Source organism: Neovison vison, chromosome 4 (genome assembly GCF_020171115.1).
Source record: "Neovison vison isolate M4711 chromosome 4, ASM_NN_V1, whole genome shotgun sequence".
Lineage (NCBI taxonomy): Eukaryota > Metazoa > Chordata > Mammalia > Carnivora > Mustelidae > Neogale > Neogale vison.
Genome location: NC_058094.1, coordinates 225,330,257 through 225,402,197, shown reverse-complemented (window position 1 = coordinate 225,402,197; position 71,941 = coordinate 225,330,257). Strand labels below are relative to the sequence as shown.

General features: G+C 46.2%; 1 protein-coding gene and 2 pseudogenes across 2 annotated transcripts in view; 2 read left to right on the top strand and 1 right to left on the bottom strand.

Annotated features, from left to right (window-relative positions):
* TMEM176B (transmembrane protein 176B) overlaps nt 1–3,873 on the top strand; it is a 7,834-nt gene extending 3,961 nt beyond the window's left edge. For both annotated transcript variants that reach the window (XM_044244649.1, XM_044244648.1), the window contains exons 3-7: nt 1,152–1,262; nt 1,591–1,647; nt 1,860–2,090; nt 3,049–3,168; nt 3,532–3,873. In XM_044244649.1, coding sequence (XP_044100584.1) covers nt 1,152–1,262; nt 1,591–1,647; nt 1,860–2,090; nt 3,049–3,168; nt 3,532–3,624 — 612 coding nt within the window. In that variant the 3' untranslated portion in view covers nt 3,625–3,873. The remainder of the gene's footprint in view (nt 1–1,151; nt 1,263–1,590; nt 1,648–1,859; nt 2,091–3,048; nt 3,169–3,531) is intronic.
* Nucleotides 3,874–23,622: 19,749 nt separating this feature from the next.
* Nucleotides 23,623–42,872, top strand: LOC122905478 (annotated as a pseudogene).
* A 9,750-nt stretch (nt 42,873–52,622) lies between these two features.
* Nucleotides 52,623–71,467, bottom strand: LOC122905477 (annotated as a pseudogene).
* Between the last annotated feature and the right edge of the window lie 474 nt (nt 71,468–71,941).

Here is a 71,941-nt window from a genome sequence, read left to right as displayed (position 1 = left end):
CATGGCAGGAGCAGGGGTGAAGGAGCCAGAAAGCACTGGGCAAGTTCTTTCAGAGTGAAGAGAATGGGACTCAGGGCAGATCGGACTGGAAAGGCAGCCCAGGGCCCTACTGCTCAGAGTCTTGACTGACAAGGTGAGAAGCGTCCTGCCTGAATCAGCGTCAGCAGTGGGAAGGCTGCCTCCCTGTTTCCGAACCTGCCTCCCAGCCAGGAGGGGTCCAGGGAAGAAGGGTGGAGCGTCTGCGCCTGCCCGGGCCCATCAGAAATGACAAGGAGGGAGGAGTGTCCGTCATCTGCAGATGACATCTCCATGACTTGGGGGTGAGTGGGCTTGGGGCGCAAGGAGGGAGAGGAATCCAAGAACATGGTGAGGTTGGCATGTCGGTGACCCGGAGCCCGAGGGCCTGGAAGGTGGGCCAGGCAGACACTGGAAGTGCGGGCGAGGAGTGGAACTTGGATGTGACAGATCTGAGGTGCCGGTGGGCTGAGCAGGTGGTGACCGCCAAGAGGGAGTGACAGCCGGGTTCTCCAGGAAGCAGACGTGAGTCAGAGTTAAATGTGCCAAAGGTTTGTTGGAGGGTCACACCTAGGAATGAGAAAGGAGGGAGCAAGATGGGGCAAGGGGAGCCACCAGATCCTGACGCAGGCCTGACGAGGGCCCGCGGGGAGCTCGGGAGCAGGGACGGCCTCTTCATGGGAAGCTGCGCTGGGTGGAAATGGCTGTTGCATTCACGGCCTGCCTCACCGAGGGCTCGGTGGCTGTCCCCGAAGAGTAACTGTGGCTTGAAAGGTGAAGGGACCTTGGAGCCGACGAGCCCTGAAGGCCGCCCGCTGACCCTCCTTCTTGAAAGGGGTCCTCTCGGCTTCTCCTGGACAAGACGGTGGGATTCTTAAGGGGGGGTCATCCCTCCAGTGGGATGACCAAGAGTGGAAGTGAGGAAGAAGTCATGATAAAAAGCCAGTCATGTCAGAGGGAGGGGAAGAGAGCCAAGACACGCTGGATGTGAAGGGGACGGAACCTTTCATAATCAGAGGTGCAGAGAGGTCAAGACAGGAAAAGGAGAGGACAGCCAGCTAGGCGGGAGCTGGGTGGCCTGTCCTGGGGCGTCTGGGCTGGGGGGAAGGGAGTTGGCTTCTCACTCTGTCTTGCAGGTGATCCAGACCCTGCTGGGGGCCGTGAGCTGCGCTCTGGGGGTGCTGCTCTCCTTCGGGCCCTGGACTAAGCTGCGTGCTTCTGGCTGTGCCTTCTGGGCGGGGTCTGTGGTGAGTGAGGAAGGGGCTGTAAGCCTGGTGTCAGGCAAGTGGTTCTGGGCAAGGGATCTGGGGCAGGGATTTGGGGAAGAAACCAAAGACCTGGATCCGAATGCCCTTTGCCATGAGGAAGCGGCCTTAAGGGGCGAGCAAATCCCTGCTGCTCCCTTCTGCAGGCCAGGCTGGGCAGGTGGGGCAGCTGGGACGGAGTCCTGTCCATGTGCTCCGTGTCTTTGCCAGTCCCTTGGATTCTGCTTTGAATCGGCTGTCCTGGGAAGGGGTGGGGTGGTCGCTTCAGGAGAGTCAACTAGAATCCTTTTCTGGCATCTTCTCTCTTCAGGCTGTTGTAGCAGGAGCTGGGGCCCTCGTCCATGAGAAGCACCGGGGCAAACTCTCCGTGAGTCTTGGGTGTCCTCTGCCCCCTCCTATTCTGTTTTTCTGCTCTATTTTTCTGTCTTCTTCCCTTTGGTTCGTAATGTCTCAGGATCTTATCTGGAGGGCTGGGGAGGGTTTCCTGGGGCAGGAAGTGAGGAAGGAGAGACAGGTTTGGGGCCAGGACCTCGTGGCTCTCACTAAGGAGGTTCTGTACCCTGCATTTTTCCTTTCTAGGGCTGTGCATCAGGTCTGCTGACGCTGGCCAGTGTCGCCACAGCCATGGCTGTCCTTGTCCTCTGTGTGAACAGCCTGGCCATGCCAAGTGATGGTTTCATTTACATCGACTCCGCCTGTGACTCCCCAGATCTTCCCAACACGACTGCCGGGTACAAAGAGAGGTGGCAAAGGACTCGCACATCATGGTGGGGTGAAGACAGTTGCAGAGCCTACATGCAAATGCTGATGGTGAGAACGGGGTCCAGTCTTCCAGCGACCCACACACGGCCTGTTCCCAAGGAGCTGGGGCACTGGCAGGCAGAGATGTAGATTCTTGGAGTGTGGGCCTCATCCTAGTCTGTGGTTCAAGAGGTTTTAACTTAAGCTGGAGATATTTCTCAGACCCTCACGGCATAAGAATTTCTGACTCAAAGGAGATGATGTGCAAAGAGCAGTTAATGAGGATGTCACAGAACATCCTTCTATCTTTTCCGGTGTGCGGCTGTCCTAGTTACGTACTGCTGCATAACACAACACCCAACATGCTGTGGCTGAGGACCATCATGTATCATTACTTCTCCCAGTCTGTGGGCTGGCTGGGCTCAAAGCAGTCTTCCCTTGGGTTTTCTCGTGCAGTTGCAGTCAGATGTCAGTTGGGGGGGTGGGGGGGTGAGGCCATGTGTGAGCTTGGTCAGGTCAGATCTTCAAGATGGCGGGATGTCCAAGATGGTGCTCACATGGCTGGGAGCTCAGCTGATTCTGTCCACCAGAGAGCCTACAATGGCTTCTCCATCTGGCTTGGGCTTCTCAGGGCATCGCAACTAGGTTCTAACAGGAAGTTTCTCACTGCGAATATTTCAGTAGGTGGGAAATGGAAGCCACCAGGCCAATGAGAGGCTACCGCTATGACTGGCTTAGTGTCACCCCCAGTGTACCTTTTTGTTGTGCAAAACAGTTACAGGCTGTTCCAGATTCTAAGGGTGAAGAAATAGACCCAGCTCTTCACAGGGTGTGGTCGGGTCACATGGCAGACAAGTCAATGGGGTAGACGCTATGGCTGCCCCATGGTTGGAAAACGCCATCTGCTTTGGTGGGAAGCGGTCAGTTGGACAGAGTCTGGTACCTGGCTGGGTTGCTAAGGTGGTAGCAAGAGCAGAATCAGAGGAGCAGACTCCTGACTGTGTCGTTTTGCTTCCCGCATCTCCAGGATTTGTTCCTAGGCATCCGTGCTCTGCTCCTGGCTGTCTGTGTTCTGCAGCTGATCATATCCTTGGCTTCCCTGAGCATGGGGCTTCGAAGCTTGTGTGGCCAGAGCTCCCGGCCCCTGGTGAGCTGTCGGGGAGGGGCCGGGGAAAGAATGGGTTTGTTTGGTGAAGCTCTGGGGACAGGGAGGGACATCAGGGCCAGGAGCATCACTCGGCTTCTTTCCAGCACTCAGCTGTGTCCTTCGCCATTTGGGGAGCGTGTGCTTTCACCGTGTTTGGGTTAGCTGCTGCCCTCCACCCCTTCAGGACCTCCTTTGGGCTTCCTGTCCCAGATCTCTGGGTAGCTCCCCCTCCTCTATACCTTTTCCTTCCCCTCCTTCTTTCTTTTACCTGATTTCAAGTTCTAGGAAGCTAACTAGGCCCCATCTTTTACCCAGCAATGATTGATTTCCCCTGTTTTTGTTTTTGTTTTTGTTTTGTTTCAGAATGAGGAAGGGTCAGAGAAAAAGCTACTGGGGGAAAACTCAGTGCCTTCCTCCCCTGCCAAGGAGAAGACTGTGGCTACCATCATCCTGTGAGCTGCTGCAGAGCCTGCCTGGGCCTCCGCATGCCCCCGGCCAGAGTAGCCCAGGGCCTCTGGAGAGGACAAAGTCCCCTCCCCATGACTCCTCACTGCCCTGCCCCTCACACCTGCCTGTCCTTTGGTCACTGTTCCAGCCTCCTCCTCTTCCCACTCCAATGGCCTCAATTCAAGGAACAGGTGTTGTCACCTTTTCTCCGATGCTGATTAAACAGAAACAACAGAAAAAATAATTTTGGCCAGAAAAGAGGTGGTCTCCCTTGCTTCTGCTCATGGTGTGCCATGAAAATGCCTTTCTCTGTGCTGATATGTTTGGCTTTAAATGTGGGCCAGTTTGGGGCATGGAAACCAGGTCCCAGTAAGACTAAATTTAATTATGTTCCACTCTATATCCCAAGGGGCAAACTTCCTTTCTACGATTTCCTTGTGTTCTAAGTAAAGTGAAAGTAGCTGTCATAGACTTAGAATCTTTTTGCCTGCTGAAATTGTCTTTAAGCATCTGTAATTTTGACTATAACTTTCTGGGCAGGGGTTATAGAACTATGTGAGGCATGAAACAAGACTGTTTCCTTTCTCCTTCCCTCTCACCCTCCCTCCCTCTCTCCCTCCCTTCCTTCCTTCCTTCCTCCCTTCCTTCCCACGGTAGAATTTATTTGCTCTCTACAACTGCACACATGCACACACACACAAACACACACATTCTCACACACCCCCGCATTATTCTTCACTTTCTTTTTAAATGATATGAAGAATTTTAAAAATGTTTTTCATTTCCTTTATACCCCTATTAATATATACTATACATATACAGATAAAAGCATTTCTGAAAGGTAAGAAAGAAGGTTATGGTCTTTAGAATTAACAAATGATTGTTATTCTGGCTTTTTTCCCCTTCTGATTCCTTCTGATTCCAACACCGTCGACAGGCTAGCATCTCCGTGTGGCTTCATGAAATCTCCGTGAGGTAGGGTTTATCCCTCCTTGGCAGACCACGGGGGAAGAACTAGTCTTCAAATCCAGGCAGACTGCCCCCGAGCCCCCACCTTCACCCACCGCACGGTGCTGCCTCACGGGGCCGTGCTGAGCAGGTGCAGAGCCGCTGGAATGAGTGAGGCATGGCCCTGTGTGGCGCCTTCAGGATGCGGGGCCTGCGTCTCTCTCCCCAGGGCTCCTTCACCGCCTAGTCCGTAGACAGAGGTTTGTAAATAAGCTTGTGTAAGAAAAGGCCACAGAGATGCCCCAGAGGCATGTTCAGAGTATTGGAAAGGGGTTGGTAAATTTCACCCTGAGGGTCAAATCCGGTCTGTCGCTTATTTCTGTAAATAAAGTTTTATTGAAATACAACCACAGCCATTTGCTCACATACTGTCTATGCTCCAAGGGCAGAGATGAGCAGTCTCAACGGAGACTGCATGGGCCACAAAGCCTGAAAGCTTTACTACCAGGTCTTCTGGGAACCCCAGGGGGGTGGGCGGGGAGTGGCTAGTTTTATTGGGTGATTGACGGGAGCCTCAAGTGTGAATCTGTCCCAGATGCGCTGGCCTGTGGCATAGGAAACTCGGGCAACTTGGAAAGCTTGCTGGAGATACACACTCTGCCCCGCCCCAGACCCACTGAATCAAAATTTCCATTTTCACAAGATGCACGAGGTGGTCCTTCCTGCGCTGAGTGCAGTTTGAGAAGCGTGGGGAGAGATGATCACGTGTCTGACTTGCTGGGTGTATTCAGATATGGAACGAGCCTCCTTGCGTTTCATCATTTCGTTTTAATTCTTTGTAAGAGCTCGGTAGATGCTGTTAACTTCTGTGCACCAGTCCATTTATGGCCAGGTCAGATAGAAGTGTTTTTCATTTTTCATACTAAATGTCATGTAAATAAATGTCAGCTTGGTAGTTTTTTTGTTTGTTTGTTTTTGTTTTTTGGATGTTTTTGCATGAAATAGTCTTTTAATGTCGGAGACTGGCAACTTCTTTTTCCCCCCTGAAAGTTGCTAAGTCTCTGAGGGAAGGTGGGGCTGATCCCTCTCTCTGGCCCTTTTCTCCCCATCCCGTGACTAGCCCTGGAAGTTTCTGAATCTTGTCCTTTTCTGTAGGAAATCAGATGCCAAACCCTTCTCTCCTGCTCTTGTTTACTTAGAAAAGTCCACAGTTATTGGTCTGTCTGCATGGTTCCATTTTGGTGTTGAAACTGTGTATATACAGATGGAAACAACCTCCGGAACCTGACATGGGGTCAGGCAAGTAATCCCAAGTCGGTTTGTATTTGCTGGAGGATTTAAAACCAGAGTACAAACAGGAAATGGCTTCGTTCTCTAATCACTGCTGTATTTTGTTTTGAAGCCCAACGCAGGGCTCGAATTCAAGATCAAGACCTGAGCTGAGATCAAGAGCCGGAGGCTCGATTCCCTGAGCCTCCCACACACCCCTCGAACCGCTGCTATTAACTGTGTTTTGTCAACTCCCCATTTTCTTGTTGGATATGGGGTCCTTTAGCATCAGGACCAGATTCCAGATTCCATAACCTGGAAATGGCCTCACATTTAGTGTTCAAGACCCGGTGCTGTTCATTTTCAAACTCCACTTCCCCCTCTGGCGTAGACTGGGCCGCTGGACTGGGAGGGCCTGGGACCTGGAAGAGGGATGAAGGGCAGGGCCTCCTTAGGGACTGGGTTGGGGCTTTCTCTGCTCAGCTCCAACCAGCGCATGTAGAGAGGTGGGTGGTGTCTGTCCTTGCTCAGTCTGGGAGGCACCTGGTGATTTCCCCATCCTCCGCTCCGTTAGCTACCCAGGGCAGGGGCAGTTGGGCAAACTTCCTGGGAAAGCATCCCCGTGTTCCTTCACTATTTCTTGGTCTTGTGAAAAGCACGGTCTCTTTGGAAATGCTTCTGGATATCTGACTGGTTAAACCCCATTGTCTCAAATTGAGCAAAGAAGGCCCTGGAGACTCCAAACCAAAGAACTGTTCATTAAAAATGTGCAATGAAGGTTTAGGAGAAACTGTCAACTCTTATTTTAAAAAAGTCCTTCTCAGGTAAGAAGGAGACATCACAACTGTTCGTTTTCAACGCTAGGAGCTGCTATGAACTTCTTCAGTATTTACCTACTGAGTTCATTTCTCTCCCAGCCCCTCTAGAGGCCACGCCTTCATGAGGATTTCTGGTTTATTATTATCTTTGATCAAGTATTATTTTTTATTATTATTTATTTTATTATTTTTAAATTATAATTATTTTTATCCCCTTGGTATCTTAAAAAAAACCACTTGTACACTTAATCAAATAATTCTCTATCTGAAAAATATAATGCCTTTAGAATGCTCCTTGTTATACGATCTCCTTGTCTTAAATTTCAGATTCTGTCTTGGATTATTTTATTCTCTCGGATTAGATGTCTTACTTTTTTGTGTGTACTCAATGTTTGCTTAGATCTGCTCATGTTTTTACTAAGAACAAAAAGCTCTCAGATGAACCATGAGAGACTCTGGACTCTGAAAAACAATCTGAGGGGTTTGAAGGGGCGGGGGGGTGGGAGGTTGGGGTACCAGGTGGTGGGTATTATAGAGGGCACGGCTTGCATGGAGCCCTGGGTGTGGTGAAAAAATAATGAATACTGTTTTTCTGAAAATAAATAAATTGGAAAAAAAAAAAGCTCTCCTTTTCTTCTTGTAATTCTGGGCTTGTTTTTGATACTGCTTTTTCTTCTTCCTTAAGGTATATATTTTCTAATTTCTTTAAAAGTAAAGGTCTCTTGGTGGTAAACCTTCTCACTTTATCTTGATCAGAATATTCTTTATCATACCCAGCTTGAGAGAAATAGTTTCACTGGATAGACAATTCTTCCTTTAACGAAACGTAACCAATTCTGGGGTGCCTGGGTGACTCAGTTGGTTAAGCATCTGCCTTCGGCTCAGGTCATGATTCCAGGGTTCTGGGATGGAGTCCCACATCGGGCTTCTTGTTTGGCAGGGAGCCTGCTTCCCCCTCTGCCTGTTTGGCCTACAGCTCTCTGTGCTTCTGCTCTCTCTGACAAAAAAATAAATAAAATCTTAAAAAAAAAAATGTAACCGATTCTGACAGCTTTTAAGATCTTTCCCCTTTCTTTGGTGTTTTGAAGATTTACTTCTGAATGTGGGTGTGTATGAATCTATTTTCCCTTAAAAAACTCTTCCTGAGGAATTATTTTAAAGAATTCTGAGTCCCAGAATTCACACTTTTGTTTTTAAAGATTTATTTACTTGAGAGAGAGAGGGAGCACATGCACGCAGAGGGGGGAGGGCAGAGGGAGAGGGAGAGACAGTCTGCAGCAGATGTCATCCTGAGCGTGGAGCCGGAAGCAGGGCTCGATCCCACAACCCTGAGATCAGGACCCTGAGCCGAAACCAAGTGTCAGACACTCAACTGCCCCCTCACTTTTGTTTGTAAAACCTGAGACACTCTGCGTTATGCCTGTGATCAGTCCCTTTCCTGCACTCTCCCGTGTAATTCCCTCCGAATTCTTGGTCAGAGCCGAGTTGGACCTCGTCACTATAGCCTCCCAATCTCCTTGTTCCTTTTCTGTTTTATACTTTCCCCCTCTCTGTTTCTACCTGCCGCATTCCGGATAACTGCTTCATACTTATTTGCCCAATTTACTCATTACCCCCTAGTTATTATCACCTGATTTTAAATCTTCTGCGCAATTTTAGATTTTTGTTAAACATTTCTGGACATTATCGTTGTGGTTTTTTCAAACCTTCTCTCCTCTTTGGACCCTCTCTTGTTCCTCAGTCACGCTGGCTGAGGGTCTATTTTATTTCTTTAAACTTCCCGCATTATTTGTTGTATTTTCTGTAGGAAGTAATACCAGAGTTTGAAGTCTTTGTCGTTTTCTGCTACCTACTCATGATATTTAATTTATTTATTTTTATGTAATTTTTTTTTTTTTACCATTTTAACCATGTTTAAATGTAAGGTTCAGTCACATTAAGCACATTCCCAGGGTCGTACAGCCATCACGTGTGTCTAGAACATTTTATCTTCCCCAACTGAAACTCTGTCCCATTAAACATTAACTTCCCCTCCCCTGCTTCCCTGTCGCCCCTGGTAACCACCTTCTACTTTCGGTCTCTGTGAATTTTATGCTCTAAGTACCTTATATAAGTGGAATCACACAATATTTATTCTTCTGTGACTGGCTTGTTTCAAGGTCAGCCTGTGTTGCCGTGTGTGTCCGCTCTCTTCCTGTTTAACCCAGGTCAGATTCTGTGTAAGCTTGGAGCACATTCAGTGGGCCCGTCTCCTGCGGATGGCTGATGTCGTCTGCAAATGTAAGTTTGGAAGTCAGCAGTGAGTGGCAATGGTAAACACACCCTCCTCTTTGTATACACAGGAGTCGTATTAGGGAGCCTTGGGAGGACATCTTCTAAATATTTGTTGGATGGATGAATCAATAAATGGCACGAATTATTTTTTCCAGTGGTGCACGGAATGTGTCTGAGCCATTTACACGCCATTTGCATTGTGATTAATGGCACATATTTGGGTGGTCACTGAGTAGGGCTGCGGTTTCCAGCGTGGGATCAGGGCATTCCCACTAGGAGATACATCAGAACCGTTTGGAAACTTTCTCATGGTACCTATCTTTTCTTGGTTGAAATTTGAAATGTAGTGAGGTGGGGAAAATGCTTTTTGAGAACCAATGGACTAATGTTAGTATGGGGTCTCACACAAAGTAGCCTTGGCGTTCATTCTCCCCTTTTTTAAGGAACAGCCCCGTGTTTCCATTTCCTCTCCATTTGGGAGATCTCTCTTCCTCCCTGTCTGGCTATGCGTTCACGGTGGGGCTTTAGCCTCCGTTCCAGGGATAAAGGATGTGGCCCAAGCTTGGACCAAGCCGCAGATAATTTCCCCCAGAGCATGGTCGTGGTTTCAGGAGTGCGCACACCGAAACTCGTCCCATCACAGTGTACCCCAAAGACTACCAGAAAAGGCTCTGGCTCTTTACGTTGAACTTGAACCTGGAAGGCTGTAGAGTTGGAGCGGTAACAGCCATACTGCCACCCCAGAGGTCTTCCTGGAGCTGCCAAAGACCACCCTATGGGCTCTAGAATGAAGACAAGCTGTCGAATCAGAGCGGAGGTGGGAAAAACTCACTGCGGGGGATATTGTAACAGTGCCTAAAGCAGGAGAGACCCTTGCCATTTTAGTATGTGACCGAACAAGTCATCTCTTGCTTAAGTCACTTGCAGTTGAAACCGTTCTGGGCGCCTGGGTGGCTCAGTGGGTTAAGCCGCTGCCTTCGGCTCAGGTCATGATCTCGGGGTCCTGGGATCGAGTCCCACATCGGGCTCTCTGCTCAGCAGGGAGCCTGCTTCCCTATATCTCCCTCTCTGCCTGCCTCTCCATCTGCTTGTGATCTCTCTCTGTCAAATAAATAAATAAAATCTTAAAAAAAAAAAAAAAACCGTTCTAATTACTATGCGGAGAGACAGAGATTTCGACCAGGCGTTTGAGCTGATGTCCGGGAATCTCTAGGTCCCAGACCCTGGGCTGCTGCTCTCAAAGCGTCCTGAGACGGGAGTGAACCCAGGCACTTGCTCAATTGTTGTTACTTGGTGGGATAGAACGTTATCTAACACTGGGGAGAAAATCACATATGCCACCAACGTAACTGTCACTTTATACTGGCACCATTTCCCTAAACTGCCGCTCCTTTATGAACAAATTTGGGTTGCAAAAACTTATGTGTAGGGCCACCTGGGTGGCTCAGTCAGTTAGGCGTCTGACTCTTGATTTTGGCTCAGGTCATGATCTCAGGGTCATGAGATCGAGCCCTGCGTCATATATTAAAGCCCTTATCATATATCATATATCAAGCCTTTGTCATATATTCAATTCCATTATTAACTGGGATTCACTGTGTATTCTGTATTATATTATTAGTTTGTCTATTTTTAAGTAGGGAGTCTGCTTGAGATTCTGTCTCCCTCTGCCCTTCCCCCTCCCCCTGTTCTCTCTCTGTCTCTAAAAAATAAATAAAATAAATCTTCTTAAAACAACATATGTGTAGTATAACAGATTGTATATATTTGTTGCAATGGATGCAAATATACACATGCATAGTGTCCATACAGGCTGCCCCTCCCTCATGTGCAAGGATGAGCAGAAAGCCTAGGACGCGCAGGTACTTGCGGAAAATAGAGGCTAAATGAGCTGAGAGAAAAACAGGCCCTAAGAGAAGAAGAAGGGAAATGACGAACATCCAAATAGCTCATTTAGCATCCTTTTAAAAAAAAGATTTTATTTATTTATTTGAGAGAGAGAGACAGCATCAGCAGTGGGGGACAAAAGGATAGGAAGATGTAGACTCCACCCCCCCCATTTGGGGCTTGATCCCAGGACCCCCAGATCATGATCTGAGCCAAGGCAGAGACTTAACCAACAAAGCCACCTAGACGCCCCTGTTTAACATTCTTTTTATGGCTGCACAGCATATTTCCAATCTCCCTCCTGATGAGCTTTGACTTCACTTCCTGTATTTTTGTCCCTGGAAAAACGGCTGCGGGCTGCGGACTGCACTGACCAGACCTTCTATTGCTATGAGAGGAAGTCTTTGGATAGGATCGCTCATGGGAGCCTATAAATATTTAAAAAGGCAATAAATGTCATCAGAGAGCTTTCCCAAAAGGCTGCAATAATGTACATTTCACGGGCAGTACATTAAAGCATCCTTTATACTTCTCCTTAACTTCAGCACTGATTTTTGTCCGTTGTAGATAGTATAACTTTTCCCAATTTTTGCATATTGTTATGTTAATTCTCATCTCCTCTCCTGTTCATGAAGTTGAGTATCTTTTCATACATGCGCTGGCTGTTTATCGCCACCTGCCAACAGTCTGCACACATGGTGTACCCTTCCTGGACTTGAGTGAACTCTTTCGGAAACAGATTTAAATTTTTCATCTTTTTTCAAATCTGGTAGGTTTCTTTTTTCTCTTTTTTTTTTCTTTTTTCTCTTTTCACTTCATTTATGGCATCTTTGTCATAATAAAATGTTGAAAGCTATTTTTTTCTTTGATAATTTCTGTCTTCATGTCTTGGTTAAGAAAGTATACCCAACCCTTGGATTGTACATCTAGTTTCTGATATTTTGTTCTAATATTTTTGTCTTATTCTTCACAGATGAGAATTCAATTCTTTTTAGATTTGTATATAGTGTAAGATAGGAGTTCAGCTTTTTTGTCTTCTAGTTAGAAAACTATTTGGGTGAACAACACTGACTAATTCAACTGTTAATTCCCTAGTCTTTGTCATATATTAAATTCTATTATTAACTGGGATTCACTGTGTATTCTGTATTATTTTATTAGTTTGTCTATTTTTAAAGTCAATATAAGACTGATTTGATTATGTTTAGGCATTTTTCATCCCATGGGAACCTTAAGAAAGTGATATCTAGGACACCTGGGTGTCTCAGTTGGTAAAGCTGTTGACTTGATTTTGGCTCAGGTCATGATCTCAGGGTCCTGGGGTTGGGCCCTGCATCCGTCTGACTCCAGGCTCAGTGGGGAGTCTGCTTCAGGATTCCTCTCTCCTTCTTCTTCTGCCTCTCCCCTTGCACATACATGTCTCTCTCTCTCTCTCAAATAAATAAATCTTTTAAAATAAGAAGAATGTGTTACCTACTTCTGCACGTGACGAGTTGGGATTTCAATTGGAATTAAATTAAATATCTATCAATTTTGGAAGATTGTACACTTTTATAGTATGGTATTTTCATGAGAACATAGCACATTTTTCTATTAGTTCAGATCTCGTTTCATGTTTTCAGCATGGTGGAATTTTTTGTAGTTCAGCATATCGTATGTTTGAGTGTATGTACCGTCTGAAGACGATCAATCAAGTAAATACCGCGTTGAGGAGACAGAGCATTGACATTGAGGTTCTCCACTCTGTCCCCATCACTCCCTTCTTGACCACATCACCATTCCTCCCTCTCACCATGGTATAATCATACAATTTTACTGTAAAAGTTATGTCTGTTGCCCTAAATAATACCTATTTTTAGTTTTGTCCATTATTAATCTCAACAAAAATGGAATCAGACTCTGTGTGTTCCTGGGAATTGCTCCTTTTGTTCAAAATAATATATTTGATATCATCCATGTTGATGGTGGGACCTGTACTTTGCCCATTTTTACTGCTGTGTATTTTCCCATTGTATGAGCATTCTGCAATTTGTTTTTTGAGTCAACTGTTGATAGATATTTGTGTTGTTTCTAGGTTTTAACCTTAATGAGCTTTTAAAAAAATATATTTTATTTATTTATTTGACAGGCAGAGATCACAAGCAGGCAGAGAGGCAGGCAGAGAGAGAGGAGGAAGCAGATTCCCCGCTGAGCAGAGAGCCCCGATGGACCCCGAGATCATGACCTGAGCTGAAGGCAGAGGCTTAACCCACTGAGCCACCCAGGTGCCCCCTTAATGAATTTTTTAATAAAAATATCATCACACATTTATGTAAGAGTTTATCTCAGGCAATGCTTTTGCTTTTATATTCACTAAAAGAATTTTAAAAATCCGAATGCTCTCTTCAGCATTTAAAAAATGTATTTATTTTTAAGACTTTATTTATTTATTTGGCAGACAGAGAGATCACAAATAGGCAGAGAGGCAGGGAGAGAGGGGGAAGCAGGCTCCCTGCTGAGCAGAGAGCCCAATGCAGGGCTCGATCCCAGGACCCCGAGTCCTGAGATCATGACCTGAGCTGAAGGCAGAGCTTAACCCACTGAGCCATCCAGTCGCCCCTCTCTTCACCATTTTAAACTGAACTTCTAAAATTTTTTCATGAATGCTTGCAAAGAATGCAGTTTCTAGCACTTTGTAGATATTAAAAAATAATATAAAAACAGAAATTGAATAGTAATCAGAAGTTATTTAAAAAATACAAGAGCTCCTTCCTAATAGTCTGTTCCGTTTTCTCCTTCACTGTCCATTTACCTCTCCCACAGAATTATGTTTTATTATAATGGATTTTTGTGCCAGGAAATTCTTATCACCCTAGTCACACACATTTCTGTTTTAAAAATGTATGTGAAAATTGAAAAAAATTATGTGACCATAAAGCTTTAAGTTTGAACAATCTCTTCTGTATTTGGTTATTACTAAGGTGTTATTAGTACACAACTGATCAAAGCAACACAAATGTATCACATTTCCAGAAAAAAAAAAACAGTAACTTTTTTATTTTGGAAATGCATCTCTCAATGAGGCAAAGGAGGCTTTTCTCCCCCATTTATTTCATATATACATGCATGATTATTATTCTTTGCTAGAATGAGACAACGTTCAGATTAATTCTATTCCCATATTTTGTTTTAGTTGGTGAAGGTGTAAGGGCCTACTTAGCCAGAGCGACTCCATCTCAGTAAAACAGCCATTTTGTTGTTTGTGCAGTAAACTTAAAATGACCCTGCCCCTCCAGAGGAATTTACTTAGAAACAAGTTTGGGAAACCAGTAAAATGTAGCTGACCAGTCCCTGATAACAGAGCCCAGATACAAGAAGGGGTCAGGTCAGGCAGAGATAACAGAGCCCAGATGCAAGGACGAGTCAGGCCACATGGAGGCAGCCAATCAGTAAAGCACACATACTATCTCCCTAACCACCAAAGAATGTGGGCCCCTCCTTTTCCGGCGCCAACTTGAGTGCCAGTTCTGACCAAAGTGATAGACTAGTTCAAATAGCTACTATAGAGTAAATTGTAATTCACTTGGCCACCCATGTGTGACCTAGCATGACTATGCAACTTTCTCTGTGTGTTCCAATCTCATTGGCCAGGCTCAACCACATGGCTTTTGCTCTATAAAAGCTAGTCTGTGAGGCTGTGGGGGGTCGCTCTCTCTGTAAGAGATGGCCCAGGCCGGTCAGTTTGATTCTCAATACTGGCGTGACTGGCGTGAAATAAAGCTTTGCTTGACCTTCGCTTTGTATCAGTCTCGCTCCTTTGATATCGGACCCCAACAAAGGTAATGAGAAACCTCATTCACATAAATAAATAAATAGGAATGGAAACAATTTTGTTATGGCAATACCACTTAATTCTTAGTACTCCTTCCAAGATAAATGTCAAAACCATAATAGCAATCTGTCATTAATTTTTAATTGTCTGTTAATGGATACATCTGCCTTCTTTTTTGTCGAAAACAAAACAGTGTATACGGCTTGACTTCCAAAAGGATTTATTAGCCAGTCATTGGAAACATTAGATTTTGCAATCTCTGGAAAGTATGCCAAAAAAGCTTTTCAAGACCTATCAAGTGACTGTACTATGTTTCTAACTCTTTCCCAGAGAGGCTGGAAGTTATCCTGTTTAACCCAATATATTGAAAATGTTTGGAAAAATGGAAATACTGTGAACTTTGACAAACCTTTGTCAACATATTTTGAGTGGGAAATTCTATATAGAGAGAAGCTAAAAAAAAAAAACAAACAAACCCAGTGTACTGAACTGAATGAATCCATCACTAGGAGTCCAGCATTATCATATGTGGCAATCTTTTTTTCATCTAAACCTCATCCCTTTCTCTCCTGATTATTCAAAAGCCAATCTTTGACATCACCATTTTATCTGTGAACATTTCAGTACGTAACTCTAAAGCACTAGGACTCTCCTTTTTTAAAAAAAATTTTGTTTTGTTGTTAGTCATCATAAAATACATGATAAGTTTTTGATGCAGTGTTCCAAGATTCATTGTTTATGCACCACACCCAGTGCTCCATGCAATCCGTGCCCTCCTTAATACCCACAACCAGGCTCACCCATCCCCCTCACTGCCCTCCCCTCTAAAAGCCTCAGTTTGTTTCTCAGAGTCCACAGTCTCTCATGCTTCCTCTCCCCCTCCAATTTCCACCTGATTCACCTTTTCTTTCCTTTTCCTAATGCCCTCCGTGTTATTCCTTATGTTCCACAAGTAAGTGAAACCATATGATAATTGACTCTCTCTGCTTGACGTATTTCATTCAGTAAAATCTCCTCCAGTCCCATCCATGTTGATACAAAAGTTGGGTATTCATCCTTTCGGATGGGGGCATAATACTCCATTGTATATATGGACAATATCTTCTTTATCCATTCATTGGTTGAAGGGCATCTCAGCTCTTGCCACAGTTTAGCTATTGTGGCCATTGCTGTTATGAACATTGGGGAGCATATGGCCCTTCTTTTCACTACATCTGTATCTTTGGGGTAAATACCCAGTAGTGCAATTGCAGGGTCATAGGGAAGCTCTATTTTTTTTTTTTTTAGAGATGCTGATCCATTTATTTATTTATTTATTTATTTTAAAGATTTTATTTATTTATTTGACAGACAGAGATCACAAGTAGGACAGATGCAGGCAGAGAGAGAGAGGAGAAAGCAGGCTTCCTGCCGAAGCAGAGAGCCCGATGTGGGACTCGATCCTAGGACCCTGGGATCATGACCTGAGCTGAAAGCAGAAGCTTTAACCCACTGAGCCACCCAGGCGTCCCGGAAGCTCTATTTTTAATTTCTTAAGGAATCTCCGTACTGTTTTCCAAAGTGGCTGCACCAGCTTGCATTCCCACCAACAGTGTAAGAGGGTTCCCTTTTCTCCCCATCCTCGCCAACACTTGTTGTTTACTGTCCTGTTCATTTTGGCCATTCTGACTGGTGTAAGGTGGTATCTCAATGTGGTTTTGATTTGACTCTCCCTGATGGCTAATGATGATGAACCTTTTTTCATGTTCTGCTAGCCACTTGTATGTCTTCTTTGGAGAAGTGTCCATGTCTTCTGCCCATTTTTTGACATGATGATCTGTTTTTTGGGTCATGAGTTTGAGAAGTTCTTTATATATCTTGGATATCAGTCCTTTGTCTGTAGTAGGACTCCCCTTTTTATTCAAATCACATTTAGGAGATGAATATTTACTATTAAATATCTAGGCAGTGTTCTGCCCTCCCCAGTTGTCATACACTTTTTTTTTTACTTTACTTTTTAAAAATTTGAATATAGATCCACAAAAGGTCCATGTACTGCAACTTACACATTGTGTGTACTCTTCCTTCTGGAGGCATATGATGTCCAGTTGCGTCTCTTTTAATGATGTCTAGTAATCATTGATCATCATTGCCTAGATCCATTCACTTATTAGGGGTTGCAAAATTCAAATACTTTATCATTCGTCTGTTTATTAGCTGGAGTATTTCTATAAAAAGAAGGCTTTGGTCATTGGGAACTCTCTCATGTTGCCTCTCGTGTCCTTTTGATGTGCCCCCATATAGTCCTATATCTCTCAAGGACATTAAATCCATACTTTAAAACATTCCCCCCAAAAGGAAACTCCAGGGGCATCTGGGTGGCTCATTCTGCTCCACCTACGAGTCTATCCTCCCAAACTGTGGCAACCCACTGATCCTTTACTGTCTCCAGAGTTTTGCCTTTTCTAGAATGTCATAGAGTTGGAATCACACAGTATATAGCCTTTTCAGATGGGCTTATTTCATTTAGAAATCCACATTTAACTTTCCTCCATGTGTTTTCATAGCTTGAAAGCTCATTTCTTTTTAACATTCCATAATATTCCATTATCTGATGTACCACTGTTTATTTATCCATTCACTTATTGAAAGATATCTTGGTTGTTTCCACATTTTGGCAATTAAGAATAAAACTGCTATAAATATTTGTGTGCAGATTTTCAAGTGGACATAAGTATTATATATATTTTTAAATTTTATTTATTTCTCTGAACAGAGAGCCTGATGCGGAACTTGATCCCAGGACCCTGAGATCATGACCTGAGCTGAATGCAGAGGCTTAACCCACTGAGCTACCCAAGTGCCCCAAGATACTGTACTCTTGCTGGTTAGCAGAGGACAGGGGGAGCGCCATCGTTTTGGCCATACCTTCCCAGCATTCAGGTTCCTTCCAGATGAGCTGAGCACGAGCTGGAATGGAGGAAGCATGTCATGGCTCAAGTGTCATATAGACTCACTGTTTTTATTAAGACTTAGTTGATTTTTTTGAATGAACATTTCTTTTTTTAAAAGATTTTTATTTATTTATTTATTATATTTATTATTTATTATATTATTTATTATTTGTTTGCACAGAGAGAGATCACAAGTAGGCAGAGAGACAGGTGGGGGGGAGGAGGCTCCCTGCTGAGCAGAGAGTCCAATGGGGGGCTCCATCCCAGGACCCTGAGATCATAATAATAAAATTAGCTTCCTTGAAGGTATTTTTGAGGAGTAAAGGAGATAATGCACAAAACCTATTTATCAGGGGCTTGGTATATAGTATACATTCAGTAGATGTTATATTAAGAATAAGTTAAATTTTTTATTGTGGGCAATATATATATATATATATATTTTAAGATTTTACTCATTTATTTGATAGAGCACAAGCAGGTGGAGGGGCAAGTAGAGGGAGAGGGGAGGGGGTGGGAAAAGCAGGCTCACCACTGAGCAGAGAGCCTGATGTGGGGCTCGATCCCAGGACGCTGGGATCATGATCTGAGCAGGAGGCAGATGCTTAATGGACTGAGCCACCCAGGCACCCCAGTTGTGGGAGATCTTCAACTCATTCAAAGATAAAGAGAACTTCCATGTACCTTCCACAATTATCAATTTGTGTCAATCTTGTTTCATCTATAAACCCCTCCCACCCATCCCAGATTATTTTGAAACAAATGTCAGACACTATATCACTTATCAGTAAGAATTTGAGTATGTATGTCTGAAAGATAAAGACCATTAAAATATGACTTTTTCAGGCTTTGAAAAGCAATTAGTAATTTTTAAAAAATTACCAGATGTATTCAGATTCCCCGATGGTCCCATAATTTTAAAAATTGTTTGAAACCAGATCCCAATAAGGTCCATAAATTGCAATTATTTGATGTCTCTTAAGTTTAGCTTAATGGAAAAGTCTCTACCTTCCTGTTTCTGTCTGTGAAATTGTTGTCATCGTCATTGTTGTTGTTTAACAGATGGACAGCGTACATCTGGTTGATTAAATCCTCCTGATGTCCATTAATGTGCTCGTCTAATTTCAGTGTTTTGTAGGAATTTATATTTAAGGAGAGGCTTGATCAGATTAGGGTTTGCCTGGTTTTTTGTATAGGTCTATTTCATGGGAGCTGTTGTAAACGTGCATCAGAAGGCACATTATGTTCCCTTCTCTCTCTTCCTGTGATTTAGCAGACACTAATGACAGCCTAGAGTAAAATGGTTTCCTCGAGCGTCACAAATTATGATATGCTAATTCCATCAGTCTTTCTTCATTTATTAGATGGAATAACCCTATAAAAAGAAACTTCCCCTCAATGGTTCTTCCATTTCCAGGAGGTACAGTTAGAGAACATAAAAGACATACTTGATTCTTTCCCTTTATTTGTCCATATTCAGAATGATGAAATTATTTTTAGGCATACTCTAAAGGGAACAAGTGACTTCTTTTAAGATGATGATATTATGAAGTTGTGGATCTTAGCATATTTGATCTGTTTCAATCCATTGGAAATATTATTCTGTGGCTCCTCAATTGCCCCATCTCTGCTAGAGCCTCTTCAAGCTGACTCTTTAGTCTTTTTGATAAGATTCGGGCAATTTTTTAAAGTAATCTCTACACCCAGCATAGCCCCGAGATCAAGAGTTGCATGCTCTGCCGACTGAGCCATGAAGGCGCCCTGTGGTCTGAGTAATTTTTTTCTCCTGTTTTTATTTTTTTATTAAATTTATTATTTTTTTATGAACCATGGAATACTATGCAGCCATCAAAAGGTCTGAGCAATTTTTGATAGCATCCTTGCTTTATAGTGTCACGAGACAGCCTAGAATCCACTTGCATGTTTCCTAGACCAGACTGGGATCAGTACTTTCACCTAAGAGTCCTAGTATTTTTTTTTTAAAGATTTTTATTTATTTACTTGACAGAAAGAGATCACAAGTAGACAGAGAGAGAGGCAGGCAGAGAGAGAGAGAGAGAGAGAGAGAAGCAGGCTCCCTGCTGAGCAGAGAGCCCGATGCGGGACTCGATCCCAGGACCCTGAGATCATGACCTGAGCCGAAGGCAGCGGATTAACCCGCTGAGCCACCCAGGCGCCCAAGAGTCCTAGTATTTTTAGTGGGAAATGGCATTTGAAGAGCACAGTATGGGCACTCAGGATGCTCGTTGCCACTGGACTTGTCACTGGCCTTCAAAACTACACACGCGCACACACACACACACACACACACACAATTCTAAGAACAGAATAGGATTCCTGAAAGCAATTTTAGATCATTTTGGCAAGTTTTTTCCCTTTTGATCTTATGGTATATTCCACTAGGGATAGACAATGAAATTACTGCATTTTCAAGTTTCTTTGACCAGTTTTTGTGTGGTTTGTCCATCTCACCGAATACTCTATGTGTCATTTGCTTTTGACTTTTATGGGTATTTTAAAAAATATGTATGTATGTATGGGGCACCTGGGTGGCTCAGTGGGTTAAGCCGCTGCCTTCGGCTCAGGTCATGATCTCAGGGTCCTGGGATCGAGTCCCGCATCAGGCTCCCTGCAGGGAGCCTGCTTCCCTCTCTCTCTCTCTCTGCCTGCCTCTCTGTCTACTGTGATCTCTCTCTGTCAAATAAATAAGTAAAATCTTTAAAAAAATATGTATGTATGTATGTATTTAAAGTAGGGCTGCCTGGGTGGCTCAGTCTGTTAGGCATCTGCCTTCATCTTGGGTCATGATCCCAAGGTCCTGGGATTGAGCCCCACATCAGATTCCCTGCACAACAGGGAGTCTGCTTCTCCCTTTGCCCCTACTTCCCATGCTCTCTCTCACTCTCTCTTGCAAATAAATAGATTAAACAAACAAACAAACAAAGTGTCTCCATGCTGAAGTCTAATGTGGGGCCTGAACTTAACCCTGAGATCAAGTCCTGAGCTGAGATTAAGAGTTGGACACCTAACCAACTGAGTCCCCCAGGTGCCACTTACTACTAGTGTTTTAAAATATGGTTTTATTGTATAGTTATATAAACTATTACAGGTTTCCCCTACTATCTGAAAGCAGAACGTTCCTATGAAATCTTTCATAAACCAAAATGAAGAGAAACAATTACCATTAATGTATATGGAAAATTTGGGGGAGTATTCCCAGATCCGCCAAAGTCACCTCCCTTATACATTTCTAATAGCTTTGGACACAACTTGCTAACAAATGTATAAAATCAATTGACGTAAAGTCCACGTGTTCAAGTTACAAACTTGGCATTCTCAGGCAATGATACATAGACTCGAAAGACTCAGTTTCGGAAAATTCGAAGAAGGAATGCTGCATCCATCACATGTTAGTGTCACTGCTGACATGTGCTGCTGCAGGGCTGGGTTATGAGTGATCTATTTAGTGAAGCATTGGGTTTCTCTGGATAGCTGGTTCTGTGGTTCTGGAAGATTCTCTTATTGCTTTTCTCTCTTTTCTTTTGAGGTCCCATCCTAACTTAAAGTGTGTCTGATTGTAGCTTAAAAATGTTTTCTGTGCCCAATATTTTTCATTGAACCTCTGCAGACCCACACTTCAGCCTTCTTCACCCTAGATCTCTGCCCCAGGAGGCTGATCTCGATGGACTGACTACATCGGTGGGATCTCTTACTCTCTGACTTCTGCTTGGTCTGGCCAGTGGGAAGTCCAAGTAGGAGACCCCAGGGGAGTAGAAAAGCAAGGCTGGGTCTTCTTTCTCCTGCCTCTCTCCCTGCAGGGCCATTTCTGACCAGCTGCAACCCTAAGCCAAAGGCAACAGCTCCTCTCATGGTGGTTCTGGGTTCCGTTCTTTGTTCACCCCCCTAGGGTTGGGGTATCATTTTCTCACTGTTACTAGCACTCCCCTTTGTCATTTTCCAAAGCTCTGTATCCACAGTTTGTAGGAAGTCTCTTTTCTCACCTTCCCCCAAGGACCCAATGAGAGTAGACCATCATTTTGCTGCTAGAATTCTGATTGATAAATCATAGGATTCCCACTTTCCTCTGAGAGCATTCCTTCATCTTTATTGCTGCTGTTGGTTTGAAATTCCTTCTGGTGTTTTCTGCCACCAGAAAAATCTCTTCCTTTCCTTTCCAAGCTGTGACATTGGCAGTGAGTATTTGAAAGGTTCTGTCTTGCTAAAATAATTGAGAACCTGGGACGGCTGGGTGGCTTAGTCTGTTGGGCATCTGCCTTCAGCTGAGGTCATGATCCCAGGGTCCTGAGTTCAAGTCCCACATCAAGCTCCTTGCTCAGCAGGGAGCCTGCTTCTGCCTCTGCCTACTGTTCTCCCTGCTTGTGCTCTCCCTCTCTCTCTCGATCTTTCTATTTGACAAATAAATAAATAAATTTTTGAAAAAATAAAATAATTGAGAAACTTCAAAGTTGGAGGGCTGACTTTCTATCATTTACAGTGATTGCACACATCCAAAATTCAAATCATTAGAGTTTTTACAGTCATCCTTTGGTCTATGAACATGACTGAGAGTATTTACTGTATCAGTGAATTTTAGGGAGATGGATTAGAGATTAAGTCTGGAAAAAAATAAGATTTTAAATCCCTGCTTGTTCTAAGCTTCATCGTAAGTATCAGGAATGGAGTTCAACACAAGTATCATGGAAGAAAAAGACTCTCATAAGTAAACATTTTCTTAATATATGTCAGATAACAGTGATGGACCAAATTGCTCTTTGCCATCATGCAATTCTTTTTTTTTTTAAGATTTTATTAATTTATTTGACAAAGATCACAAGTAGGTAGAGAGGCAAGCAGAGAGAGAGGAGGAAGCAGACTCCCCGCAGAGGAGAGAGCCCGATGTGCGGCTGGATCCCAGGACCCTGGGATCATAACAGAGGCTTTAACCCACTAATCCGCCCAGGCACCCCTACCAACATGCAGTTCTTAAATTCAAAAGTACTTTTTGTGAACGACTCATCTGTGCGGTAGTACTCATACCGTGACCTGATGTTTTCATGCAAGAATCATTTAAAAGATATTTTCCCTCAGAGATGTGCAGAAACATTATTAATTCAATTAACCTGTGTTAGGGCCTACTGAACGTGCAACTTCTGCGAGCTGATTTCTCTCAACCTTATATTCTATTTTGGAAAGGAAGACATACCCAGAGGAAAAATGAGCAAATCAAATAAATCATTGTCTTTTTACTTGACAAATGAAATATTGCTCACTCAATTATCTTACCATATTTTATATCCCAGTTTTTCTGAGTGCTGGGGACTGGAAGTTCCAGCCTTTAATGTGTGCATGGTCCCCGTTATTGAAATATGTGATCCTCATGACCCATAATGCAGAATTTAAACTAGGATTTGTAGAGGAAGACCTGAGGAAGAATTCAAGACTTGAAGTCTACTGTAAAGGATGTGTGGGATGTGTCTGTGTGGGTGATGGGTACGACAATCACACTTCATTTCAGAAACAGGAAAGTTAAGCGTGAGAGGTAAGGTTGTCAGGGGAAGGGTAGAGTCAGGAGCAACAGCGCTTTGTCTTCCTGCCAAGGCATCCCTTTTGTACCCTGTGAGGATGGGATGGGTTGTAGAACCCGCCTACCTGGCTTCTTGATGGAAAGAACAAAAGTTCCATTTTGAATACAAACTGGGGGAGGAACTCCCACGGAGATGTCCCAAAGTCAGTTTTTGAGTTACTTCCTGCATTGCTCTTACAAGGAACAGCTACTCACGACAGCTCCGAATTCTCTTCTTGAACTCTTTTGTTTCCACTTCCGTGGGCTACTTTGCTAAAAAGATAAGAGTAAGAAGCTCCGTGGAATCCTAGAAAGTCCTTGGACCTCCCCCACGTGCTGCAGGGGAACATCAGGCTTCATGAAGACTTTCAGTAGGCTTCTGTAGAAGGGCCTTCCGTAGTGCTCCTGTGAGTGCAGAGGTCACGCACGGGAGGGGGGCCAGAGAGGAGGAGTGTGTGAGGGGAACAGGAGCCCTGCTGGAGAAACAGCCAGAGGTTCATCCTAATGCTGGGACTTTTGTTTCCTGATGCCTCAGGGCTTGAAACCCAAGACCACAGAGATTCACAATTGAGACTTGTCTTAGTGGGTAAGACTGGAGCAGGAAAAAGTGCAACGGGCAACAACGTCCTTGCACAGAAAGTGTTTGCTTCCAGTCCTGCAGCAAAATTGGTCACCGTGGTCTGTAAGAAATGAAGCAGCAGGTGGCACGGGAGAGAACTTGTCATCATGGATACACCTGGTGTTTTCAACTCTGAGGTACAGGATGCTGACATGAGGAAGAAGATTGCTCACTGTGTCCTCCTGACCTCCCCAGGGCCTCACGCTCTGCTCCTGGTGGTTCCGCTGGGCTGGTACACGCAGGAAAACCAGAAGGCCATGGAGAAGATTCTGCAAATGTTTGGACCTGAGCTAGGACATACATGATTCTATCATGTATAAGATGAGATGAGTTGGAAGACATCGGTTTCCATAAATTCTTAGAGACACTCCAGACAGCATCCGAGAGCTGGTGCATGAGTTTGGGAATCACTACTGCCTATTCAACAATCGGGCATTAGGAGCTAAGCTGGAGGCCCAGAGAATGTAGCTGCTGGCCCTGGTCCAGCATGTGGTGGTGGAGAACAAAGGAGGCTGCTACACCAAGAAGATGTACCAAAAGGCCGAAGAGGAGATTCAGAAACAAGTCCAAGTGACACAAGAATTTTACAGAGCAGAGCTAGAGAGACAGAAAATGCAGATCAGAGAGGAGTTTGAAGAGAAAATCAGAAAGCTGGAAGATAAACTGAAGCAGCAGAAACAGAGTGAAAGGAAGAAACAGAGTGGGGATTGGCAGAGAAGGAGGCATTCTGTGCTCTAAAGCAGCAAAATGCCAGAGAGGAAGTTGAGAGTAAAAGTGGGATACTTGACGTAATCATGCAAGCATGGAGATGGCTTGCTTTGTTTTCTCACTTCTGTTTAAGGAAGATTGAACAGAATGCAAAGATCTACTTCCTGCATGCTTTCTGGTGGTCTTGCCCCCATGACTCATTCACCAAAGTCAGAGTGCTCTCAGCTGCATCTCCCAGGCTCTCCCGAAGGATGTAATAAAGTTCACTATTAGCAATCTGTAGAGGGTTGGTTGACTTAACAGAGGAAGGACAAATTGTCGATAGGTGGGACTCCAGAGCAGAAAGTATGGATGCTTTCTACCTTGTGAATTTTTCCAAGAAGATGACCCCAAACTTTCTCTGTTTCTCCCTAGTAAAACTTTCTCCTCTAGCTTCTTTCTAGTTTTCTGGATCATCTTCCTCTGTGACTTCTACTCCCTTATTTTTGCCTTCAGGATACAGTGGTCACCTTACACATATGGTTTGTTAGAAAGATTAGTTCTTTGTGTTGAGTAATCTTTAGATGGAGATACTTACAGAATTCTTTCCAGATGATTGGAAATTTGTTTAATTACACTTTTACAGAAGGACTCAAGTTGTTCCTTATCATCTGCCCATTGAAGAACAAAGAGTCATCAGGAAAATAGATCTCTTAGAATTTAACTAAGTGAAATGCCAGAAAGAGTGGATGACAGACAAAGATTCAACACATAAGGAAACAATATTTTCTGTGTTCAGACATCTCCATAGCAGCTCTTTGACCAAATTAAATGCAAAATAGTTGCTGAATTAACCCGTTTTCTCCTTTTCTTATGAAACTAACTGTTGCTACCACAGCTTGATTACTTACTGCTTTGAAGGTCCTCTGCACTCTACTGTGCCCCACCCAGTTGAATTACTTGGTTCTTGTTTTTATAATAAAACTTCTCTGATCTCTCATACTCATAAAGAATCAAAGTCCACTTTTTCTTAGAAAATAACATTATTCCTTCTTCTAAGAACATAGGGATGAGTTTCACTTTTTGGATAAAAGCTTAAGATGATTTGGGAGCTAGTCTTGGTCAACCTTCAAGAGATCTCTCCTTCTTTTTCCTGGAAGATTCCAGCCACATTGCCAACCCCTCTGCCAGTCAACTACCACATTTCCCTTGGATTCATTCATTCAGCACCAATAGAAATCATGTGTAACCAAGATTTCAGAGACCTTTATGGTTTTCCCTGTGCAAAAATTCCCCTTTAAGATATGGACAACAGTAGGAGATGTCTCTATTCCTTTTTACAGGGTACTTCTCACCTAATCATTTCCAGGCTTCCCAAAGCACATTTCCAGGATCCTCATAGTCATATGTGACTTATGTCAACTCTCCTTGCTCTGCCATCTTGAAATTGGCTTTTCCATGCTCCAAGCCATTTTGGCCCAATGGCCATATACCTCTTGCTTATTTTCCCAAAACATATATGAGTTAAGACTGTACGTTTTATTTTGTTATTTTTAAAAGATTTTATTTATTTATTTGACAGAGAGAGAGAGCAAGCACACAAGTGGGGGTGGTGGGGGTGGCAGCAGAGGGAGAAGGAGAAGCAGTTTCCCTGCTGGGAGGGAGCCCAATGCAGGGCTTGACGCCATGACCCTGGGACCATGACCCAAGCCAAAGGCAGCCACTTCACCAACTGAGCCACCCAGGTGCCCTAGACTGTACATTAAAATATATATATTTTAGTTATTTATTTGAGAGAGAGAGAAAGTGGAGGGGGAAGGACAGAAGGAGAGGGAGAAGCAGACTTCCTATTGAGCAAGGAGCCCAATGTGGGGCTCCATTCCAGGACCCTGGGGTCACGACTTGAGCCAAAAGCAGACACTAAATCAACTGAGACACCCAGGAGCCCCTAAACTGTACATTTAATAAATGTTAGCAAAGGCTTGAGGATAAGAGAAGCACAACACAAAGAAGCTTACAATTCCTTTCAAAATCATCACTCAGAGTGAGACAGATTTGATTTTACTCTATAGATGTGGGTGCACTTTGAATCTACTATTTTTATCTCTGGAGTTTCAGCCAAAATCATTACGAATTTAACATCCTATTGTGTTATGACTTTCTGTAAACAAATTGCTAGGTCCGTGATCAAAGAAGTGAGACTGATACAAAGCAAAGGTCAAGCAAAGCTTTATTTTGTGCCAAGCATAGAGAATCAAACCGACCAGTCAGGGCCACCTCTTACAGAGAGGGTAACCCCTCCCAGCCTTACAGACTAACTTTTTTTTTTTAAGATTTTATTTATTTATTTGACAGGCAGAGATCACAAGTAGGCAGGGAGGCAAGTAGAGAGAGAGGAGGAAGCAGGCTCCCCGAAGAGCAGAGAGCTGGATGTGGGGCTTGATCCCAGGACCTTGTGATCATGACCCGAGCAGAAGGCAGAGGCTTAACCTACTGAGCCACCCAGGTGCCCCCAGACTAACTTTTAAAGGGCAAAGGCTATGTGGTTGAGCCTGGCCACACACAGGTGGCCAAGGATATTGTAACACACAGAGAAAGTTGCATAGTCATGCTAGGTCACACACAGTGGCCAATTGAATTACAATTTACCCTATAGTAGATATTTGAACTAGCTTATCACCTTGGTCAGAATTGGCACCCAAAAGGTGCCCAAAAGACGGGGCCCATACTCCTTGGTAGCTAAGGAGACAGTATGTGTGCTCCACTGATTGGATGTCTCCACCTGGCCTGATCCGCCCTTGTATTTGTGCTTTGTTACCTGGGACTGGTCGACCATATTTTACTAGTTTCCTGGACTTGCTTTTAAGTAAGTCCCCTGGTGGGGAAGCAGGGTCAGTTTAAGTTTTACTGTATACACAACAAAATGGCTGTTCAACTGAGATGGAGCTGCTCTGGCTAAATAGGCCTTTACAGTCCCCTCCTTTCTCTGGAGATTAGTTAAATCCTTGACTCTTCTAGCCTCTTTTTAATGGCTGCCAGACTGTTTTTAATGAATCCAGTGTGATTTACCCAGAAACATCATTCCTTTCCTAGGGGTACACAGAGCCCCCCTTTTTCTAGAAATAGCATGTCAAGCCCCAATTGTCTATATTTCCCACCTATACTATAACAATAAGAGCAACAATGAACTCAATGAACTCATTGTTTTTTGAGTCTTAGCTTTAGTCCACAATTGGCGGAGTCCATCTCTGGGGGCATCCTCTTCCTCGGCTCATTTGACGTGACCCACATGAATCTAGACCCTGGTCCCTTCTACTTTTATTGCTGTGGGGTGGTCAGGATGACAGCAAATGGTCCCTTCCAGTGAGGCTCCAAGTTTCCCACTTGGTGGTGGTGTATCCAAACCAAGTCCCTGGGTTGGTAAGGATGTGGTTCCACCTCTGTCTCTGTCTCAGTGTGGGCAGCTCGGATCCCTGCATGGGCTCTTTTTAAGACAGACTGTAATGCCTGCAGTGACTGGAGTACAGACTGATCAGTCATTTCTGCTAGGGCAACCTCTTGTAGCTGAGGGCAGAGCCGGTGGGGGGAATCTCCCAAACATTATTTCAAATGGGGTTACCTTGTTTAAGTAGGGTGTACATCATGCCCTGAGGAGGGCAAGAGGAAGGAGATCCACCCATTCACCGCCAGTCTCCAGAATTAGCTTTGTCAAGGTCTCTTTAAGAGTCCGGTTCATTCTCTCTACTTGCCTGGAACTCTGGGGCCAGTAGGCACAATGTAGTTTCCAATTAGTGTCCACAGCCTTGGCCATTTGTGAACTCACAAATGCAGGGCCGTTGTCTGACCTAACTGTGAGAGGTAGCCCAAACCTCTAGTAGATTTTTGGCCACCACTCCTGCCATCTCATGTTTGGTGGAAAAAGTCTCTACCCAGACTGAAAAGGTATCCACAAAAACTAACATATACTTGTGTCCATACTTTCCCAGTTGTTAAACATCTTTTCTGTTATTCCCACTAACTCAGTCAGATTCTTCCCTTCAAATCCTTTAATTTTCCAAAGTTTCCTCCTTATATCTGGGGCTGACTGACTGGCAAAGGCAAGATCGTCTAAACGAGCTATTGTGCAACTTCTCTGAAGTTTACCTCAAGTTGTCTAGCTTAGGTAAACAAACATTTAAAGACAATCAATTCAAGAATTTAACATCCATAAAGGCATGTTATTAAAACATAATTTTTCTCTCTAAAATAACCCTCATTTCCATAGATAGCCAAATCAGGATTAATTTATTTGAAAAACAAGTCCAGTTTTAACAAACTAGACCTAATTATTTACATAATTACAAATTGGGCCTAATTATTTACATAATATGATCAGCTCAGCAAGAACAGTGAATGATCATATAGAGGTTTTAGAATCTGCTTTGCTGGAACTTCTTATAAGGAATCTCTAGGTTGAACTTTTAGTAGCCTCTCCAGGCCAGAAGCCAAGCCACGTAATTGCCATCAGACATGCCTGCAATACCTGTCTATTTGGGCGAATTCCTCTTCCTGAGGTCCCCAAAGTATCCTGAGGTTCCTGCACCTGCCAGTAAGTGACATTCTTTACTCACCTGGTGAGGCTGCTGGGAACTCTGTAAGCAAGGTACCAGGCCAACAGTTCCAAAGGGCTTTACAGATCCAGGTTTTATAAAGTCAACCTTAGTTCCGTTAAGCTGTCTGGTCATATCTGAGTCTTTTTCAAATATGACATTCCAGTCAAAGCCTTGGTAAAATAACCAGTGTTTCCAATGGTGTCCTGTTACAAGGAGAACAGATTCTTATTGAACTTATGCAAATGACTGATTGCCAAGGAAGAAAGAATACTTTCTGAGACCTTTTGAGTTTCGGAGGGTTCAGATAGAGAGAAAGAAAAAGTTTCCCTAGTCTGGAAGAGCAAACATTACAGAACCAGCAATGTTTAAAATAAGACAAAACATTAAGAGACACAACATTACAATCTTTCAGTTCATCTAGTCCCATGTTACTATTTCTGGTTTAGTCTGAATGCCGCTTTTTTCTTTTTGTTGTCTGTTGTGATGTTTGTGTTTGAAGGAATTCTGAATTCCAGAATTTTGGAAATTCTTACCCATTTCAGTTCCAGAATTTTAACACATCAAAGACCTGTATTTGTCCTGAAAATCTCCCATATGAATTTTCTTTAAGGCGGAATTCATTTTACAAGAGAATTAAAACAATTACAAATGACAAAAACTCAGAATAGATATGGGTAAATATCAAGTGATTACCCTATCAAAACATTAAAACTAGGAAATGTATAGAACCTCTAGAGTAGTTACAGCATTTACCCAAATGTAACCTAAGGTTTATCATTGGTTTTGTAGTACTTCCTGAGTAACTTAGCATTCAGGGAAAAGCTTTATGAGTCAAAGAAATCTCATTTACAATTCTGGGCAGGCAAAGAGAAAACCATTTATATTTTCTTAGAAACATCTCAATCTCTAATGAAGACTAAATATTAACCAATTGTGAACTGTTACAACAGAATTCTTCGAAGGCAAATTTATGAATCAGTTAAGCACAAAATATGTCTACCAGCAGATTTCAAAAGCACAAACCTAGTTCCAGAAACCAACCCTCTAGCATTTTATCCCATTTGGTTTAAAGTTTGAGGTTACCAAAGACTTTGAAAGCTACTTTAACAATTATCCATTAAAACTTTGAGACAGACAATTAGCCATCAGTTTAGTCATCTCTTTGTTAACAGATGTTAACAAATAACACGAGCTTATTTGACCCTCAGTAAACTTTGATTGAAGTTTCACATTTACTGCTGTTAACTCAAAAGACATGTTCATCCTAATTAACCCAACAAACTTAACTTAGTTCAAATACTGATTTACGTTCCACCTGGGCCCACTCCACTTCCAATGTTTACCTGAGACACGGGTGGGAAGATCTGGAGTGGGGGGGTGTTGGGTCCAGGGGTGCTCTTCTTGTTTCCTGACAGTGAAGAGAGAAGGAGCCATGGTGCAGGAAGCACCAGGGATGGTCTAGAGGCCGGTTATGCAGACCACACCCAAGTTGGCGCAGAAACAGAATGGAGAGACAGAAGAACAAAGTGCGACCAGAAGGCAGAGAAAGGGTTTCCAGGTTTAGAGCTCATCAGCTCCAATAGAGGAGCAGACGCCATACTTTCCCGCCAGCAAGGGGGAGGGGCTAGGCAGTCCATGTCGGGCTAGAGAAGGCAAGGAATTTTCCCGAAACAAAGGGAGTTTCAGTAGCTGCTTGGGAATATTTCTTAAAGTCTCTGTCTCGAGTTAGACTAACCACAGTTGGCTCCAGTTATAGCCATTAACACAAGAAATGAGTGAGGGAGAAGCCCCACATCTATTAGGAGGAACAAAGAGATAAAAGTCAGAGTCCCCTTACTCTCTGCTTGCCCCATTCCTTCAAACACAAACATCAAAACAGACAACAAAAAGACAAGACAAAGACAACCACAGACCCAGTGGCCCTTACCTAGAACCTGCCACCAGTGGAGATTTTCTCGGTCCCCTACAAACACTTGCTGGTGGGGATTTTCTCGGTCCCCAGACTGCCTGGGGGACTTGAACCCTGGTGACCACCTAGGGGGACTCGAACCCCCTGACTGCCTAGGGGGACTCAAACTCCATGGCAGGTCCTCTGACCACCTAGGGGGACTTGAACCCCCTGGCAATCTACCAGAGGAGGGATGGGGCATCCCCGTATCCACTCCAGCCCTGGGTAGTGATACTGCGTCCAGTATTTCCCTGGTGGGCTATACCCTGGAACTCTACAACCAGACAGACAGACAGACAGGATCTTGAAGGATGTGATCTCGAGATATTACCTCCGGAGGCTTTTCCCAGAAATTCTGATGCTGGCTCAGTTCTCATTGTTTGATCCTGGATGAGCCCCCAATGTTAGATCCATGGTCAAAGGAGCAAGACTGATACAAAGCAAAGGTCAAGCAAAGCTTTATTTCGTGCCAAGCATTGAGAATCAAACCAACTGGTCAGGGCCGCCTCTTACAGAGAGGGCAACATCTCCCAGCCTTACAGACTAAGTTTTATTTATTTATTTATTTTTAAAGATTTCATTTATTTATTTGACAGACAGAGATCACAAGTAGGCAGAGAGGCAGGCAGAGAGAGAGGAAGGGAAGCAGGCTCCCTGCTGAGCAGAGAGCCTGATGTGGGGCTCGAGGACCCTGGAATCGTGACCTGAGCTGAAAGCAGAGGCTTCAACCCACTGAGCCACCCAGGCACCCCACAGACTAAGTTTTAAGAGGCAAAGTCCGTGTGGTTGAGCCTGGCACACACAGGTGGCCAATGAGATTGTAACACACAGACACACACACATCCGTGTGTGACCAATTGAATTACAATTTACCCTATAGTAGATATTTGAACTAGCTTATCACCTTGGTCAGAATTGGCACCCAAAAGGCGGGGCCCACACTCTTTGGTAGCTTGGGAGACAGTATGTGCGCTCCACTGATTGGATGTCTCCACCTGGCCTGGCCTGCCCTTGTATTTGGGCTCTGTTACCTGGGACTGGTCGACCATATTTTATTAGTTTCCCGGACTTGCTTTTAAGTAAGTCCCCCTGGAGGGGGGGCAGGATCAGTTTACGTTTTACTGCGTAAACAACAAAATGGCTGTTCAACTGAGATGGAGCCGCTCTGGCTAAATAGGCCCTTACAAAATATTTAATGAAAGAGCCACATCTAACTCCTAAGAAAAAGGAAATACAGGTCCATGAGCTGGGAGGCCCAAAGGAAGTACCCTGAGAGCAGTGTTGCCCACTTGTCTCTCAGAGCAGAAGACAGGTAGAGTGTCCTTGATATATACTACGCATTGTGGTTCATCCAGTAGAAGAATGAGACATGTGGTATATTACCATCTCTTGAGGGTTAGGAGTTTGTATCTATCTATTCATCCATTCATAAACATTTCATAAATTGTTTGACTTCAGGGTAGATTTTATACCATAAGAAAACACAGAGAATCTAGAGATAAGTAAAACAAAGTCTCTTTTGAGACTGGCTTCACTCAGCATAAAGATTCTGAAAACCATCAAAGTGGTGTGTGTCCGTAGCTTGTCCTCTTTTATTGCCGACTAGGATTCCATCTGATGGATCCACCACACTTTGTTACTCCTTCTGTTCTTAGCTTTATGTCCCTAATTGATGTCTCTCATCTCATTGCATTGGCTAAAACCTCCACCATGATGTTGAATGGTAGTGGTTGGACACACTTGCTTGGCTCCCAGGATGTCTTCAGTGACTCCCATTGAAGTAAGTGAGATACTCGACCATGGTAGTCTATGATTCGTGTGTGTGTGCGTGTCATTTTCAGCAAGTATTCTCCAGCCACTTTTTTCTTGAGTGAATAGTTATCCTATTATTAATCATGAATAGCTAATAAATTTTGTCAAAAGCTTTCAAAAATAATCTATGGGAATAACAGTTTGATTCTTTTTCCTTCTATCTATTAACAAGGTGAATGGTAATAATAGATTTTCTAATAAGTTGATTTTTCATTTCTGTTCTGTTCTGTCCTCCTCGGTGAAGTGGCCCAGCGGCGTCACCAGCAACACCACGTGCGGTCTGGGCACCCAGAAGGCCACCGCCTCGCAGATGGCCTGCACTGATGCCTCCAGCCTGGCCAGTGGGGACAGGACATTGGGTGTGTCCACCCCCTCGAGCTCCCACAGATGCTGTGCTGGAGGGCAAGGGTCCCCAGGCCTTGCTGATCTTAGACTCAAACTCTCTCCTGCCCAGGATGCTGTTTCCGGTGGTGCTTTGCCCACTGCCCGTGTTCCCCACCTGGAGCAGCCTCAGCGACCATGGGCTCCATGGGTCCTCCCCAGGCCTAGGAGCACCGAGTCAGTGAGGCAAAGCAGCCAGAGCTGGGGTCGGAGCCGAACGGGGTGTGGGTGGAGAGGGGAAGACACGGAGTCTGCACTGGAGACTGCGGGGCTCACGTTCTGTCTTGCTTTTTAAAAGCTTATTATTATTATTCTAAAATACAATATACAATTTGCCATCGAACTCATTTTGAAGCGGGCCACTCAGTGGCGCTCAGGCCATTCACTGTGTTGTGCAGTCATCTGCACTGTGCATCTCAAGTGTGTTTTCATCGTCCCAAATTGTAATTGTATTTGCTTTTCTGTATCTGGCTTACTTCACTCAGCAGAATGTTTCCGGGTTCGTCCGTGTTGCAGCCCGCATCAGAATTCCCTTCCTTTTGAAGGCTGAGGAGTACTCCGTTGCAGGTACAGAGTGCTGTTTGTTTCTTCACGTACATCTGTGAGCAGCTGGGTTGTTTCCACCTTTCACTACGGTGAACGGTGCTGCCGTGAACTTCAGAGCTCACGTCTCTGAGTCCCTGCTCCTGGTTCAGTGGGATCTACCCAGAAGGGAGGTTGCCGGGTAGCGGCATTTGGAAACTCCTTCTCACGGCCTCTCTTCTCACCCAGCTGGGAATGAGCCCAGCACGAATACGGGAGCCTGAGATTTACTGAACATCCCTGATGGAAGGTCCTCCTCAGTAAGAGAAGGAAGGAAAGAAGAACATGGCCTCTGCATCTATGACTTCCCCCTGAGGCAACCGACTGCATCTCCTTCTTCAGCCTTTCCCACTGGGAATGCTGTGAATGCAGGACCACCTCAGCCAGACCCCAGGCTCCAAGCTCAGGGCCATGCTGGGTCCATGTTCTTATGCAACACCTCAAAGACTGGGTTGGACGTTCTCATGCAGCAGAATATCAGAACCGTGAGCTCAGAGAAATGACTAGGAGATGCCAACTGAGTATCGAGAAATCCAGTGTCAGTGGGGCTGAGGGACGGGAAAGGGAGTTCCCTTCTGGCCTTCCAGCTCCCGGACCCAGAGCACAGAAATGCCAAACAGCAGCAGGTTTCCGAGTCTGCTCCCCACCGAAGAGACTGGTGTGTCTCAGCGACAGAGCGTCAAGCCTCCTGAAGGCATCGGCATCGTCTTCCTCTCGCTCTCCTGAGCGGCCACAGGCTTCTCTGCTGCCTTCCATGCTGCGAATGCTGACCCAACGGCTTTGCCTCCCTCCAGCTTCCCCCGGCTGGCTCGAGAGGAATGTGGGTGAGTGGCTGGGAGTGTCAAGGAAGCATGGAGGGTGGTGTTCCTCCCTGCCCTCCTGGCCAACGCGAAGCGGGACAGTGGTAGCAGCTCCCCTCCGGGCCGGCCTGGAGCTGGCGAAGGCCGAGAACTTTAATATATCACTTGGGCTCTGGGGAGGACTTTTCAAGTAACAGTTAACCTTGACCGCTGCAAGAAAACATACATCCGGGCGCCTGGATGGCCCAGTCATTAAGCATCTGCCTTTGGCTCAGGGCATGATCCCAGGGTCCTGGGATGGAACCCAGCATCGGGCTCCCTGCTAGGCAGGAAGCCTGCTTCTCCCTTTCCCCCTCCCCCTTCTTGTTCCCTCTCTTGCTGTGTCTCTCTCTGTCAAATGAATAAATAAAATCTTAGAAAAAAACAAAAAAGAAGAAAAGGAAAATCAGGTGTCAGCACTTATATTGGCAATTTTCTTATGTGGTTTAAGTAAAACGGCACTCTCCTGGTAGCTTAGTCCTGGTGGTTCATGGAATAAAAAAAAAAAAAAAAAAGCATTTGTGTTCAAATATACAATGAATCACAAGTAATTTCTGCTGGCCAGGAAAATGGATGGATTTCCAGCATTCCCAGATCCTATCTCCCCAGGTTGAGCTCTTGGAAGTCCAGCGCCTGACCTGATGCAATAACTCTTAGGGGACAGAGCCTTGTGGGAAAGCAAGCCCAGTTCTGAGGCAGCGGTCGGCCGAGGACATCCTGCTGGTTCCCGTGGTGCTCTGCAACCCATAGGACCCCACGAGCTCTCACACGGGATCCAGCCAAGCACCTGCACAGGGTCTGTTGGCTTCAGAGCCTCAGGCCCGGGTGAGCCTTTGTTCACACTGACTGTTAGCACATCCTTCCCGAGGACAAAAGCCCAGAACGCACAAATCCTTTTCCTTGGGCCTGGCACAGAGATTAATAAAGGGGGCAAGTGGCACTATGTCTCCCCTTCCTTTCACCTGCTCTGCCTGTCAGGGAGCTTTCCTTTGGCTGTGGTCAAGAAGGGCCTTCGATGGCGGCCCAGGGGCTCACATCTCTGACCGGGATGAGCCCCGATGTGGGTCCCAGTGGACCACCTGCCCTCCGAATGTCCCATCCACATCCCTCTCACATTAATTTCTGCTAGAAAGTAGTTTACCTCCTAAAATGTCTCGTCTAGGATCCTGACACAGTGCTCCTTTGGGATTGTCCTCAAAAACATGTCCGTCTTCTTCTTCCTCTGCCTAGAGAAAATCATAATCTGTCTTATTAGTTTTTCAACAGTTTTAACACCTGAGTTTTGCCTTTCTCCTGCCAGAAATATTGGTTTGAGGGGGAGCAGGCTGAAAGAGGAGAGGGAGGTCTGAGGGAATCCCACTTCCTTCGCTCCCCTCTCCCCTGGCCCCAGAACTGTGGTCTCACCTGTCATTCTAAGAGATTTCCTGGAAATGGTGAGCGGCCCTGGCCTCTCGGGAGCAGGTGGCATTTGGACAGACAAGGACCTGGAGCAGTTCTGCGAGGACGGAAAGGAGCAGAGAGCAGAGGCCGCTCTGACCCTGGGTCCTGAGAGCAATGGAAAGATCTGGAGGGCACGGGCAGGAAGTTGTGGCGAGGGGCTGGCATGGCTCGGCGTGGTGAGTCACAGGGATCTTGGACTACAAAGAGCAGTGCAGGCCTGACCTTGGGGAAGCTTCGGCAGTAAGGATTGCGGAAGGCAACGGGTGGGTGGCTGGTTTCCGTGGTGAGGATGACAGGGAGGGGGCCTTCAGCGTGTGGGGCAGAGACCTGCTGGGAGCCAGGGGACCTCAGCGCTCATGTCCAGCCACCATCAGTTCGGACAGTCACACTGCCTGGGCCGTGGTGTCCCCAGGAGTGGGAATGCTGGGCCTGAACTAAGTGTTCCTGTGGTCTCTTCCCCTGGGAGATTCCAACACACTTTATGACATTTTCTAGAGCAACTCCTAGTCCTCCTTGCCAAGTATGGCCATGTCCCTCCAACCAGGAACACAACACACGCTCACATTCACAAACATACAAACACTCACTCACAAACATATACACACAAATGCAACACACACCCACTCACAAACACCACACACACCCACACTCACAATCATGTAAACACACCCTCACAAATATACACACACCCCCACACTCACAAAGGTAACACACGCTGACACAAACACAACACACACTAATACTCACAAACACAACACACATTCAGAAACATACATGCAAAACACAGCACACACCCACACACTCACATAGACACAGAAACACAACACACACCCACACTCACAAACATACAAACACACACTCACAAACATATACAGATACCACCTACACACCTACTCTCAAAGCATACCACACACACATTCACAAATATGTGAACAAATATAAACATACACACAAATGCATACACATAAACTCACATAGACACAAACATAACACACACAGAAACATATAGCACAGCCATACACACACATAAACACACACATACACACAAGCACATCTCACATACTCCCTCCAACGACGCCCAAACACAACACATACTCACACAAACACAACACACACGGAAACATACATACTCGACACATACACAGAAACAACACATACAAGCACAGACACAACACACACGTACACAGACACACTCCCCTACACACTCAGACTCACTGTTGGGGTCCATTATCAAAGGAACGAGACTGAGACAAGGTGAAAGTTATTCAAAGCTTTATTTTATGCCAAGCATGAGAAGTCAGACTGACCGGCCAGGGCCGGCTCCGAAGAGAGCGACCCGTCCCCATCTTACAGGCCACCTTTTATTGGGCAAAACTGCAACCCGTACCTCGGTATCTCAACCCACCGGGTTTGTGTGTCTCTTGCTGACTGGCTTGTTCCATCCGGTCTGGTGACTTGTTATTCAAGATACCCCGGTATCAGGAACCGTTACACACAGTACTTCCCGGGAAGGCTTAGTCAGCTAACATACTCAGTGTGAATAATAAGGTGGTCGTCCTTCCCAAGGTGGAGTCCTTTAGGTTTGGGCAAGACCTTCTCACTGTGACCAACAGTACTTCGTACGGATCGGATGTCTCCGTCTGGCCTGACTCGTCCTTGTATTCCAGGCTCCGTTATCAGGAACTCGCTTATCAGGACTACATTTTACTGGTTTCCCGGACTTGTTTCTAAGTAAGTTTCTCTGGGCGGAGGGGGCAGGGTCCATTTACGTTTACTGCACAGACAGCAAAATGCCTGTTTAACCGAGATGGGGTCGCTCTGGCTACACAGGCCCTTACCCTCACCACTCTGTCAGCTGTTGGGCAAGAGGAACGGCAGTGTTTTCTGTCTCCTGGGGTCACGTGCTCTTGTGAATTCTTTGTTTTTCCCTTTGGGGCAGACCCATCCTGCACTTCTGGGGCTCTTGAATGGAGGAGGTAGAGGAGAGTGTCCATGGCATATGAACAGAGGAGGGACATGGCTTCTGTTGTTCAGCAAAATGGGACGAGAAAGCTCAGCTCCAGAATTGCCCTTGAACGAGCGGCAGTGGCTATGGGGGAGGAGCAGGAGGGGAACAGGACACCCCGGCTGGGCTCTCCTCAGTCAGAAGACCTGCCCTTCGCTTTTTCTCTGCAGCTGTGGTAGCATGAACAGGAAAAACAAGAAACCAGTGTTGTTATTATTTTGATCCTGAAGGAGGACAACGAGATCTCAGAGGCTTAGAAAGAAGCAGCAGATCCTGAGGAAATTTTGTGCCAGGGGCGGGATTTCGTACGGATCTCCATTTTGAGCGAGTTCCCGCTTCCTACAGATCCCCCAGATCTTTCACCATCGTGGCAGATACCTGTTGTCTCCTCCTCCCTCCTTAATTCCAGCTTCCTTTAAGGATTTTCTCTCAGGACATGGACTGGAACAGAAGCACTTGTCCTTCCTGGGTCCTGAGCTGCCCCTGTCCTCAGACTGGAGTTTCCCCAGCAGCTCCCCTGGGCCTCCAGCCCCTGGTGCCGTGGGCCTTGGGACTTGTCAGCTGCACAACAGTTGAGCCAATCCCTTAGAATAAATCATGTAGGGGCGCCTGGGTGGCTCAGTGGGTTAAGCCTCTGCCTTTGGCTCAGGTCATGATCTCAGGGTCCTGGGATTGAGCCCCAAATCGGGCTCTCTGCTCAGTGGGGAGCCTGCTTCCCCCTCTCTCTCTCTGCCTGCCTCTCTGCCTACTTGTGATCTCTCTCTGTGTCTGTCAAATAAATAAATAAAATCTTTTAAAAAATCACGTAGCCAATTCTTTATAATAAAACTCTTTATGTATGTGTACACACACACACACACACACATGTCTAACAATCCCAAAATCTGAGTCTTATCTGAGTCTGGTTTGCTCTGTGTGTCCAGACTGTCCTTCTTGCTTCTCAGCACGCCTTGTACCGACGTGCTGGAACTGACGTGCCAAGCTGGACGCGACCTACGGGCATCCGGAAGCGAGGTAGTGAGGGCTGCAGCAGGAGCGTGTGTGTTCATCTGTCTGGGAGCTGGGCTGTTCTCATGTTGGCTGCAGCGGTAAGTGCAGGCGGTTTCCTCCAGGACTCCTGTCTCATTTCGCTGTTGTTTGTGGGTTTCCCTAAGAAGCCCTTCTTAAATAGAGTTTGTGCCTTGCTGGTCTTTTGGCTTTAAGTCACTGTTTTTACACCAAAGTCCTGTCGGTGTGGCAGCAGGAATGGGTGGGGGAAACAAGATCTTGAAATTAAATCACCCTCTCTTAGTGGGTCTGTGACGGGCTGGGATCATCCAATTTACCGAGCTTTCCCTCCCCCCATCCCCGCTTTGGATGAAATGGATGATCTGGTCACTTCCCACCTGTTTCTCCCCATTTGATTCCAGCCTCTGCTCTGGTCTTGGTGGACTTCCTTTATTTATTTACTTGAAGGTCTCATCCCATTTTTGTTCTCAGAAGCTGCTGTGACGAGCTGGAACCAAGATGCTTCTCTGGGAAGGTGCTCTATTAATAAAAAGATTTGACTACGTATTTTGGAGGTTTAATGGAGATTTGGAGGTTTAAAATGTTCATCATTAACACCATTATCAATGTTTAAAGGAAATATACACGAAAACCATAAAAGACAAATAAATTGCATGTACAAAAACATAAGGTGGATGTAAAATTATTGTTATTTGTAAATGCTATGATTTTATATCTGGAAAAATCAAAAGACTAAACCAAGGGGCACCTGGTGGCTTGGTCAGTTAAGCATCCAACTCTTGATTTCAGGTCAAGTCATGATCTCAGGGTCCTGGGATTGAGCCCCACATCGGGCTCTGTGCTCCTGCTGGAGTCGGCTTGAGATTTTCTTTCTCCCTCTCCCCCTGCCACTTCTCCTGCTCTCTCTCTCTCTCTCTCCCTCTCTCTCTCTCTCTCTCTCTCACACACACACACACACACACACATTCTCTTTAAAATAAATAAATAAATCTTAAAAGAAGGAAAAAAAACCAATAAGCTCCTATAAGTGATCAGACAACCTGATAAATTAATGAATGCTATTTAAATAAAAACCGTAAGAACTGACTAACTTACAAAACTAACATACAAACAATAACTAATTAGACATAATTTGTGATGTAAAGGATCACAATCCTTCCCAGCAACAACAAAAAATAAAATGCCTACGAATCGACTTGAAAATTTTGCAAACATTCTGTATAAAGGAAACTTCTGGGGCTATGGAGCAAATAGAACTCTCACGTGACGTCTGGTGAAAATGTAAATTGGTAGAACCCCTTTGGGAAAGTCTATCGTACCCAGGAAACCCAAATATTACACATAGTCAGTACTGAGCTAGCCTCCTCAGAGGGACACATGCAGCAGACATATGTGCTTCCTTTCCATGCAAGGAAATGTCTGTGATATTTATAGTGGTGGTATCCAGAATAGCACAAAAACTGGAAACAACGTTAGTGCCCACCAAGGGGCAAGTGTTCTCCCAAAGAAAGAAAGAAGGAAAAATGGTAACTGTGTGAGGAGGTGGATATGTTAATTAGTTTGATTGTGGTGACTATTTCTCAGTGTATGCCTATATCAAATCATCAAGTTGTGTACGTTGAACAGATACATTTTTATTTGCCAATTTTTAAAATCTGTCAATATATGATTTTTATTTTTCAAAGTTATACCTCAATATAATTGGATATATTGCTGGAAACATAGCTGGAAAATAAAGTAGAAGACAGACCATACACTTAACGTAATTCCTATCAAAATACCACCAACTTTTCCAGAGTTGGAACGGATAATGTTAAAATTTTTATGGAACCAGAAAAGACCCCAAATACCAAAAAAGAATTTTGAAAAAGAAAACCAAAGCTTGTGGCATCACCACTTCAACCTCCTGCACAAAGTTGTGATCATCCAGACGGTATGACACTGGCCCAAAAACAGACACGTAGATCGGTGGAACAGAGTAGAGAGCCCAGAAACGAACTCACAACTGTATGATCAATAAATCTTTGACAAAGCAGGAAAGAATATCCAATGAAAAAAAGACAGCCTCTTCAAGAACAGGGTTCTCCCCTACATGCTGATGTTCAGGGTAAGGCAGGGCCATGACCTTTCCATTGTCATGTCACCCGCTCTTTGGGCCTGGCCTGACCCTCCATAGGTAGTCACACCTGTTTGATAAATGAAAGAAGGAAGGAAGGAAGGATAGAGTTGCATTTGGGACTCTTTCAGGCAAGAATGGGAGGATGGAAGGTGGCAAGAGATGACAAAAATGCCTATGGTCAGAATGTGCTCGTGGTATGTACCTGGCCCCAGGTGTCAGCTCTGGGGAACAAGGGGAAGGACCAACGCAAGACTGAATGGACAGGAATCCCAGAGGCGTCTCCATGCTGGGGGGAGACAGCAAGAGCCCTGATTTGCCTCTGCGCCTGCCCTACGGAGAGATAGTCAGTGCTTTGACCAGTCTGTGCCTCCACACCCCAAGGGTAAACTGAGGATAAGAAATCTACTTTCACCCCCACAGACTAGGAGGTGGAAGGAATGAGATCATAAACTAGAGGGAACACGGATTCCCTCTAGTTTGCTAGAGAACAAGGATTGGGGCTTAGCAGGTATCTTCCAGCAGCAGGTGTAAGAGAAGGAGGAGGGGAAGGCGAAAGGCAGGAGGAAGGGTTATCGCTGAGCGACTGGGAGAATCAGCTGTCACCTCTCCCCTCCCTGCAGAGGAGGTTTAACACTCAGATGAAGCAGCTTCCCTGAGTCACTCAGCCAGCAAAGCTGGGGCTGTGATTCCAGCCCAGGGTGGCCGGGCCTCCAGGAAACCCTTCACTCGAAGGCCTCGCGTTCCCTCCGGCCTCTCCCCGCTGGGGCTGCATCCGGAGAAGCATCCCAGGGGCCAGGGCAGGTGCACGGCATGGATGCCAGAGACTGTGTCAGCAGAAGCCAAGGCCTGCCATCGTCGACGGGTGCCCTCCAGAGAGAGGCGCAAAACGGCTGGAGCGGGTACCGGTGCATGTGCTGCAGCCGAAGACAAGAGAGACGGGGAGAGACAGACGCCCCGGAGTGGAACAAGCTCAGACCGGAGCCCCGAGGAAAGGCTCAGCTGGAGAAGCAGAAGCCCAAGGCCTGGCGCTCTCCTGTGCTCCACCGGCACCCCTGAGGCCCGGGGGAGCGGGAGGCGGGCTCCGCCCTCTGCTCTGAGGGCTCCGAGGGTGGCAGCCCACGCCTACTCTGTCCTCACGGGTCCCCAGGACTGGGACACGCGCCGCCCGCGCACGAGCCCCGCCTCGGGCTCATCCTGGCCGGCAAGACCGGTGCGGGCAAGAGCGCCACCGGCAGCAGCATCCTGGGCCACACGCGCTTCCCGTCCAGGCTCGCGGCCACCGCGGTGACTGTGGCCTGCGCCCTGGGGAGCCGCCGCTGGGGCCGCTGGCGCCCGGAGGTCACCAACACCTCGGACCTGTTCGGCGTCAAAGGCGGCCGCGCCGACCCCGACTGCACGGAGCGCGGCCGCTGCCACCTGCTGTCGGCGTCGGGCCGCACGCGCTGCTGCTGGTCCCCGCGCCGGGCCGCTTCCCCGCCTGCGGTGCGCAGCGTCCGCCAGCTGTTCCAGACCCGCGTACTGGCGCCGGCGGTCGTTGTCTTCACCCGCCGCGAGGACCTGGAGGGGGCGTCGCTGCACAACTATGTTGTGCCCCGGGCGCGGGTGGACGAGCTGCTGGCGCGGGTGGAGCAGCTGGCGCGGGAGCCCCCGGGCGCGCCCTTCACCAACGTCGTGTACCGCCTGGCGGGGACCCTCGCCACGCGTCCCCTGACGACAGGCTGAGGCAGGGGGCCAAGCAGCTGGCGAGCGGCCCCGGGGGGCGGGAGCGGGGGCGGCGCCAGCTGGAGAGGGCGCGGCGCAGGCGGCTGGGGGCGCTCCTGCTGCTGGGGGACCAAAGGCCTTGCGGGAGGTCAGTCCCCACTTGACACGGGCCAAGGTCCCAAGAACTGATGAGCACTTCACCGCTGGGGATGTGTACCTTCAGGGTCCACAGGCTCTTCTGTCCTCCTTCCTTCGCCGTAATTACCAAAGCAGAATCCTGCCAGGGCCAGGCCAGTCTCCCGCAAAACCGTCCCCAGGGACGTGGCCCTCCCTGCGCTCTTTCACCGAAGCCAGACATCCAGCGCTGCCTTCCTCTGTTTTCCCTGAGCTTAGGCTGCCCTTCCCCGTCATGGCATTGTCTTCGCTCCTGTCTTTGCCCTCATGTGTCCTGGACTCCCCCACGGCCCCAGGGGGAGCAGCCGACACAGCAGAGCCTCAGTCCAACTCCTTTACTTGAGTTGAATCTGAGTTGAATAAATAAATATACGAAACCATCACATTGTGTTAGAGGAAATGGGTATTTCCTTTACATGGTGGATGTTTGTTCTGCCCTACGTTCCTGTTGAACAGACACTAAGTCCTGGCCTTCCTAACCGAGTCTGCAGAAGCCATCCGCCCCAGTGCAAGCACACCCACGCCCACTCAGGCAGGTGGTCCGAAGAACAGAAACGTTGGTGTAAAACTGTCCATCCACCAGCAAGGCCACGACTCCCCCGGTGTGGCCATTCCCACTCCTCCGCAGCTTGAAGGCAGACCTAAAAGACAACTAACTCGGTTTTTAAATGGGTAAAAAAAGTTGATTAGACATTTCTCCAAAGAAGCTACACAAATAGTCAGTAAACACACGAGAAGATGCTCAACGTCATGAGGCAGCGGGAAATGCAAATCAAAACCAAAATAAGATGCCACTCCATATTCACAGGATGATTATAATTTTAAAAAAGAAAGCAAAAAGGAAAACTAACAAATACCAGTGAGGGTGTGGAGAGTCTGGCCCCTGATACATTGCCCGTAAGGGTGTCACATTGACTGACTGTATGAAACAGAGTCCAGCAGGTCCTCGAAACGTTAAACACCGAGGTACCACGTGACTCAGGAGCCCCAGTTCTAGGTATGCACCCAAGAGCACTGAAAACAGAACAACGTGTACATGAATGTTCGTAGCAGAGTGATTCAAAATCAAGAAAGTGGAAGCAACCCAAACGTGCATCAGCGGATGGACGGATACACAAACTAGGGCATATCTAGAGAAGGGAATATTATTTAGCCATAAAAAGAAAGGGAGTACATGGGGTACCTGGATGGCTCAGTGGGTTAAAGCCTCTGCCTTTGGCTCAGGTCATGATCCCAGCATCCTGGGATCTAGCCCTGCATCAAGCTCTCTGCTCAGTGGGGACCCTGCTTCCCTTCCTCTCTCTCTGCCTGCTTCTCTGCCAACTTGTGATCTCTGTCTGTCAAATAAATGAATAAAATCTTTTTTAAAAGAAAGAAGGGAGTACAGATTCAGGCCACAACATGAATGAACTTTGAAAGCTTTATGCTAAGTGACAGAAGCCAGACACACAAAAAAATCACATAAAGGTATGATTCCGTTTGTACAGAATGTCCAACCACTGGGGTGGGCTCGTGATTGTCTGTGAGAGGGTTTGATTTGGTTCCTTGTACTCCGTCAACATTTATATTCAAGTTCACTTTTTGAAATGTGTTGTTGTTGTTGTCATTTTAAGTAGGTTCCACGCCCAGCCAGGAGCCCAACATGGGGCTTGAGCTCAGGACCCTGAGATCAAGACCTGAGCTGAAATCGAGGGTTGGGCACTCAAAGAACTGAACCACCCAGGAGCCCCTCACCTTCATTTTGTAAGCTTTTCTCCCTCTTGTGAGTTGAATCGTGTTCCCCCCAGAAAGATATGTTCAAGTCCGAATCCCCAGTACTTATGAATGTGACCTTATTTAGAACTAAATAAGAGGAGGGAAATGTGGCCAAAGACACACACAAGAGGGAAGACAGTCCCCTAAAGATGGAGGCAGACTTGGGACCATGCAGCCGAGGAGCCCGTGGGGCCGCTGGACCTGGGAGAGGCAAGGAAGGAACGTCCCTTCAGTCTTCACGGGGAGTGTGGTCCTGCCAACACTCATTTTGGATTTCTGGCCTCCAGAATTGTGAGAAAATAAATTTCTGTATAAGCCACCCAGTTCGTGGTACTTTGCTAAAGCAGCCCTAGGAAATACACAGTTGATGGTTTGAACAACTCGACAGGGGCACTGACCTCCCCCACCTCTGCCACAACTGAATATCTGAGTATAACTTTTTTTCCAGATACAATTTTAAAAATTTTATTATTTATATCCAATATCTGAAATAACTTTTGACTCCCCCTAACTTTACTAATAACGTACATGGTTGATTAACACATATTTTGTATGTTATGTGTATTATGTGTTATAGTCTTACAATAAACTAGAAAGATGGCAATGTTAAGAAAATCATAAGGAGGTAAAATACATTTATAGTACTATACAGTATGTGTTATTTTTTTCAAGTTTTTATTCACAGGTAATTTTTAGGGTATAGGTAATCTCTACACCCTATACGGGACTCAAACCCACAACCCTGATAGCAAGAGCCACATGCTCCAATGACTGAGCCAGGAGATGCCCCACATAGTGCTGTACAGTATGTATTTTTTAAAAAAATTATGCATCAAAGTGGACCCACGCAGTTCACACTGACGTTGTTCAAGAACCTGCTGAACATCCTTCACATTGTGATTCTCTCTCGTTAAGCCTGGTCAACACACAAGAATTATGTGCTTGTGCCATTCCAGGAGATGAAATGGCAGGTCGCACATAGATGTGAGTAGGCAGGGCAGTAAGGGAGTGCGGGCTGCCCCCAATTCACCCTTCTCTAAGGATGGCCCAGTGGTGGCAGTAATGACCTAGGGAGGACATCAGTCCCAAAGGGGCAGCTGTGGATAAAACCGAAGCAAGCTGAGGCCCACAGTGAAGCTGGGTGACATTCAGGCACCAGGTGATCCTACATAAGGACAGACTGGAAGCCCCTGAAAGATACCCGCCCTGACCCTAAAAACATAGTGGGATGGGGGCTGGGTGCCTGGCCCCTACCATTCTGTAGACAGGGACTATAGAAGTGGCAGACCCTGGAGAGGTACAGGATCGTCTCCAGACTTCTCGTCGGGAACCATGGATGTCAGAAGGAAGGGACAAAGCATTTTTCAAGTGTTGAAAGAAAAGGACTGTCAACCCAGAATTCTGTTGCCAGAGAATATGTTCTTCAAGAATAAAAAGGGAATCATGGCATTCTTAGGTGAAGGAAAACTAATTAAGGGCCTTTGTCACCAGGAGACCTTCTCTAAAGGACTGAGGAGGATTTGAAACAGAAAGGAAACAATAAAAGAAGGAACCTTGGAACGCCTGGAAGAAAAAGTACCAAAAATGAGTTCTAATTATGTTTGATGATAGAAGAATATATCACAACATTGTCTGATGTGACTCTAAATTTATGTAGAAGAAATAAATTCAGGACATTTATATTGTAGACATGGAAGGTTCAGTGTTGTAAAGGGAGGTTAAGTTCATACACTTCACTCTGGCTGGTAAAATATCACCAACGGACGGTGGCAAGTTTATATATAAGTAAGTTTATATATATATATAAATATTATATATTAAATATTATATATTTATATATATAACCTAGAACAACCTCTAAACAACTGATTAGCTTTTCAGAAAGGGACACATTAAGATAGCGTTTCTTTTTGAAAAACTATTTCAGTGGTTGTTCTAAGTATTACAGTGCAAAAATAGACACATAGATCAACAGAACAGAATAGAAAACCCAGAAATGAACCCACCACTATATGGTCAATTTACCTTTGACAAAACAGGGAAGAATATTCAGTGGAGAAAAGACAGTCTCTTCAACAAATGGTGTCGGGGAAGCTGGACAGCCACATGCAGAATGAAAGTGGACCACCGTCTTACCCTATCCACAAAACTAAATTCAAAGTGGATGAAAGACCTAAATGTGAGACAGGAAACCATCAAAATCCTAGAGGACAACACTGGCAGCAACCTTTTTGACATTGACTGTAACAATGTCTGACTAGATTTTGTCTCCTGAGGCAAAGGAAACAAAAGCAAAAATAAACTACTGGGGACTTCATCAAAATAAAAAGCTTCTGCTCAACAAAGGAAACAATCAATAAAAGTAAAAGGTAACTGACAGAATGGGAGAAGATATTTGCAAGTGACATCTCTGATAAAAGGATAGCATCCAAAATATAAAGAACTTATAAAACTCAACACCCCAAACTGAATAATCCTGTTAAAAAAAAATAGGCAAAAGACATGAATAGACGTTTTTCCAAAGAAGACAGAGAGATGGCCAACAGACCCATGAAAACATGCTCCATCGTTCTCAGGGAACTACAAATCAATACGACAACGAGCGATCGCCTCACACCTGTCAGAATGGCTAAAATCAACAACACAGGAAACAGCAGGTGTTGGCGAGGATGTGAAGAGAGGGGAACCTCCCTACCTGGAACCTCACCAGGTAGGAATGCAAGCTGGTGCAGCCACTCTGGAAAACAGTGTGGAGGTTCCTCTAAAAAGTTAAAAATAGAACTAGCCTGACTCAGCATGCTAGGTAAATGCTAGGTATTTACCCAAGGAGCACAAAGATACTAATTCAAAGGGCTACTGCACCCTGATGTTTATAGCAGCATTGTCAACAATAGCATATATATAGGGCTCATATATATAATGGAATATTACTCAGCCATCAAAAAGAATGAAATCTTGCCATTCGCAATGACCTGGATGGAGCAAGAGAATATTATGCTAATTAGAATAAGTCAGTTAGAGAAAGACAAATACCATCTGATTTCACTCATATGTGGAATTTAAAAAACAAAACAAGCGATCATAGTGGGAAAAAAGAGAGAGGAAAGCCAGAAAACAGACTCTTTTCAAAAATTTTTTTTATTTTTTATTTTTTTAAAAGATTTTATTTATTTATTTGACAGACAGAGATCACAAGCAGGCAGAGAGGCAGGCAGAGAGAGGAGGGGAGGCAGGCTCCCCACCGAGCAGAGAGCCCGATGCAGGGCTCGATCCCAGGACCCTGAGATCACGACCTGAGCCGAAGGCAGAGGCTTAACCCACTGAGCCACCCAGGCACCCCCAGAAAACAGACTCTTAACTATAGACAGCAAACTAATGGTTACTGGAGGGGAGGTGTGGGGGAGGGACATGGGTGATGCAGGAGATGGGGTTAAGGAGGGCACTTACGATGAGCACCCGGTATCGTATGGAAGTGTCAAATCACTAATTTGTACACCTGAAACGCACAGTCCACTGTATGCTAACTACTTGGAATTTAAAGCAAAACTAAAATAAATGAATAAATACAAAAACACTATATTAAAATCAAAATAGAATTATAAAAGTGTTCAAGTAACCCACAGAAATGTAGAGGAGAAAATACAGATGTGAAAACATGGGAGAGAACAAAGGAAAAAACCAAAATAAAAATGTCAGACTTATGTCCTAAAACCTCAATAATTAATTCTACTAAATGTAGGGATCTAAAGTAAAAGGTAGAAACTGAAGAGCAGATTAAATCATATGACCCAACTATATGCTGCTTCCAAGAAAACTAATTTCGGCTGTTACTGTACAAACAAGCTGAAAATAAAAGGATGAGAAAAGATAAATAGGGCAAATATTAAACATGTGAAGGAGAGAAAGAATGGCTATATTAGTATCAAATAAAGTCACCTTCAGAACAAAAAAAATCACCAAAACCAGGGATGGACATTAGACAATGATGAAAAGGTCAGCCCGTCAGGAAATAGAGCAATCCTAAATGTGTCATTTCCAAAAACAGAATGGTGGAACACGTGAAGCAAAAACTGAAAGAATGCAAAGAAAAACTGATGAATCCACAATTCTGTTCGAGACTCCATATCCCTCTCTCAACCCCTGACAGAGCAGCGATGAGAAATGAGCAAGGTTAGAGGAGAATTGGCCCCATAAAGCCATCAATCAGCAGGATCCTACTGATACTGATTGAAACAAGCGGAGCGGACACATCTTTTTCGAGTACACACCAAACACGGGCCTGGACAGACCACATCCTGGGCTACAGGACAAATCTCAACGAATACAAGAAAGTTGAAACTCCGTGGAGTGCATTCTCCGGCCACAATGAAATCCAGCTAGTAATAGTCATAGAAGGTACCAGAAATGTCTTCTTCTCTGTGCTAGCAGCTTCATGACTCCCTAAACCATCACCGGAACCTGAGCAAAGCCCTTATCGATGTCCCTCCCATGTCAAAGTCTAAGGCTGAAAAGGGACTTGGCTGCGTTTGGAAGACACTCAAGACTCTGTCATGAAGGATGGAAAAGTAAGTGGTAAAAACCGATTTTCTCTTTTTTTCTACCCATTGCTAAAGCCAACCTCCTTTTTTTTTTTAAGGATTTATTTATTTATTTATTTGACAGAGAGAGAGAGAGAGATCACAAGTAGGCAGAGAGAGAGGAGAAGGGAAGCAGGCTCCCTGCTGAGCAGAGAGCCCGATGTGGGACTTGATCCCAGGACCCTGAGATCATGACCCGAGCCAAAGGCAGCGGCCCAACCCACCGAGCCACCCAGGCGCCCCAGCCAACCTCCTTAAACGCTGAAGAGAAGAGGGGAGAATATTTTCCCTACTGAGGATGTGTCCAACACTCACTCCTTTCCACCTTGAGCAGAGATGACTTTGCTCAAGAATGGACGAGTAGCCCCCCTCGGCCCGTGTCCCGGCTTAGCCGGCCTCTGGGCATGATCAGCTCAACTGTGTCATTTAGCCCCCTGGTGAAAAATCGGAGAGTGGCTGTCTGGTCTGGGCAGACACCTTCCAGGCTGTGTGAGAACAGGCCTTCCAGCATGCTGGGCACACCACGGCTCACACCCCTGGGGCACTGGTGACAGCCTCCTCCATCCAATCACGGGATTTCAGGGACTCCAGCTCTCTCCAACACAGGAGAAAAACGATTTTTTGACAAGAGCGGACCCCGAGGCCGGAGAGCTTAGATAGCATATACCAGGCCACCGTGTGTACCAGACCTAGAACCACCATCTGAGTCCTACAGTTCACAAGTAGCCTCTAAGGTTACCAAGTTTGCTTGGGGCCTAGATGAGGGAGGAGCGCAGCATAGGGTCTCTGTACTAACAATGGACGCAAGGCTGTGCATTATACCAGCGCCTTCCTGCCAAGAGTACCGGGCCACCAAACACAGAAACACGGCTGCGTTCCTAGCAGAAAGCTTCGGACATAGCATCTCCGGTGAAATCAGTAACTTCTCAAGCAGTTCTAAGCAAAGTCCCTAGTGAAGAGCCAACGTGGGACTGACTTTCAGGACCCCAGCTGACAAAACAAGTCCTCGCTGTCCACCTGCAGGAGAGGACGCCCAGGACGTGAAACCACGAGAGCGACGTCAGGACCCCTGACGGAAAACCGCTCCGAAAAGGCAAAGGAAGAAGGAGGCCAAAAGCTGCAAAGCAAGACCATAGCATAAAACATCTCTCAGCCCACACCACGAGAGCCGAAATAACTGGCAGAGACGAGCAAACAGCCAGAAACAAGCACAGCTGGAGAAGGTTCCAAGAGAGACGCCCCTCTCCAAGAGCCGAGCCGAGTCTTTTCCCGATTCATAGAAAACGAGCGGGAGACCAAGAATCAGTACAAACCTGTCTTCTGCTGAACTGGATGGCGCTCCCTGCACATTTTTGGGTCCACACTCGATGCTTACCTAAACTTTACCCAATATTCTGAATATGTGGGAGATTTTTTAATTTTAAATTAAGTTTATTAAATTGACTTTTCCAGGGTGCCTGGGTGGCTCAGTGGGTTAAGCCTCTGCCTTCGGCTCAGGTCATGGTCCCAGGTCCTGGGATCGAGCCCCGCATCTCTCTGCTCAGCAGGGAGCCTGCTTCCCTCTCTCTCTCTGCCTGCCTCTTTGCCTACTTGTGATCTCTGTCTGTTAAATAAATAATAAATAAAATCTTTTAAAAATAAATAAATAGATTGACTTTTCCTACCGTTCAGTATAATGCAGGACAGGGTTGCTGGGTTGGGGGAGGGTACTAGTGAGGGGCTTTTGTTCATCAAAGCTTGGCAGACTGGAAGAGAAATGTCATTGTTGTCCAGGAAGGGACAGAATCTCATATACATTAGTAAAAGCATCTTTAAAAAATTTTTTTTAAAGAGAGGAGAGCAAAGCGAAGAGAGCGATCAGAATGAGAGAGGAAGGTGTGAGCTCACTCTTGTACTCGGCACAGTCCCAGTAAAGTTCCTAAAGTTAAAAAAAGAAAGAAAAATCTGAGTATGAATAATTGTGTTCGAAGACAGTTTTTAAAAAAGAAACAGTAACACTGCGTTTTCGGCTTTCAGGGGGCATAGCCTGAAACAGAAACAGTGCATAATTTCATAGAAATGAGGAAACAGAAAAGGCTGAGGAAGAAGTAAAGGGAACTCAGAAATAGCAGGGGGCACTGGAGCCCTCAAGCATTATGCAATGACGGACTGGACCAAATGTAACCGTTCACCAAGGAGTGGGGCAAAGCTGACTGACGTCTGAGTGACAAATTAAAAACTGTAGGCCTTGGATATATCAAGTACTGAAATGTGACTTAACAATAAGGAGTTCCTGTCACCGAGGATTTTATAATGTACTTGGATATAGAGGCAAGAAATAGGAAGCCGTGGGTCTGGGTATGCAGAGAATGTCACAGAATGAAACAGGAGAGGCTTAAGTCAGCCTTGGCTCGGTCAGAAAACTTTACTCAAGAATATGAGGTGTGGGGGACTTCTGGGTGGCTCAGTGGGTTAAGCCTCTGCCTTCTGCTCAGGTCATGATCTCAGGTCCTGGGATCGAGTCCCGCATCAGGCTCTCTGCTCAGCGGGGAGTCTGCTTCCTCCTCTCTCTCTGCCTGCCTCTCTGCCTACTTGTGATCTCTGTCTGTCAAATAAATAAATAAAATCTTTGGGAAAAAAAAAAAGAAAAGAATATGAGATGTAGGACACCTGGATGAATCAGTTGGTTAAGTGTCCGACTCTTCATCTCAGCTCAGGTCTTGGTCTCAGGATAGTGGGTTCGAGCCCCGTGTTGGCTCCTCGCATATGAGATATAAGATGGATCTTAAATCTAAGTGATGAGTTGGAGCGGCCATCCACAGCATGCGTGTGTGTCTGGGGAGGAGGGGAGGGCTGCGGCAGGAGGACAGGACCCTGGGGTGTGACCATAAGAGTAAGAATTGAGAGCGGAGAGTTACATGGAGGCCATAGAACGAACATCTTTGCTTAAACTACCAAGGAATTTGGACATTTGTGAAGCACACCATGATTGTATTTCTTCCTAGTTTATTGAGTGTTTCATCATACATGGGTTTGGCTCTTGTCAAATGTTTTATCTGTACCTATTGAGATAATCATGTCCTTCATTCTGTTAATGTGATAAAACACACTGATGGATATTTACGCACTGAACCAATCTTGTATTCCCAGGGTTAAATCCCAGGTATACATATTTCTAGATGGTCCCTACTTCTCATGGTCTACACTTCTTTTTATAAGTTGTTGTATTCAATTTGCTAGTATTTTGTTGAGGATTTTTGTCTAAGTCCAGTTCTTGGCATGGGCCTCAGTGGAGTGTTTCACTATTTCCAATGTAGGTAACCTGGGGAGAAAGGGGGTGAGTGGCCAGCGGAGTCAGCAGTAGTACCCACAAGAACCTCATTGCCCAGAATAAACACCGGAGGTGTTTGGCAGATGCTCCAGTCCCCAGTAGACATGGCAATATTGAGAACCTGAAGACTTGGTGACCAGTAAATCTGAAAATCATACCTGATGATAACAGGGCCTTCCAGGCAGTTACTCAGCAGAGGATTCATATCAGGAAAAGAAGAAAAGCATGGCAAGTACCACGTGGCGGGTCACAGACATTTTCAGGAGCTTATATAATTCATCCTTTGGGGAACCTCAGAAATACACCTGAGGAAAACAAACAAGAACTTGCAGGGGCTCTGGAGGACCGCTTAAGCAGGAAGAGTGAACTCGAGGAAAACATTCATGATGTAAATGACCTCACTTTAAACTTACTGTAGCCTTAGCACAGACAAATTACAAATATATTTCCAAAGACTATATTTGGGACATAACACCTGATCCTGGATCAACCCCTATTAATCTGGGGATCAGGAAACACAGGCCCGCCACCATAGCACCCACTAGCATTTACGAAGACGGGGTTAGATAAAAAGAGGAAAACAGGAAATGTTTGTAGCTGAAGTATCACGTTGTTCACAGGTGGATCTCACACCGATCTGGTAAGCACATCTTGTGTCTGTTCTCAGAAATAAATGCAAGAATTATAACCACAAAGGTTCCTTGTTAGCATCTCATTGTCCCTCCTGGAAAACTGGAGGGTGAGCTGTGCTGATGTCTCTGTCTGCTGGGGAGAAGCGTCATACAGCAATGGGGAAAGCTGGGCCCATGGGTCCATGGCACTAACCATTGTAATGATACGATAGGAAGATGAGTTTTTTCCCAGATTTTCTATCTTCGTCATCAGCACACTTTTTTTTTTTTTTTTTACTCTGGAAGTTAAACTCACCACACATGCCACAGTCTGCACAAGGTCTTTCCCAGGGCAGGAAGAGCGAGAAGAGGAAGTGAAAGGGGTCCCCATGAGGAAGGAGAGGCTTGGGGGGAGGCTAGGGACATCGGATGACCCCATGTGACAAATAGGTACATATGCAGGGCATTCGGGCAATGGAAACACTGTGAATAGGGAAAAACCACCTCCTTAGAAGTTACTTCTCCCACTCTCAACTCCAGAGACAGCTGGAACATCTGGACATCCTTCAATACGCCACCTTGATCACTCCATCAGGGTCTCTCATCTGCATCCTACTGGCGGATGGGGCCCGATCATCTTTGGTTAGGCAGACTGTTCTGTGTAGTGTAGGACATTTAACAGCTTCTCTGGCCCCCGCTTACTACATGCCAGTAGCAACCCCCTGTTGTGACAACCAAAAATGTCTCTAGAGATTGCCAAACCTACCCTGTGGGGCAAGGTCATTCCCAGCTGGGAGCCAGCCCACTACATACCTCACTGCATGGGCAGGACGAGCAACTCATGGCCAGCCTTTAGTGGTCTTGCTAAGGCACATATGTTTGAGAGACTCTTAGCGTCTTACCAGGGTCTCAGATCCGTAGGAACCAGACTGTGGGTCACACAGACAGAAACAGAAATGAAAGCCAAGGCAAGGGAAATGAGAAGGGACAGTGGAGGAGGAAGACCGTGAGTTGCACGCAGCCCAAGGTTGAACGCAGTGACAAGGGCCACAGGTCATCCTAGAAATCTTCCTCTTTTAGTTGCCTCACAGGAAGAGAGGCCCAGTGGAAACCTGCAGGCGCTGATCTCTGAAAACATATGGACAAAAGGCTTGGCAGGGAGCGTGCCAGCCCGCTCTCGAAGGTTCTCCCTTCAAGAAAATTTAGTCAAGGGATGCCTGGATGGGTCAGTTGGTTAAGTGTCTTCCTTTGGCTCAGGTCATGATCCCAGGGTCCTGGGATTGAGTCCTGCATCAGCCTCCTGGCTCAGCAGGGAGTCTGCTTCTCCCTCTGTCTGCCGCACCCCCTGCTTATGCTCTCTCTCTCTTTCTGACAAATAAATAAAATATTTTAAAATCCAAAAAAAAAAAAAAAGAAAATTTAGTCAAGTAATCTTTGACAAGGAAGCCAAGAATAAATGGGGAAATGATCATCTCTTCAGTAAATGGTATTGGGATACCACATATCTGCATGCAAAAGAATGAAATTAGACTCTCATATTATTCAAAAATTAACTCAAAGTGAATTAAAGATTTAAATTCGTGACCCAGAATGGTAAAACCACTGGACGAGAGCTCAGGGAAATGATCCTGGTCTGGGCAATAATTTTTTTGCACAAACAACTAAAGTAAACAGACAAGTGGGATAATGTTAAAGTAGAAAGCTCTGGCACAGCTAAAGAAGCAATTAACAAAGTGAGAAAGTGACATACAGAATGGGAGAAAATATTTGCTTATGATATATCTGAGAAGAAGTTACTATCCAAAGTTTATGAGGAACTCATACAATTCAACAACACACCAACAAAAAGCAATCTGATTAAAACACGGACAAAGGTCCTGAAACACTATTTTTAAAAGAAGACATACAAATGGCCAGCAGATACATGAAAAGATGCTCAACGTCACTGATCACCAGGGAAATGCAAATCAAAACCACAATGAGATACCACCTCACACCTGTGAGAATGGCTGTTACCAAAGGGACAAGCGGTAACCGGTGTCCACGAGGAAGTGAAGGAAAGGGAACTCTACCCACTGTGCCGGGGACGTAAATTTGTGGAGCCACTGAAGCAAACGGTGTAGGGGTTCCTCAAGAAATTAAAAATAGGGCTGCCTGGCTGGCTCCATCAGTGGGGCTCGCGACTCTTAGTGTCTGGGAGATGGGTTCGAGCTCCATGTTGCATGTAGAGATGACTTCAGAATAAAATCTTTGGAAAAAAAAAAGAAATTAAAAAGAGAACTACCACGTGATCCGTCAGTCCCACCTCTGGGTGTAGAGCCAAAGAAAAGCAAATCAGGATCTTGAAGGAATTCTGCACGCCCCGTCCCTGCCATGTTCACTGCGCGTTATTCACAAGAGCCAAGATGTGGAAGCGACCTCAGTGTCTGTCCGCAGATGAGTGGATGAAGAAGGCACAGTGCATAGAGACAATGGGATATTCTTCAGCCATATTCATCCTCTCCTTTGTCACAGGACGGATGGATCTTGAGGGCATTACGCTCAGTGAAATCAGTCAGACAGACGAACACTCTATGATCTCACTTACTCATGGAATCTAAAAAAAAGTCCAACTTGAAGAAACAGAGTAGGATGGTGGTTGTTGGGAGCTAGTTGGGGAGGTAGGGGGGTGGGAGGTTTTAGTCCAAGGGTGCGAAGTCCCGGCTATAAGATGAGTAACTTCCGGGGATCTAACATGCAGCATTGAAAAAAGAAAAGAAGGAAAACTTCACTCTGCTCCAAGGAGGACAGTCAGCCGGCAGCCTCCAGCTGCAGCCCTTTCAGGACCTACTTCAGCTTCTGGGCCAAAGCCATGCCCTTCCCAGGCAGCCCCCAGCCAAGGGCTGAGCACCGCGGGGCCGCCAGTGTCTGTCCTTGCAGAACGCCGTCGCTATGCACCTGTCTTTGCCCTAGAACTCCCTCTTCAGACGGCCCCGGCTTGTCCAGGGTGCCGCTCTCCCTACCAAGCAGTGCCTGCCCCCTTTCCTTGAGCAAGTGTCAGATCTGCATCACAGGAGGAAAGCTCTCAGCCCCGTTCTGCTTCCTCTTCAGCCTTTAACAGCTATTACCTTGTCCCCTGCCCCCAGAGCAACCTCTTGCACTCCTAACTCCCAGCAGGTGCCCCCCAGGGGAACCAACATAATGTTGTCCCGCCCCTCTAATGTGGTCCTAAAGGAAAGGGGAGATGGAGGTTAGGTCCTAGCTGGGAGAAGATGTCACACGGCTTAGCCCACACATCCGCCACCTAGTGCAGCTCCCAACGCCACCTGCTCAGCCACGGGTAGCGCCCTGGGCTCTGTGCCTGCCTTCCAACAAAAGGGAAGTTCTGGGAAGAGGCACAAAATGCCTTCTAGACTTTATTGCTCCCATGCTCCTGGTTCTAATGTATTTGTCCTTGCTACACTGAAATGCCTGGACTGCGGGGTTCCTGAGCTGTCACCCACTCCGAAGGTCCTCATGCACCAAAGACACAAGAACCTCCCCAAAGTCGAGGTGTCTATAAACATCTGCATTGCCTCTCCATGGCGGCGGGCTCTTCCCCCAAGTCAGAAAAATAGCAACCAGGAGGACGTGAAATTATAGAATAATTCACCTTCATTATTTCATTCAACCGAATGTATTTATACACACATTTTCCAGAACTTGTCACATGCAGGGTTAGGGAGAATACAACAGTATTAATGGCGACAGTTTGGGCTCTGATGAACAGGTTAAACTTGAAGGCAGCTGATACCTTCAAAAAGCAATAGCAGATGATAGAGCCTGTCCTCAAAGCATACACAGACAGTTCACAGTGATGACATCCAACCGCTTACCTGGGGGCCGACCCCACAGTTCTCCCCTTGCTTACTGCCTGCACGAAGCAGCCCTCAACATCGTCCGCTCAGCCTCAGCGGGATACCCCCGTCCCAGACCCAAGAAGCAGCTGGAAGCATGGAGGCCACAGCGACCTCACACTCCCTCCCCATGGACTTCCTGACGTGAGACTCAATAAGCCCTTAATGTGTTCAAGACATTCTTCCTTGAGCTCTCTGAACTTTACCCTAATTTCTAACCTTGGGGATTAAAAAAAGAGAAAAGTGCAACGGTGTTTTCTTTTCTAAAAAGTTTAGTTAGTTAAATTCAATTAATCAACATAGAATATATTATTTGTCTTAGGGGTACAGGTCAGTGATTCCTGAGTCTCACACAACACCCAGTGCTCACTACAACACATACTCTCTCCAGTGTCCATCATCCAGGACAAAGGAGTTTTCAATAAACTTTTCTGGAAGCAATCTAGACTCCTACTTAGAATTCTGGAAATTGAGGCATCTGGGTGGCTCAGTGGGTTAAAGCCTCTGCCTTCAGCTCAGGTCATGATTCCAGAGTCCTGGGATCGAGCCCCACATCGGGCTCTCTGCTCAGCAGGGAGCCTGCTTCCCCCTCTCTCTCTGCCTGCCTCTCTGCCTACTTGTGATCTCGGTCTGTCAAATAAATAAATAAAATCTTAAAAAAAATTCTGGAAATCTGCAAGATTGGCTAATCTTGGCAATTTCACCATGTGTCTGAGTTTTGTCCTGCTCTATTTCACGGCGAGGATTAGCAATAAAGTCTTTTGAAACCTCCCAGACTCATGTTTATTTTCTAAGGGACAAGAAAGAAGAGTAGACAGGGTCCGACTTTCCATTCAGGCCTGGAAAGAAGGGAGCACTAAGGAACAGCCCCCTGGTGAGGAAAGGAACCTGCTGGCCCTGAGTCATCTTGGGGGTAGGGGGTGTAGCAGGGGCTCGTGGAGGTTTGCATGAGTCCAGCTTCTCCATTCTGCCATGCCAGGAGTTGTCTGGATCTGCATCCCCCCGTCCTTGGGCAGGTTTCTGTATTTGACCCTAGGCTGGCCTTGACCTTGGTCACATTGACTGTCCTGAAGCCACTTTACGTACACAGGTGAGGTGATTCATGTGACTTAATTCTGACCCTCAAAACCACCCAATCTCTGAAGCCTCTTTCTAGAATTCCCCCACCTAATTTCTTCTTTCTCCTTTAGAGAGGAACCTGACGATTCATTTACCCACAAAGAGCTGAAGCAACATGGGCTGAGCTGTACGTGCCTGCCAGGGTCTGGAGCCTTCTCCCACCCCATCAGCCCTACCGAGTCCGTCCCCAAGTGAGAGTGGCTCTACCTTAGAGACCCCCACGCACGTCGGCTGCCTACGATAAAATCTCTTTCAAATTCTTCAGTAAATTTGTGGGCTTGTACTTTTCCTGGGCATCTTTTTTAAAGATTTTATTTATTTATTTGACAGACGGAGATCACAAGTAGGCAGAGAGGCAGGCAGAGGGGTGGGGGGAAGCAGGCTCCCCACCGAGCAGAGAGCCTGATGTGGGGCTTGATCCCAGGACCCTGAGATCATGACCTGAGCTGAAGGCAGAGGCTTTAACCCACTAAGCCACCCAGGTGTCCCCTTCCTGGGCATTTTTAATGATTTTGCTGACTTTCTCCCATTCGTGGGGACCCCCTGCCCTCCGTGGCTCTTTATCAGCTTATCGGCCATTTCCAGAAGATCTGTTGCCTGTTTTTCCCTGGTTTGGCCCATTTCTCTGTTATTAGAAGCACAGACTCGCCCCCCCACACACCTTTTAATGATGTTCTTAAGAGTTTTGTTATCTGTGTTCTGGACACACTCTTCAAAGTCCCCTGACTCGAGATCTTCCTTCCAAGTGAAGAGCACGTTGTGTACTTCCTCTCGAAAATGCTCTCCAAGTCCTTCACTGCCCTTTTGTCCTCCTGAGCGAACCATCCCAGCTGGAACACCAGGACCAGAACCTTGTTCCCTTCTTCACAACAGGACAAACAGCCTCTGACCTCCTCCTCCAGCTGGGACAGACCTCCCTCCGCACTGGTGGTCAGGTAGAGTGAAGGCGTGTCCACAACCACCACCCGCAGCCTGCCCCACGTCCTCTTGCTGCTCCGGCACGTCGAGGTCCCGCCTGTGCTTGGAAATGTGAGCGGAAGTCGGGGTCACCAAGGATGGTGTTCCCGGTGGCGCTCTTCCCCACCAGCACCGTGCTCAGGGTCTCTGTTGAAAAGAAAGCAGGAAAGATGGATGACCACGGGCTGATCTGGGGGCAGTTTTCCAAGCGCTGCCAGATGCCATGGCAGAGGATGCTCGGAGCACTTGGGCCACCCTCTGACGCAGCAGCTCTCTCCCGAAGCATGGTTCCGGACACGCGCTCTCGGAATGAGAAGCATGACTTGGACCACCGTCTCTGCCCCGTGCTCACCCACGACATGGCACTGTTCCTACCTCTTTATCAGCTACCTCACCCCCTCCTTCTGGTCACTTCTCTGACTCCCTGGCACCTTGTGAGGGACCCTGCCTTTACTTCCCATTGTCTACTCAGCTGCATCCACACTCCACATCTCATCTCATCCCTTGGTCTTCTGTTCCTGCTGCAACAATGTCTTCCTATTGCCAACTAATGCTAACTGCCGCAAAATCTCCTTGATGCGTTTGAGAAATTACTCCACGGAATTGACTGTTTGTGAAAAAGCAACTACATATGCCATTGACAGACTCCTCGTTCCTTCATTTGGATCACCAACAATTCATTTCTCATTAAAACCACATTAAACTGAATTGTGTTTTTCACTGATGTGTCAAAAAGCACTTCGTGGTTATAATAACAAACACACACTCACGCTGTTTTGTGTGGTGATGATGGAGAACAGATGTCCCTAAAAACTGAATGACAGATGCTAGAGACCTGGCAGTGGGAGCTCGTGGGGGCTCCTTATGACTCTGCACCTGTACTGTGGTCTCTCTTCTGCACTGGCCTTTTCACTGTTCTTTGCCAATGTACGCATATCCACCTTACAACAAAGAAGAAGGAAAGCCTACCCTGTGCTCTTCTAGGGCAAATTATTGCATTGCGTATCCTGAACCCACAGTCTCATAGTTATGCTTACAGGATTCTAGATCCATCTTCCAACAGTCTCACATTTGTCACGGATTTCAGTCCCTGCTTCCACACCCTCAGAGCGGGTGGTTCTCAAAGACCTCCACGATCGGGTCTATGATGGCCGTCCCATGTCCTGGAGAGGTGTGAACCCTCCATGTCCATCATGGCCGCTCCCTCGGCCGGCCCCTCGAGGGGTAGGCTCAGTCCCACTTCCCTGCTGGAGTTTTCCCTGAGGTGTCTTCCAGCTTTCTGCCACCGTCTGAACCCTGCCCACTCTCCAAAGCCCATTACAAACTGGGCTTTCTCCACACAGACTCTCCGGACCTCCCTGCATGCCTCCACTTCTTGAGCCGGCTCCCGAGCACCCGGCCCTCCGTGAGGACTGTGCAAGGGCTCCTGAGCAGACACAATCTTCTGAATCTGTGTTCTTCTCAGGGGAGGGCATTTGAAGTGAAGGCAACGAGTGAGTCCTGTTGACTTGGAAGAATCTCAGCTCAGGGCAATGAGCATGTAGCACCGAGTGCACGGGGACGTCTGCTAGCGCCGCGGGTGGTGTGGCTGGGCTGAGAAACCCACCTAATGCCGTGTGAGGACTCGGGCTGCCAGGCCTCATCCTCCTCTCTTCAGAATGGCCTCCCCTCTCCAATGAGTGAAGAGTAAGGAACCAAGAAGTCAAGAAAGGGAGAGTGGGCTTAAGAGAAAGAGAAGAGTAAACCAACTTTCCAGAACCATCTATCTCATCATGAGCACTGAGTCTTGAGCCGCAGGCAACAGATACACTGTGGGGAGAAGAAGAGATTGGAAAAAACTCAACAAGAGACCTTCACCATCCCGTTGGAGAGAGGGGCTAAGGGTCAGGAGAGAATTAAAGACCGTGGGCACAGAAAGGCTCATAACTTCAGTAACCTTGGAGAAAGAAAAGTTAGTCAATAGACTGGACCTGTCCTTTCCCTCTTCTCCCTGCCCTTCTTGTATATTTCATATCTAGTTTCTAGAAGCATCTAAAAAATGATTTTAGACGCTGTGTACCTTCCCCTGTGAAGCTGCAGGGCCTGCCCCCATTCTGTTGCAATGCCCACAACTGTTTGCAGGAGCTCGTCTGCCTGGCTCTGTTCCTCTTCCCCCGTCACTCAGCAGTTGAAGACGAAATACCGGTCACTGCACACGTCAGTGAGGTTGTAGAGAGCTTTATTTCTGTGTTTCAGGAATATCCGTAGATTCTGATCCCCGAGATCTTCTTTCCTGGTGGAGAGAATGATCAGGTACTTCACGAATTTGTCTCCAAATCTGGCCGGGTGGCATCCAGGACCGCCTCATCTTTCTAGGTGAAGGAGCCCAGTGGCATTACCAGCAGGAGGGCGAGGGGGCACCCAAGGGCAGGTCTCTGGAGCTCCGCTTTAAGGTCCCTTGAAGACGAGATGTCTGGAGCATCAGTGATCACAGCTTTCCTCTCTGTCCAGATTCTGCTCGCAGACACAAACCTCTGGGTGACTGACCCTTCGCTGAATTTGGTCTTAAAGACTCGATTCCCCAGAAGGTTGTTCCCAGATGCACTCTTCCCAGCTCCACGCCTGCCTACAAGCAGGACCTTCAGCTCCGGTGGCCCAGGGTTCAGCTTATATCCTGGGGCCTGAAGCAGCTTCTCCCCTTGCCCTAGGGGACAAAAGAGCAGATTCAACATCTCCTCTTGCAGCTGAGTTCAGAGATGGGGACAGGTGTTCTGCTTTCTCATCCTTGTCAGTTTTTACAGAGAAGGCCGGTAGTGTTCTGAGCAGCAGGACACTAGTCCCGGTCAGGAGCTACCTCTCTGAGTCAAAGCTGCAAAGGGGCCCATGAATAAATGAAGAGATAATGTAAAAATGGTCATGATTTCCCAGGAAAGTGAAAATGTTAAACTTGGCCTCATGAGGTCTTGGTCCTTAGATTTCCTTTCATTTTGCTACCAAAGGTAAGTGCCTGGGCTGCGAAGTCCACGGACTAAAGCAGAACAAGGGAGACTGAGTTTAAAATGCCCCATGTGGGGGGCGCTTGGGTGGCTCAGTTGCTAAGCATCTGCCTTCGGCTCAGGTCGTGATCCCAGGATCCTGGGATCGAGCCCCACATCGGGTTCCCTGCTCGGCGGGAAGCCTGCTTCTCCCTCTCCCACTCCCCCTGCTTGTGTTCCCTCTCTTGCTGTGTCTCTCTCTGTCAAATAAATAAAATCTTTTAAAATAAATAAATAAGTAAATAAAATGCCCCATGGAAAAAATAAATGAATAAAATAAAATAAAATGCCCCTTGATAGTATATTTATAAAATGTTATACTGCTCAGCAATCAAAAACAAAAACGAAAGAATGAATGGATGAACTATTGATATATAACATGCGTGGATCTTCAAAACATGCTAAATGAAAGAAGCCAGACACAAAACACACACTGTGGGGTCTCACTCCATGAAGTTCAAGAACAGACGAAATTAGTCTATGCTGCCAGAAGTCTGGATTCAGTTCCCTTTGGGGAGATGCAGCAGAAACTTGGGAAGTGATGGAAATGTTCCAGATCTTTTTTTTTTTTTTAATTTGCTATTTTTTAAAGCTTTTATTTATTTATTAGAGAGAGAGAACACAAGTAGGCAGAGCAGCAGGCAGAGGCAGGGGGAGAAGCAGGCTCCCCGGTGAGCAGGGAGGCAGATGTGGGGCTCCATCCCAGGAACCTGGAATCATGACCTGAGCTGAAGGCAGACACTTAACCGACCGAGCCACCCAGGCGCCCTGGAAACGCTCCAGATCTTTCTCTGCCTGGGGGTTACAGAGCTATACACTTAAGATTTGTGCATCTTACTCTATGTTAATTGTATGTCAATAAGTTACTGTAGAAACCTGGGCCACAAAACTCTCTCCGCACACGTGCCCTGCCCCCACTACTACTCCCCTATCCAAGGTCAGTGCCAGACCTTCAGGCTGAGCAAAGGTCAGGGTCAGCCCCAGGGAATATTCAGGGGCTGAGGCACCCCAGGCACTATCAGTGTGGATCACTCCTGGGCCTCTGAGCCACAGGTCTGGGAGGTGGAATGACACACTTTTAAAGAAAACCATCAAAACGCAGGTGACAGCTCATCCTTGTTGTCTTGGGAAAGCTTCTGCTTTCCCCAAAATCAGCTCACGCAAGTCTGCATCCTACCAAGATAAAGTGCCTTCCAATGCCCTCATTCTGAGGTACCCCCCAGTTCTCCATGGTGTGCTATTTCCTCAGGGTCACAAGGAATCATTTGGGGACATAACAAGCAAGTTCCAGGAGGTCTTGACTGAAGGGCATCAAAAGAATTTTAAATCCCTACTTTTGCCTGAGTCCACATGTCTCTGGCTAAGTTTACTCCTCTGTAAGTGAGAATAATGATAATACCACCCTCTTCATAGGACTGTTAGAGGAATAGATGTGTACAGTTATCATGAGAATTATATGCTAGGAAGATTGAATTATTTATATATATTTTCCAGTACATAAAGTCAATTGTGATTATCATTAAAATTGAAATTATAATAGTTATTATTATTATTATTAGGGGAATTCTATGAGGAAAGAGATCTCATCTGTCTAATTCACTGCTGAATACTCAGTTCTTTCACAGAGCTGGCCCAGAAATAACCTAAAAGTCCATCAATAAAGGGACGGTTGACTTAGTCGTGTACACCCCTTACCTTGGACAAAATTGCACCTACGAAACAGAACAAGGAGGCTCTTACAGGGACTGACTCGTGAGGGGTGCAGGATGTATCGTTAATGGCGATCTTTACAAGGATTCTGACCTCCCCCCGTGAACTCCACAAATGAGTGGAATCACCATGAAGGTGATTTCTGCTTTCCCAGGAGGAGTCAACATTGTATAGTCCTGGATCCAGGGCCAGAAAGACAAGGCTGAGTCAGGAAAGAAGCCACAGAAGGCAAGCCCACCTTCGTAACATTTCAGGGGAGGCCCAGGACACCCACACCATGTCCAGAACCTACTCCCAAGTGTTAGGAGTTCCCTAGGGGACAAGCTGCGGACACCAACCTGAGCTAGGCCTCCAGAGTACATCTCTGATCCTACTTATCTAATTTCTCCACCTCATTTTGACTCATGATGCATTCAAAAGGATACAGATGTAAGCTTGCCATTTTTAAGGATCATTCTTAACGTGTGGCTTGTCCCCCTTCTGGTCGTGGCTTCATTCATATAATCCTAGAAAACAAAGGTGGAAATGATGCACAGGGACCTAAAATTTCATCTTTTTGCAAAGTAAAGAAATGGAGACACAAGTATATAATTCACAGTAATTTAATGAGGATGATGTGGTCAGATCAAGGCCATGGTCATGTTCCTTGCTGGCTTTTGCAGACCCGTCCACAATGTCAGTCAAGGTTCAGACCCCACTGCCGACACCACAACAGGCTTCCCGGAAGTATGAAGACGGGTCTCGTTCTTGCTCAGAGGAACCGCACAAATGCCATCTAACCAAGGCATGGAGCCTGAAGCTCTAACTTTCCTTCTTGCCAGTCTCCCAACAATAATGGTAGTTCCTTTCCAAGTCTTCTAGAGTTTCTGCTGTTCTGGAGAAAATCCAGAGGCTTAATAAGAGTGGACTTCCTGGAAGAAGAAACTAGCCCAGTGATGTCTGGAATGTCCATCTGAGAGACCAAGGGAAAGGAGGAGATTGGGCGTGAAACTCCTACACATCTCTGGTGTCTTCTCCCCACACTGCGCCCCCAGGATAGAAATGAAGCTGTTTCTGACGTAAGAACCAGGGACATTTGGAACTTTCCCCAACCAGGTGGGCAAATGGAACCAAACACACAATTGGTATTCCCTTCCCCTGCCTGGTATAGCAGACAAGCTCCCCAAAACTTAAATTGTCATGGAATCAAAAGAGAGGGTAAAAATTACATACAATCCTGATGAGTCTGCTATTCCTAGAAGCTTCCAATACTTTATTTTAACCCTATTTTTGTTAAATCTCCATGCCATCCAAGGAAATTTTCCCTCTGCTTTCTTACCTAGCCTTACCCCAAGCTGTGGGTCCCTTCTGCCATCCCTCTCCCCGGATCCTCCCCTCTCAGCTCTGACCCTCAGACTTCTTTCATCTTACCCGGCACAACTCAAATTCTTTCACGTGTTTTAAATGCCAAAGGTTGTTGCAGTGCAAATGTGTATGATCTAAAAAGTAATAATTTTTAAATTTCTCACCCACTGTAAAAGGAGCAGCTGCTAATTAACATACATCCTTCTGTGTTTTTCTAAGTTTATACGCATACACACAAGCATATATGAACACACAGGGAGACTTGGTAGGCATCTTGCTCTGCAATCTGCTTCAGAATATGTCCTGTACAGCTGTACAAGTCAGTCCCCACAGATCAGCTCCATTTTTTTAGGATGTGCTATTTGCTCCAAGGCATGGACATGGAACATTCCATCCTAACGTAACAGTTCCTTTACTGGTAGACTGTCGGGTTATTTCTGGTTTTACTATCTCAAGAGATGCCATGAGAAGTACCCTAACACATACATCTTTATGTATGTGAATGTTTTATTTCTGGGTAATAGTCCTAAAAGTGGGAATCTTGCTGAGTCTCCGGGTTCTTAAAGTCCTTAATGTCTCCATAACTTATGTGAACCTTATACACATCCATAATAATGCTAATAACTGTAAGGTTTTATAGGCAAGATATATACAACACCAGGCAAGATAGGTGCAGGGCAAGGTATATTACAGGCGCTCTTGGGGGGAGTTCCGAGACTCAAGGGAGGAGAGTCGGGGAAGTCGCACCCCGGAGGGGGTCAAATGGGTCTTTTATTTGGGTTAAGACAGGGCATAGGTTCACAGCCCTATAAAGATAAGGTATTCGGGGTGTGGGTTCACAACTATATATGGTAAGGCATTTGGTGGTTGGAGGGTAGGGAGAGTCCTAATGTTCCTGTTTCCTACATGGGTGTTGGATTACTTATGGTGACATGTCCTCGGCATACGTCCTTCCGGCGGGAGAGTCATGGGTAAAGGAAGAGGGCGGCCTGGAAGATGGCGGCCCAGCGACTATTTTTATTGTTCCTCCTGCATTCCCGGAGCCGCCGACCCAACAATAATAATAATAGGGGCAGCTGATAATCTCTGAGATACATACTATTATCTCTGTTTTATGGAAGACAAAAATAAGATCTTGGGTCAACAGAATGGAAATGAGTTCCGTCCCTCAGGGAGTCTATGGGGAGGCAACCACCACAAGTATATTCAGAGCAATCACTTAACTCGCCTGCTAGTGGCCACAGGAGGAGCGCCATGATGGAAGGAGGGGCGGGTGGTGAAGACGCGCTGAGGAAGTGAGCTCATGCTGAGGGAGATGGATACATAAAAGCAGACCTGGTACAGAGTCAGATGGGAAAGGGGAAGTGTCCAGGTGGACCAAATGGCAGGCTGGACGCTCCAGAATGGACATGAACGCAAGTCAAGGAACACGGGGAAGGCCAGTGAGACCAACACCTGAAGAGCAAGTTAGAGGGTTAGGGACTGGCTCAGGTCGGGGATTCTGAACTCAATCTGAAGATCAGTGGACAGTCACCACCACATTTTAAACAAGAGGGTGTCGTGTTCAGGGTACAGTGCACAGAGCTCATCCCATGCTCTGACCCTCTCTGCAGACATTCCTGTTCCAGACAGCCTTCAAGAGACAGAAGGATGGTTATAAAGGAAAAAGAAGGAGGGCAGACCTAGGAGATAAGAGAACGACAAGTTCTCTGGAGCCCCGGGGTCCTCATCTGTGGAACAGGGTACACAGAGCGCTCGTGAAGAAGTTGTCTGTTCATGTGTCTGGGACTCAGTAGGTGCTCAATAATTGTTGCTTTCCTGCTCACCTCCGTCCTGTCTGGGCTTCACGCTCACCAGTTCTCAGAGTTTACTCTGACCAACGCCACCCCCCACGCAGGATTTTTGCTTGCTTTACCTCTTTTGGCACTTGCGTTATGGATCCTCTGTACCAACATTCACTTATTTACCCTGAATCAGGAACTGTTTTGTGTCTTATGCATGAGTCACTCAAACCCAGGAGTAAGCTCCTCAAAAGCAAAAACCTGAATTTTTGTATCTTCCTTAACTACAAATACATTTTCTACTCAAGCTTAAAAATTAGGGCGCCTGGGTGGCTCAGTGGGTTAAGCGGCTGCCTTTGGCTCAGGTCATGATCTCAGGGCTTTGGGATCAAGTCCCGCCTGGGGCTCCCTGTTCAGCAAGGAGTCTACTTCTCCCTCTCCCTCTGTCGCTCCCCCTGCTTGTACTCTCTCTTTCTCTGTGTCAAATAAATAAATAAAATCTTCAGAAAAAAAAAAAAAAGAAATTAAATAAGGGCGCCTGGGTGGCTCAGTGGGTTAAGCCTCGGTCTTCAGCTCAGGTCATGATCTCAGGGTTCTGGGATCGAGCCCTGTGTCGGGCTCTCCACTCAGCGGGGAGCTGCTTCCCTACCCCCCACCTGCCTCCCTGCCTACTTGTGATCTCTCTCTCTCTCTCTCTCTGTCAAATAAATAAATAAATAAATAAAGTCTTTTAAAAAAGAAATTAAATAAAATATGACTATGGCTCTTGTGTATGAAATGGGTTGAGGGTAAGGCACAAGAATGAAAGAGGGGAAGGTTGTTTGTAAGACAGGACAGGCGAGAACCCAGGCTGGCTTGGATCGGACGGGGGGCGTGCAAATGGAGAGAGGCAGGACTTCTGACCACAGAAGACTTGATGAATTCTCAGATATGAGCTGCCAGCTGGTAGCGGCAGCAAAGCCGACCTCTGGGTTTAGGTTCTAAGACCTGGTGAGCAGCACCACCATTTACCCAGCTGAGAGGAAAACGGAAGTCTTACAGATTTCAGAGGGAAAACCAAAGGTCTGGACGTCTGAAGTCCGAGGTCCTCTATGAGAGCCAACTGGAGCTGTCGAGGAGCTGTCGAATACGGGAGCAGGATTGAAAGGAGAGACCTGGACGACAGCGATGAATCTGGAAACCATTAGCAATCGGCGGAGCTCGGAGCTGGAAGGCAGAGTTGAGGAAAGCCTAGGACCATGCCCTGAAGGTGCCACCTTTCAGAGGCCACGCAAGGAGACTCAGGAATCTCTGGCGTAGCCCACAAGGGAAGGAGTTAGAAAACAAAGAATGTAGTTGTATTGAAGCCAAGGGAAAAGACGGTCCGTTTGTGTGTCCAGTGCTGTGAGAGATAAAGTCAGGTGAGGACTTAAATGTATCCATTAATTTGCAGAGAAGGGTAATATGCAAAGCCCCGCACCACCTGGTGCCTCATGTTGGTAGACCACGGATAGATGTCTCCGTAAACAAAGCCTATGGTCCATCACACGGTGCCTCCCGTATCCCTGTCCATCATCCACCCAAGAGCTCTAGCAACAAAGATCCTTGTAGACCTTAAGAATAGCTTACCACGAATTCACGGCTTTCGTTTCTGAAGCTCACAATGTATGGTCCTCCATTTTCATGCAGCAAACCCTGGACCTGGGAGCCCCCTCACCTGACGGGCCACTCCTCCTCGCTTGCCCTGTTGGTCAGAGCACAGTTTTGGCCTCCGCAGTGTTCAGCCAGCTCCGGGAGGTACCCCGCCCCACGGATGTAAGCTTGCAGTGCATCAAACTCCAAATCATCCTCCTGAGTGAAAACGGTAATGATGTACTTCTTGGCGTCGGCTCCAAACAGCTCGTGGATACCCATGACTGCCTCCTTGTCCTCCGCCTTGTAACAGCCGATGGCAATTACCAGCAGCAGGACGTGGAGGCTCCAAGCAGCTTTCAATGTTGTGTTGCTTGTCTTTGGCACAAGAGATCGAGGAGAAAATGTCAGGGGTGTCGATGACCACAAACTTCCCCTCTCCTGTGGCCCCCCTCGCTCTCTGGCACGTTTTTGTCACCATCTGGACACAAACACAATTTTGCCCAGAATCATGTTTCCTGGGGCACTTTTCCCCCGCACCACTCTTCCCCAAGAGGAGAAGCCTCAGCTCTGGCTCCGGCTCCTGATACGGCCCCCGTTGGCTCTGCTGGACGAAAACAACACACCCATGTGGAACACAGGAGAAGTCAACAGAGGGGCAGCAAGAAAATGCATTTTTTCTATTTCCACCCCGAGAACTGGGGCTACCGACGTCAACTCAAACTAGATTCGGAGAAGCAATCCTGTTTCCCAGGATCCTCTCTGTGCTCTTGTCTCCAAAGTAAATCTGTACGTAGATGTCACACACGGCAGGCTAAACCGACAGTCCCTTCTCTCTCCGTACCTCCCCCACTATACACACTGGGGTAGAAGTAGACACTATGAGAGAATAAGGTCCCCTCCCTGAGATGTCCATGTGCTAATCCCCGGAATCTGTGGCTATGTTATGTTACATGGGAAAAGGGACCTTGCCAATGTGATTAAGGATGTTGAGATGAAGAGATAATCTTGGATTATCTCTTGGACCCAGTAGAATCACGCTATAAGAGGTCCTTCTGAGAGGAAGGCAGGAAAGTCAGAGTAAGAAAAAGGAGATGTGAGGACAGAAGCAGAGGTCAGAGAGTGAGAGGGATTTGAAAATGCTACACTGTTGACTTTGAACGTAGAATAAAGAGCCACAAGTCAAGGGGGATGGGGGCAGTTTCTAGAAACTGGAAAAGGCAAGGAAATGATTCTCCCACACAGCCTCTGGAAGGATCCTGCCCAGCACCTTGATTTTAGGACTTCTGACCTCCAGAATTATAAAATAAGAACCTGGTGGGTTTTTAGCAACTGATCGTGTGGCAATCTGTTACAGAAGCAACAGAAACTAATACACACTCTTTCCCAGCTTCCTTTCAGCTGGAGTAACCATGTGACCTAGTTCTACCAGAGGACAATGAGGGAACATTTCTTTGGGCTTTCTTCTTATTTGGAATGTAAATGTGATATCTGGGGGCCCCTGAGTGGCTCAGTTGGTTAAGCATCTGCCTTCAGCTGAGGTTACGATCCCAGGATCCTAGGATCAAGCCCTGCATCAGGCTCCCTGCTCAGTGGAGAGCCTGCTTTTACCTCTCTCTCTCTCTGCCCCCATTCGTGCTCTCTTGTTCTTGCTTTATCTCAAATAAATAAATACAATCTTTAAAAACAATAAATGTGATATCTGAAATCACAGCAGCTATCACGAGGCAATGGAGTAACCAACAAGAGAACAAAAGGCCAGCGCGCACCATCACACTGAAGGAACGAAGAGCAGAGAGATAAAAGAATTCCGACGACATCACTGAGCTGCCAAAATATCCTTGAAAATATCCTTGAGATCACCTTTTTTTTTTTATTAATTATTTTTTTAAAATGTGTCTATTTGACAGAGAGAGAGAGCGAGAGAGAGCCAGAGAGCACAAGTGAGGGGAGAGGTAGCAGAAGAGGGAGAAGCAGGCTCCCCGCCAAGCAAGGAGCCTAACGCAGGACTCGATCCCAGGACTCCGAGATCATGACCCTAGCCAGAGGCAGACACCTAACCGACTGAGCCACCCAGGCACACTGAGATCACCTTTTTGTTAAGTAAACAGCTGATATGCTAAAGATCTAGCTGCTGCTGCTCAAAGCAGGGTTCACAGGCAGGCGGTACTGCCAGTAACGAGGCCTCGTCAGCAGTGCAGAATCTCAGTCTCCACCCAGACCTCCTGAATAAGAATCTGTAACCGAACAAGCTCCAGGTGCTTCTCACGAACACTCAAGTTTGAGATGCACTGGTGTAAGACGCCATGAGTTCAAGATTAGCATTCCCAGCTGAATCAGGACCCACTTGAGGAGCCAAGTTTCCCAGCACCATTTCTTGAACAGTCCGGTCTTTTTCCAAATGACTCTGTCAGATACCATGTGCCCGAATTTCCATGAGTCTATTCCTAGGTTGTCGCCCTCGACCCGCAAGGATGACAAGAAGCCCTGGTTCAGATGTATCTTCTCTCTCTTTATTTCCGCAAGTCTATACACTTATATACGTTTACATGACCAATCAGTGAGCAAGATGACCAATAAGGGGCCAAACAATGGGGAGAGCCAATGAGAGTCCTGTTACTATGCTGATTAAATTTGAAACAGCCAATGACTATGTCCTCCTTTAGGTAAGCTTCACCAGAACGTTCGTTGTTTACTTGCAGCGTATTTTGCTGGCAGTGAGCCAAGCGCCATCTTGTAATGGCAGAGACTTGCCCGGCCGGAGGCAGTCCCCGACATCTCCCCCTTTTTTGTTTTATGGCAGAGATCGTGCCTGTCTTAGGTCGTCAGTAGCAGAAAACATCCTTACCCGTCATCAGACACAAGATATCGATGATCTCTGTCCTGTCTTAGGTTGGTATGTTTCTCTACTGATCTTACCTGTCTTTGACTACCAATCCAGCATGCTTAGCCATACCTGGGGAGATGTCCCAGCCTCTATTGACATAAGGGCTTGTACCATAGCTTGGCTCTGCTCTCGCTGCTGTGTTCTCCATTGGCGAACTTTTCCGAATAGAAGCAGAATGCCAATGAGGAGGAGGACAAGAAGACCAATTGTGCCAGCCCATTGTTTGGTAAACTGGAACATATTGCTGAATGTTTGAAATAGCTCTGGGAGGGAAGCTGGTTGCACACGCGTACTCGTGTGAAATTTTGAAAATCGTCAGACCAAGCACCCTGCAAATACTGGGAGAGCTGTCGGGAAACCTTCTG